Genomic DNA, 72,089 nt, shown 5'->3' with positions numbered 1-72,089 from the left:
ATGTGTTAGAAGGTAATTTTGGATAGGTTGGAGGGGTTAAGAATAAATTTTTATGACAATGTGTAAAGGAGAAAAAGAAGTTTCACTCTTCAAGATGGAAAGATGTGTGTCTGTCTTATAGGGAAGGGAGTGCGGGTATTAGGAAGCTGGGATTAATGAATTTTGTGTTACTTGGCAAGTAGTTGTGGCAATTTGTCATGAAAAAAGATAGCTTATGGAGAAAAGCGATAGCCAAAAAGAATGATATTGAGGAAAGGGGATGGTGTACAAAAGGCTCTTTATCATATAAGGCCTCAGCGTTGTGAAAGTCGCTTGCAAGGTTAGTGACTAAGTTTAAGGAATCGGGTTCTTTTTGGGGATGGAAAGAGGACTAACCTTTTTAAGGATAATGTTGGGAGTGGAGAGATGACATTTAAAGAAGAGTTTCGAAGGTTAGTTATGTTATTTTCCAAAGCAAAAATTTCCATAGTTTGGTGTTTCTCTATATTTAGTGACTTAGTGATTTGAACCCTTCCATGTTGGAGGAATTTGTCAGTAAGAAAGTGGCTGACTTCATTCCGACTCTTGGATCGACTTCAATGTTATCATCTTCTCATTAAAAAGAGAGATTAATTACCCAACGTCTATTAGAACTGGGAGAGAATCTATCAAAAGTTCATTGGATTTAGGAGAGCATTTAGTTGTTCTCTTTGCATTACTCTCTCCCTCCATCATTCAAGCAACTAATGCTCTTGTGAAAAATTGCGTTGACATGGTCTCCTTCTGCTGAGTAAGCTCTGCTTCCCAGCCCTTGCTTAGCTCATTTGGAAGGAGAGGAAGAATTGTCAATTTAATGCTATTTCCCTCCCTAAAGGGATTATGCTTAGACATATTCTTAAGGAGGTAAGGTCTCGTACCATTTTTGTTACGGAGCCTTCCATTGGTATGATCTTCCGGGCAATATTTGTTCAACCTAGAGCGTGTCTGTTGCTATTTTCCATCACCACAAATTGGCTACCTCAAGTAGGACTAATTTACAGATGACCCTGGCCTTCGTTGATCCATTGTCTGCACTGAGATTAATCCCACTAATGTTCGGCTTCTTTGTTTCACCTCAGCCTTTAGAATCATTTTGGGTGTTATCTCTTCGGGGTCGTAGGGATAAGAACTTACATGTCTTGTTATATGAGTTACTTATACTATCTTTTACCATGGTTTCAGGTATTATGATTGAAGTGCATAATGAAGACTCAAGCGGTTATTAAGAATCCTATAGACTCTTCTTGGAGTATGTATCTTTATGCCCGTACTTTGCATTCGCGGACTGCTTCCTTTATGGAAAGGTGGAAGTTGTTAGGAGGCACAAGCGAGCTTTAATTTATAGACTCCTTACCACCCTTACTAACAATCTCCATTAGATTATTGCTCCTTTTGAGTTGGCCTTATTAATCCCTTTCACCTTGCATGACTAGTCCCCTAGTTTTGATGGGCTAACTTTGCTTCTTTTCACTCTCTAGCCCGGGGTGTGGGTTCTCTTTGGGCCGAGGTGAGGGTGTTTTCTCCTTTCCTTGGCTTAGGATGTAGGCTTCTTTTCTTCTTTTTTTCTCTCTTTTCTCTCCCTGACCCTGGGTGTGGACCCCATTGTTTTTTTTAGACTACATACACTTTGGGAAGAAATAAGTGTTTTTGCTTACTTTCCTCCCAAAAAATAGAGAGATCATATGTTGTGAAATAAGGAGAAATCAGTCGATTTTTTAATTCTTTCATTCTATGAATTGATGCATGAGTCTTTTTTAGGAGTATAGAGGGTACATTTCTTATGTTTGGCATTACAACGTTGCTCCTAAGGTATCGTCATTTAATTAGTTGGAAGGAAGAAACAAAGTGTTTATAATTAACAATCTTGAAAAGAGGAACATCATGATTCCAATATTTGTGTATTGTGCATGCATAATGCGAAGTTTGTTTATTGCCATTTTATTCATTGCCCCTTTGCTAAAGAGGTGAGGGAGAGGTTCTTTGATACTTTCAAAGTGACATAGATAATGTCGAGATCCATTGAAGACCTTCTTGCATGGCACGGGGGTAGGTAGGGAAAAAATAGAGAGTGATCTATAGGCCAACTCTTTTAACAAGTATTTGGGCTCTATGGGGGAATAGGAATAATCGATATTTCCAAAATCTAAGTGGGTTGGTGTCGAATGTTTTTAGAATGGCTAAGTTGGAGGAAATGGCATAGGCATCATGTTTAGAGTCCTTTGTTGAACGTAATCTCTCCCCTTTTTGGGATTCATTGTTGTAATTTGCTTTGGATCTCCTTTAGTTTTTCCTAATAAAATATTGTTATCTTTAAAAAAAATTAATTAATCGTCCACCGACTAGAGTTTTGGATAGAAGCGTCCATTGATATATTTGACACCAAACATCATGTTTCGAATATCCCTCTTAGGTATTGGGTGCATCTCTTTTGTCCACAATTTTAATCCAAAAAAGGAGTAAACTCTCTTAAAATCCAGCAAATGCATGTTTATGGGATATGCTCACTGTAAAAAGAATGCTCCAAATATGTATGGTATTCTGCATGAATATGAACAAGGTGAACTCCAACAGATACAATGCAGGAGAAGCATGAAGCGAAGCAGCAACAGATACAGTGTGGGAGTGGGGAAGCTTTTATTTTAAAATGTAAATGAGCACAAATGTAGGAAACAAGAGAGTAAGCTAGAGTCCAAAGTGTGATTTGAAGCAAGAACAACACCTAGTTAGGAGAATCCTACAACAAAGCATCCAACCACCCCCTTTTTTTCAACACATGCACTCACACATACTGTCCTCACATGGGCACTGGAAACCATGATTTCAATGTTGAAATGCAGTGTGTCTACCACCTAGTCATGCATTGAGACCCAAGCATCGAACCACCCTCTTGAGAACATTCCCTTGAAAAGTCATGAAGAATTCCTTACAGAAAGGTAAGGCCAAAAATATTGTTCCCTCTTTTTTAACAAAATTTCCTTTAGTATGTTGCTCAATGATGTAACTTTTGTTGAGATGTGGAGCCACATCTGGACAGGACCGCTCGACTAGTCGAATGCCCTGCTTGACTGGTCTAGTGGCCCACTCGACTAGTCGAGGGCTAGCTCAACTCAAAGTCTAGCGAGCATTAGTTTTTTGGTTCCGAGGTGCTCGACCGGTCGAGGCCCATGCTCGACTAGTCGAGGGTCCGCATGACCAGTCGAGCAGCCTGCTCAACTAATCGAGATTACATAGATTCGTTTGTGAATTTGATACGGACTGCGAATTTTTGAGACGGATTTCACAGAGGTGCGAAAGGGAAGTTGCCTAAACTATTAATAGGGGTCCTTAGGGCTTTTCTAGGGTAATGGGAGTTATTCTAAAGTGTGGGCAAAAGGTTTTCTCTATACATCTAAGGGAAAAGGTTAGTATATTGCTTGTAATCTCGTTTTTTTCATAGTGGAAGTTTGCACCCGTGGTTTTTTTACCCTTGTTTGGGGTTTTTCCACATATATCTTGTCTTGTGGTTTGTCTAGTATGCTTTGATTCTACTTCTAGATTATATTTCTTTCTGTTTATCGTTTATGGGTGAGACCGGAGATTGGATCTTGGTTCAATGCATTGTTGGTGTGCTGCACAACAACTGGTATCAAAGCTATTGGTTTAGTTCTATTAGGACTGATGACAGAAGAAGGGAAGACTAGAATTGAGAAGTTTGATGTTTCAAACTTTACCTTCTAGAAGATGCAGATGGAGGATTATCTATATCAGAAGGACCTCTATATTCCTCTAGGAGGAAAAGAGAAGAAACCAGAAGAGATGACAGATGATGAATAGTTTTTATTGGATCAGAAGGCTTTAGGAATGATCCGACCCTCCTTGTCTAAGAGCGTCGCCTTCAATATATCCAAGGTGAAAACTACAATAGAATTAATGGAAGCCCTAGCTACGATGTATGAAAAACCCTCAGCGTCCAACAAGGTTCAGCTTATGAAACAGCTATTCAACATGAAGATGTCAGGTGGTGGGAGTGTGGCTGAACATATAAACGAGTTCAATACAGTCACGAGTTAGTTGGAATCCGTTGGCATTATTTTTTAGGACGAGGACAGGGTGTTATTGATCTTGTCCAGTTTGTCAGACAGTTGGGATGGTTTGGTGATTGCTGTGAGCAATTCTCCAAGGTCGACAAAGCTGAAATTTGATGATGTGGCCGGTATAATTCTCAACGAAGAATCTAGAAGAAAGGCATCAGGAGTTTTAGGGAATTCAGGGAATGCTCGAAACGTTGCAGGAAGAGGAAGATTGCTGAACAAAAGAGGAAATAAACACGGACATTCTAAGTCGAGGAAGAAGTCCAAGGGACCGAAAGACAAAGACGGGTATTGGCATTGTGGCAAGAAGGGGCACATGAAACGTAATTACAAGGCGCTTAAGAAACAAGAAGGAAGCTCTCAAGGTGGGAAGGATTTAGTGAATCTATCAGAGGGGAGTGACATAGAGGTGTTAATCTTGTCTATTGATGCGAGGAATGAGTCTTGGATTATAGACTCAGGTGCTTCGTTTTATGCCACTTCATGTAAGAAAGTTCTGTGATTATGTATCAAGTGACTTTAGGAGAGTCTACGTGGGTGATGATGAGTTGTACAGTATTGTTGGAAAGGGAGACATTCATATAAATGAGAAAGATGAAACGGTTTTAAAATTGAAGGATATCAGACATGTACTGAGTTTGAAATGGAACTTGATCTCAGTGGGGCAGTTGGCCGATACCGGATATGTGATGACCTTCACTAGTGATTCCTGGAAGATCACAAAAGGTGCCTTGGTAATATCTCGAGGCAAAAATGAAGGTACTTTAAACGTGACTTCAGGATTGTATAGTTCACTCACAGTCACATCAACTGGAGTGAATGGGCAGTTATGGCATCAGAAGTTGGGACATATGAGTGAGAAGGGGATAAAGGTGCTATTGTCAAAAGGAAAGCTACCAGGGCTAAAGTCTATTGACTTGGAATTCTACGAGGATTACGTGTATGCAAGAAGAAGAGGGTAAGTTTTAAGAAGATAAGACGCGCTCCAAAGACACATCTGTTAGAACTTGTACACACTGATATGTGGGGACCAGCACAGGTATTATCTCTTGGTGGTTCACGTTATTTTAGTTCCTTTATTGATAATGCTAGTAGAAAACTATGAGTTTATTTCTTAAAGCATAAATTTTATGTATTTGATGTATTTGAGAAGTGGAAAGTAATGGTAGAAAATGAAACAAGTAAAGCAATAAAATGTCTTAGATCTAATAATGAGGGAGAGTACTGTGATAAGAAATTTGACGAGTATTGTGCAGCAAATGGAATCAAACATCAAAAAATGATTCCAAGGACACTACAGCAGAACGGTGTGGCTGAGCACATTAACAGGACCATCCTTAAGCACGCTAGAAGCATGAGGTTACATGCAGGGTTGCCCAAGACGTTTTGGGTAGATGCTGTGAATACTGCCACATATCTCATCAATAGAAATCCCTCAGCACTATTGGATGGTGGGCTACTAGAAGAAACATGGACTAGGAAAGAAGTGAACATTGCACATTTCAGAGTGTTTGGTTGCACTTCATATGTTCACATTGATGCAGAGCACAGAAACAAGCTAGATGCGAAGTCCAGGAGGTGCACATTTATAAGTTACGGGTAGCATAATTTTGGCTACAGGTTTTAGGATACAGAAAATAGGAAAATCGTCAGAAGTAGAGATGTAGTCTTCAATGAAAAAGTGATGCATAAGGACAGTATGTAGGAAAATAAGGTCGAGGAGAAAGAATTTGTAAAGTTGGAAGAATTACCGGACACGAGTGTTATAGCGCCGCAAGATGATCATGCACAAGAGTATTATGAGGCAGAACCACAGACACCGGATGTGAGGAGGTCTACTCGGGAGAGGAGACACACGGTCTGATACTCACCCCCCTTACATTATCTACTGCTGACAGATAATGGTGAACCAGAGTATTTTGAAGAGGTATTATAGTCAAATACACGAGTTAAGTGGGAGTAAGTCATGGATGATGAGATGGAGTCTCTTGAGTCTAATTGTACATGGGAGCTAGTCACTCTACCTAAGGGTAAGAAAGCTCTTCATAACAAGTGGGTTTACAAACTGAAGGAGGAGTGTGATGGTTCGAAACAGTACAAGTCTAGATTGGTTGTGAAAGGGTTCCAACAAAAGGCAGGTATCGACTTCACCGAAATATTTTCACCGGTGGTAAAAATGCCTTTCTTCATGGGAACCTTAAAGAAGAGATATATATGCATCAGCCAATAGGATACGTGGCATCAAGAAAGAAGAACAAGATGTGTAGACTGAAGAAGAGTCTATATGGCTTGAAGCAAGCCCTGGGGCAGTAGTACAAGAAGTTCGACAGTTTCATGTCGGGAAACGGTTACAAGAGATGTCATGCAGACCACTGTTGCTATTTGAAGAAGTTTAATACGTCATACATCATCCTTCTTCTGTACATTGATGATATGTTTGTGGCCGGATCAAGCATGAAGGACATATCAGATCTCAAAAGACAACTGTGTAGAGAATTTGCCATGAAGGATTTAGGAGCTGCAAAACAAATTCTAGGCATGAGGATGAAGCGTGACAGGGAAAACAAGAAACTGGTTTTGTCACAGGTAGAGTACATAACCAAGGTACTTGATCGATTCAATATGGGAAGTGTTAAGCCAGCTAGTACTCCATTAGCCAGCCACTTCAAGCTTTCTAAGGAGCAAAGTGCAAAGAAGCAAGAGGAACGGGACTACATGGCTAAAGTCCCATACGCGTCAGCTATTAGGAGTCTCATGTATGCTATAGTGAGCACGAGGCCAAACATTGCTGAAGCAGTGGGAGTTGTTAGCATATTCATGAACAACCCCGGGAAGGAATATTGGGAAGTTGTGAAGTGGATCCTCGGATACCTAGTAAGTATTGTGGATATAGTGTTCTGCTATGGTGGATCAAAAATCAAGCTACAAGGCTACATAGATTCAGATTTGGCAGGAGATATCGACAGCAGAAGAAACACTACAGGTTATGTCTTTACTCTGGGTAGTGCTGCAGTCAGTTGGGTCTCTCAGTTACAGAAGATAATATCTATCAGTACAAAGGAAGCAGAATATGTTGTAGTTATAGAAGCGTGCAAGGAGATAGTGTGGATACAAGGTTTTATGGAAGAGTTGGGTAAGAAGCAAGTAGATTGCAAGCTGTACAGTGACAGTCAGAGTGCAATACACTTGGCTAAGAATTCAGTCTTTCATTTAAGGACCAAGCATATTAACATTAGATATCACTTCATACGTTCGTTACTGGAAGATAGATCGATTACTTTGGAGAAGATTCATACAAGTGAGAATCCTGCGGATATGCTGAGTAAAGCGGTCACACGGGAGAAGCTGAAGCTCTGTTGAGCTTTGATTGGTCTTCAGGCTTGAAGACAGGGAGGAGGTGTACTCCCGATGTAGAAGACAAAGGTTTATGGTGATGTGTCTCTAAGTGGGAGATTGTTGAGATGTGGAGCCACATCTGGACAAGGCCGCTCAACCAGTCGAGTGCCCTGCTCGACTGGTCGAGTGACCCACTCAACCAGTCGAGGGCTGGCTCGACTCAAAGTCCAGCGTGCATCAGTTTTTTGGCTCCGAGGTGCTTGACCGGTAGAGGCCCGTGCTCAACCAATCGAGCAGCCTGCTCGACCAGTCGAGATTTCATAGATTCGTTTGCGAATTTGATACGGATTGCGGATTTTTGAGATGGATTTCGCAGAGGTGCGAAAGGGAAGTTGCCTAAACTATAAGTAGGAGTCCCTAGGATTTTTTTAGGGTAATGGGAGTTATTCTAAAGTGTGGGCAAAGGGTTTTCTCTATATATCCAAGGGAAAAGGTTAGTATATTGCTTGTAATCTCATTTTCTTCATAGTGGAAGTTTACACACATAGTTTTTTTACCCTTGTTTGGGGTTTTTCCATTGATATCTTGTTTTGTGGTTTGTCTGGTATGCTTTGATTCTACTTCTAGATTATATTTCTTTCTGTTTATCGTTTGTGGGTGAGACCAGAGATTGGATCTCGGTTCATTGCGTTGTTGGCGTGCTACACAACAACTTTCTCTTGGGGAATGTGGATGGTAACACTAGAATTTATTAATCAAAATTACATCCAGGTAAGGGAGAGGGAATGTGGAACCTTACCCTAAAGAAACTAAATTCTAACATCAAACGAGCCCCCTATCATCCAAGAATAATTTCATTTCTTGCTGAAGAGGAAGCAATGATCGAAGATGGAAGAATGCATGAGAAAATAAATCACACACCTAATTAGCAAGAGCATCAGCCACCTTATTTCCTTCATAAACGCATGAACAAAATAAGTATGCACATTGATGCGAAGCTTCTCTGACCACCAATTTTGCAAGCATTCCAATTTTTTAGAGCACCAGAATTTATCAAACAAATTGAAATTTTGGAATCACTTCCACAACTATTCAATGAATATTGAGGCCCACACAATAACGAATCACGTCCACCAAGGCTTTAAATTTCCTCTATCATATTAGAACAAACACAATAATGATGGACAGTAATCGAAAAACACAAGCCATTCTGATGACAAATGATACCACCCCCACCAACCATCCCAAATACTTCGCACGGAACGGGTACATAGTATGCTAATTCCTAGAGTGCGTGGTAAACTAAAGGTAGTATCATGTGCATCACTACAATACATACACTATGTATGCAATACAGTTTTATACATAAAGTCATATTACAATTTATATATGAAATGATGAGTGTTATTATTATAGACCTTGCATGCTTAGTGTTGTATTGTAATTAAATAAACAAAGTATAAATCTCTATAGTGTATATATAAATTTGTATTAACTTAATTAATTGTAAGAATACAGAGCCCTAATTTCAGGTTGCTAGAAATAGCTATTTGTATAGAAAATGACCCATAATCCATTTTCTCAAAATTTTGACCCCCTGAAGTCATTTTTACATTGTTTAACAGGTTGAAAATGATTTCCTTTGGGTCCGGCTCTATGGCTAAGTGGTAAATAGACTTTGTTTCAACATTGAGATCATGTGATCGAGAGCCGGTGTGGTGAGTGTGGGTGTGTGTAAAAATAAAATAAAAAATGACTTATGTTGCTTCCCTTCCATAGCTCCCACATAATAAATGCCCACATTCAAGATGGATATCCGACAAATTGGATTTATGTCAAATACATTAGCAAAATAAGGGCCTGTTTGGCTGGGCGTATTGGATAGGATTGGAATGGATTAGGGTGGATAGGTTTTTTGAATCAAGCAGTGTCCGTATTGAGGTATGTTTGGGCGGCGCAGGAGTGAAGAAGGATGGGATTGGAGGGTGAATTCGGACGGGATTTCGTGCTGGGTTTGGGATTTCCTTGCTGGATTTCTCGTGGGATTGGGGGTATTTCGTTGCTACATGCGAAATCCCGCGGAGATGCGCACCTATTCCCTGGCTGATGATATAAAACCCATGTGGAGCCCACTATATATATGTGTGTAAATCCACTTCGTCTATCAGGTGCAAACCCGTATTTAAGCCATAAATACTAAATATGGATCTAATCAAAGATTCCTATTGGTCACACTAATGGGAACGATTCTGGTGTATCATATGAGATATGTTGCAATCCCATGCCCGTCCAAACACAACAGGGGCTGGATAGGGCAAATCCCGTCCGCCCGTCCAAACATCCCAACAGGTGACTCGCTAGATATAGCAATCCCATGGGATTGCAAGTAATCCATTGACGCAGTCATTAATTTCTCAAAAAGGGTGCAATCCACCATAATACAATCCAATCCCATGGGATTTGCCTGTCCAAACAGCCCTAAACAATCATAGACCTCATTCGAATACACTCCCATGGAGATTTCACGGACTTCACTGTAAACTGACCATTTTGTCATCAGCCTCCAAATGAACATGCCCTCTTACGGACCCAAACAGGTTGAGCCAATGGAATATCATGGTTAATATCTTTAGCTAGACCATCCCAAATAATAGAGAAGTCCCAAGAGCCATTGGGCCTAACAGCATCTTCCTAACATTCTGAGGAACATCAAGAAGATTCTGCATTTTAATAGGAAAGTGTCACCCACTAGAGGCTAATTCCCCCATTGGCATCTTGTAATTCTCCATTTCAATAGGAAAGCATGGCCACCAGAGGCTAATTTCTCCATCGTAACATTCTGAGGATCATCAAACTGATTCTGCATTCCAATAAGAGAGCGTATCCCACCGGAGGCTAATTTCTTCCTTGGCATCTTTATTCATAAACATTCTAAGGAACATCAAGCCGTTTCTGTGTTTCAATAGAAGAGAGTTGCCCACAAGAGGCTAATTTCTCCATTTCCAATGAATGACATAATCTATCAAAAATCTCATTTCAAACTCTATGGACTTCCATCAACTAGAGCAGGTTCAAGATAGATATGCCTTACCAAAATGAATTGCCTTGATACATTTAAAACAAATTCATTTTGACCATAAATTCATTTGATGATAGATGCTTCCAGTCCAAGTGTATAGCAAGACTCAGGATATCTACCAGGCTTCTCAAACATAAACAACCTTCCGAAATCAGTTTGTAAATACAAGACCAAGACACGCAATGCAACCTCTTTTTTCTTTTCTTTTATTCCAAAATCCAAAGGCCCCATAAAAAATTGGGACAGATCGTTTTGACCAACTTCAGAACAGAAATTGGCACTTGCACAGCCGAAAGATGAATTGGCATACTACTGAGAACACGTTTTGAGGGAATAAAATACCCACATGATGATAACAATTTAGCCTCCAATACCCTTTTTTGTCTGTTTTTTTTTTTTTTCAAAGTTGAAATGAAAAGTGAGTCTCAGACATCCTAGGAAGGATTGGAGAAGACTACAATGCAACTCTTTCCCTACCTAACAAGTCGCCCATGGCAATTCCTATACCACCAAGAAAGTTGGTAACTTAGTTATGAACTTTCTGACAAAGGTTGCTTATTTATCAAAGAAAAAAGATAGTATCATCAGCGAAATAGACTGTCACATATCCAACTCCCCTAGTACAAATCAGCATGAATTTTACCAAAGACTTTTTTTCTAATGCCTCTACTCAGAACCTCTTCAGCCATGATGGAGAAAAATGGGTATGATGTATCCGACTTGACAAATGCCTTCAGTAAATTTGAAATATTCACATAGCTCACCATTCACCACCACTGAAAAGAAGCAGTTGACAACCACTTTATAGATTAGGCCAGCTAACTTGACAGAACCAAACTCCCTCAAGATCATAAACTGCATCCAAACAGTCACAAGGTTTTGCCATATCATGTTTAATAATGACATTTCCATTGCTAGATCGCTTATTCCAGATTTTATTTTTATTTATTTATTTATTTTAAAGTTTGTCGTATACTAGTTTGGAATAATTGCACCCAACATGTTAGTCAACAAAATTACAAAGACTAATAGTGTAAATTTTCCTAAAATCTAGCCAGCAATTATATTTTGGAATAAGAGCAGAAGAGGAGGAAAACTCGAACCTCCATCAAAAATTTCTGAAACCATATTGAAAACATTCTTTTTAATGATATTCCCACAACTCAGAAAAGAATCCGCCAGAATGATGGCCATCCGGACCGAGAGGACTATTCCTATCCAAACTGAAAACAGCTTCAAGAACTCATTCTCACACTAGGACATTCATAGATGAAGACCAAGTGCCGACAGTCAAGAATTCTGGTTCATCTGCTAAATCTCATCTAGAGATTTCAAACAGATCTTTCCCATTAGCAACCAAATTATTGCATCACAAATATGCAACTCCACACAAGTAGTTTAGCCCCCAAATATCCAATCCCTGAAAGTCAAATAGCAATGGAAACAGAAAGTGGCAAAAGTCCAAATTCAACCACAAAAGGGCCACTTGCCCACAGATCAAATGGTTAGGACGGTACATACTTGATCATGGTATGTCCATGGAGACCACCAGATCAATGGTCCCCACCACTTAGCCATGAAACAATACGTACAATGGTGAAGGACAACAAACTTATCTCATCCTGGCTGACGTGAGACCCAAAACAAGCTCATATTTTAAGTGTCACACACTAGCCTTCCCTCTCGATTTACACATACATCCCTTGTGCTTACAGAATTCTTTTTTTTATTTCCAAGACAGTTGTATGGAACTCTGAAAACAGAAAATGCAAGGACACTGACACAGGTTTTGATCTGAAAAGTGCTGTTTGACTTCTCTTTCAGTTGACACAATCATACAACCCCTATATTGTGACATTTTTTTAAGATAAACCAAAAATCATTAAGAAAAACAGGACAAAAAACACTGCCACTAACCAAAAAGAAATACAATCCAATGATCATGAATCCCTTTGAAACTACCGAGATAATGACTAAAGGCTGAAAGACTATCCTCAATCAACCTGCTGTGTTTTCCATCATTTGATTCCAATCATGAAAAGCTCACCTCTCAAAATGCCATGACATTCAGGAAGCACCATAGTCGATTCCACAATCAAATATAAGCTCTTCTTAATTACTTAATTGAGAATACTTTGCCATCAAATATTCTTCAATTTCTCACCTCCTGCAGTCACCATAAGATGGCAAGAAGAAACATCTTCCAGAATATCCATTAGTCAAGAAAGGCCAAACCTTGCCATCCCAACATAAACGTCCACCAGCGATCTGTTCTTCATGACCTACTCAACCCCAAAATAATTGAAAGAAGAAACACCATTTCTTTGTGGTGCAATGAGGAACACTACATTGTGACCTAATAATTGCACTTTCATCTTTCAACAACAACATTTTGATTTTGGAAACTGGGAGACCAAATTTACAGAAGAATAATGCCTACCGATTCGCTTTCAAATGCAAAGTGCTTAAGGCAAAATATTTGGATGCCTTACACTAACCAATTCAATGTCAAATATAAGAGTGCCTAATGTAGAGCCTTCTCCATTGGTGAGACGGGTTGGATTGAAAATAGTGGTAAACAGCCTCTGCCTGTCGAAGAACTGAAAATCATAGAGAAAACAAAGCAATTGTAAATAATAAACCAACAAATGGAATAATCCTAATAGTAATAGCATGTGCATGTGAGATGAGTACTGAATCCAAATGTGACCAACAGAACACCATGTATAGCAGAATGAGGTCAGGTCACAATCTGTTCATGCTGAGGTACTTGGACCAACCACCATGTATGCATTATACAGGAGAGGGTACCTCTTTCACCACATCCAAGTTTATTTCTCAGCTCCTGGAATAGCCATAAGCCGAAGGCAACCTACTATTTTGACAAAATAACAGTGTTTCAACATAACTTTTATGGGGTTTTCTATGTTCTTTATTTGGATTACACTAATCAGTTCAGGTAAGACTGAAACATGTAAATCGACAGAACTCTTTTCCAAGTCTTGCATCCCTACTGTTTCCCCTCCGGTGGGTTCGTGCAATAACCAACTCACCTAGCAAGCTGGATGCACTTTTAGGGTGAAAATGTAAGAAAATTGATCTCCCCAATTTCCTGTTTTTCACCTTCAAAATCAAAGTTTGGTGCTTGAGATCAATGTCAATGCATGAGATCAGGCATAGATATTGCTTTCAACTTGATTTCTTGTAATCTATTGAAAATAACAATAATAATAAAATTAAACAACTAAAATCACACAGCCTACCTTTGAGGTTATGAGCCCAAATCCCTCTCCAATCTAGTGTTTTGATGCCAAGCAACTTGAGTGGAGTTGTTCAAAAAGATTTCCTAAGATTTTTGCCAAAAAAAAAAAAAAAAAAATGGATTTTCTTTTCTTTTCCTTTTTCTCAATTTCAGGTATTTATGTTGTTATCAATCAATACTTGCGAAATATATTCCACTCAATGTTCGAAGTATCAGTATCGCTACAAGTTTCACTAGCCCGGGGATATGGAAATAATATCGATATCGGCAATAATATCGTCAATAACCAGAAATGCAGGGAAACATTGGGAAACATGGGGGAAATGATGGAATTTTTCAGTGAAACTTTAGGAAATGCTAAACTACACATAATAATATATTTGAGAATTAAAAAAATACAAAAAGAATGCATATACGTAGTGAATTTCCATTTAATGGTGACCTAAAAGCATGTGTTGTTGTACATAATCAGGCCAACAATCCCATCAATCCCATCCATGCATCCAACCATCCAACCTTCCATCCAAACATCCATCGATATTTCAGAATATTGACAACACACGATACTTCTCCGAAAAATCGACGAAAACTAGGAAGGAAATAAAAGATTGTGGTCTCGATATCACCCATGTTGCAATAACGATAATATCGCGATATTATAGATATTATCATCGACAATTTGAATACTACATACAACTATGCGCCCATAAAAAATTTTGAAATGGAAAGTTTTTTTTTGTGATATCGATACATTGGCGATACAAGCGACACCTAGAATTTACACAATCGAAAATATTGGCGATATCAATACATTGGTGATAGAAGCAAACACCTGGAATTTACACAGTCGAAAATATTGGCGATACATTGGTGATACATCGCCGATACCTGGAATTTCTGATACTACCACTATTATTGGTATCGTTGAGCTGGAGATACGGATAATATCAGGGATATTTCTATAATATCAAGGATACTTCGAACAATGATTCCACTAGGATTGTAATTGATACAATAGTGATGAGGACATCACTTCACGTACACCATGCGTACGTATCAGAGGAGGCGGGTCACATCGATTTCCATGTTTCTAGGTGAGTATCCATGATCGTACTGAAGACCTCATGTGCATGTGCGAGCATCTGGAAGACTCCACACTAAGAAGATGCACATGGGCTGCTTTATGGAATGATCCAGACTGTTGGATCAAAGGGACGTGACGATCGGGCCGTTGGATCATGTGGTCGGGCCGTTGATCGCGGAGCATCCACACTAGTTTTTCTTAGATTTTACCATCTTGTAGGGTTTAGTTTTATTTATGTTATGTTTGGACACCATTATGAGTGTTTTTAGTTGATTTTAATTAGATTAGGGCTATTTTTGTCAAATTTCACAAAACAGGGTGTTTATTGTAATTTTCGAACTTTCTTGAAGCTATAAAAGAGGGTGAGTGTGTGACCTTCTCCCTCATTGGATTTTGTGATTATTTTTTTTAAAAAAAACAAGCTCTTGCTTTCTTCTTCTATCTTCATGCGATTTGAGGATACTTCCATGCGATTTGGAAGAGAGATTAGTGCGAGGCTAATCTTCATCAACAGAGGTGCGAGGTCTCCGTCCATCCCCACACCATCTTCTCTCTTCTCCTCCATCAAGGTATTTTCTTCAAATTTTGCGATTCTCTCATCCTAGGCCTTCATCCTTTCATTAATCCATCTTTCCTTCACCTTTCAACAATCACAAACCCTAACCGACCTAACCTATCCATCCCACGCCACACGTGTAACCGTACGGCCACACATGTGAATCCTTCGGGTTGGCTGTATTGTAAGACCCTAGCCTGAGTATCCATTTCGTTCCTCTAAGTCCCGCGGTCCTACCAGTTGAATCCCGGCGACCTGTGACCTGTAGATTTCATTTGCGGTCATCCTTAAGTTCCATCTTGCTTTTCTGACCCGGATCGACTCGAAACCTATGTCATTGCGACCGCATCGACGCCGCGGTTCCAACGCCGCATCTGATGCATAATTCCAACATGAACATTTTGAGATATGGATCCCACCATTTTTTGCCATCCATCATGCTTGTGGGACCCACCTAGACCCATGGGCACGTTTTCCCATGTGGGCCCCACCTAGTGCTCTCTTTTCTATGCTAGCTACTCATAGTCTAGCAATGATGGACTCCCTTCTCCAAAACTCATCATGACTCTCTTTTACTCTTTTCTAGAATTCATCATGGGATTTCCTATCTATCCCATGTAATTTCTCTTCCGAAGCCAAGCTCTCTCTCCCAAACTAATCATTTCTCTCCCACAACCCTTTTCTCTCATTTTCCCTCTCCTTCCTTTCCTTGCTTGGTGGAACGTCCACCATTTCTCCCAAAATCCAGCAACATCTCCCTCTTCTCTCTCCCTATCCCACCCTCTAAACACCATCTCCACCACTAGAATCCTTCCATTGGAGCTTTGGAGCTTGTGGCTTGAAGTTGGAGGAAGATCTTGAAGGTGGGTGATGCATTGAAGCTCTCTTCTTCTTTCATCTTGTTGCATGTTCTTCTCTACATACTTGGGAGTATGTAGGACCCACCAATCAATGGTGGAGGTCCTACATGGCTCCATGAAGTGAGGCCAAAGGCCTACTACATGCATGCACGTTTCCATGGTGGGCCATTCTCCAAGGACCCACCATGATGGATTTCCTCTTTGAATCTAGATTATTTGGGGTCATTTAGACTTGAGATGCATCGTGGGGATGGCATCCCCACCTTAGAATTTCTTGGATTTGTATAGATTACATGCATGTATGATCTATGTAGATGTGTGGTGTGGATGTGTTGGTGGAGGGTTCATAGTATCGGAACCCTCCCCTTTGGTCCCGATCTCTCTCTCTCTCTCTCTCTCTCTCTCTCTCTCTCTCTCTCTCTCCCTCTTTTTCTCTCTATTTCTTCCTCTTTTGCTATTGATGTTGGTGGCCCACTGATGTGATCAGAAAGTCCCAAATCCACCAGAATTTTGGGGACATCTAGGCCCACCTACTGGACATCCAGGCCCACCATGACATGCATGGGTTGGATGGCCTCTAAACATGGATTTTCTTGGAGATTTTGGTATGGTAATGGATCTGAAAATTTTATGACCCATCTAGGTGGACCCCACTTGATGTATTTGGGTATAAAACCCTTTGGACATTTTTCTATGGACTGCATATGTTGCTGTCCAAATTTCTGGCCCATTTGTGGTATGATTTTTGGGCATTGTTTGGGAATGTTTGTGATGCTTTTTATCCCTGATTTCTTAGGGAGTTTTCTGAGGCATGGACCCCACTTTGATGTGGTATGGGGCCCACATCCATTACCCCTTGATTGAGACCTATGGGATGGGCCAAAGGAGGCTAACTGTCCAGAAATTTCTAGACAGTCCAGCAACATTACATGTTGGAAACAATCATTTTCATCTTAATTTTTGGAGTAAGTGGGCCACTCCAGTGGACCCCACTTGCTATCCATATGTGGACCATCAAACCTACCAAATTTTCAGTGATTTGGGCAAGCCTAGGCCCACCCCATGAGGTGTCATTCATGGGGACAGCAACATTGTGCAGTAGCAGATTTTTTTTCAGGAAAACATTGCTGTCCATTTTTGTTTAAATATTTTGGGCTTGTGTATGACCTTAGAATTTATTTCCATGGTGGCCCACCTTTGCTGGGACCCACCTTGTATGATGTGGACCATCCAAATTACCAGATTTTTGGGACAAGTGGCTGGACCAGCCACCTTGCTGGATGTCCCATGGTGGTTGACGTCCAGCAAGGCTGGCCGTCCCACCATCATGTGGCCCACCATGGTGTAGTGTTTCATCCACCGTTCATCCATCTGGTGTGGCCCACTTGGACGTGGCACACTCCTAAGTGGGACGTCCAAGGTGTGGCCCACCTTGAGCTTTAGATGGGGTAGCCGTCCAGAGCCCCCCCACCCCCCACTATTTGGGCTGCTGCTGGACCTTCAGTCCAGCAGAAAGGCCCACCTGATTTATGTGTTTTGTATGCACTCTCTATGTGGTGGGGCCCCCTGTACATGTTGCTGGACCACCCTGGACTTGTATCTTAGTCAGAAATGTATTTTTACTGGGCTCCAGCAGGCCCAGATAGCTGGTGGGCTGAAAATCCAACATGATACTCTATAAATGTGCATTGTTTATGGCTGGAGTTTTAAGGGTGTGGGGCCCACCATATTGTGAGGATTTGTGGAGATGTTTCATGCTTTTATTCCCTTAAGTTTGGGCTTATTTAATGCATTTTGGAGGCCCACTTTAATTGGGTTATAAGGACCCTTAAACAACCAAATTTTTAGGACTCCTTGTAGGCCCAAATGGGCTGGGACGTCCTAGCTAGGCCCAGTGGATTTATGGGCTATGTCCATCATTATGTTGGGCTGGTTGGGCTGAAGTATGTATGTGTGGTTGGGCCCTTGGTTGCCCACCAAATCAACTAGATTTTTAGGCTAAGGTTGTAAGGCCCAATTGGCCTAACTTAGATGTGATTCTTGCCCATGTGTTTGGGATAATGGGCTGCCCATTAGGCCCACCATAATGTATGGATTTGGTGACCTTAATCTTGGGCCATAACCTTCCCTTTGGGCCCATGATATTGGGTATGGATTGGGCCATGTATTGCCCTTTGGACCCTTGTTGTGTATCTAGGCCTTGGGCAATTTATTTTAGGTCCAACATGTGATGTATGTGGTATGTATATAGCTGCCCATTTCCTTTGTATGATTGTACTCGGGCCATAGGCCTTTATTCTTGGTAGAATGTTATTGGGCTACCTTCTTGGGACAAATGGTGGTTGAATGTCCACATTTGTAGCCCCATGGTAGGCCCACTTGCCTCTATGAGTGGTTAAAGCTCCACCATAGACTCTTGTTAGGCCCATTCTCATCATTTAGGCCCATGTCATTGTCTATCTTAGACTTGTGGGCTACTAAAGGCTATTGGGCCCCCACAGGTTGCATTCCTTATGAGAAATTGTCTAAGTACCTAGACTTTACTTGATTAGGAGGAGAGTACATCTTCACCGCATTGGCATCTTTGTTCATCTTCATAACCCACTCCCATACGCATCATATGCATGCTTGGTTGAGATGTGATTGGTCATGGTTGTGCCATTGGGCAGGATATTTTGGTATTCCCTGAGGGATGGAGTTTCCCCTCTTGAGCACGTTGGATGCTTGGAACTGATGCGTGATTGATTTGTGTGGTTCATGCATCTGGCATTACATAAGCACGTGGATATTCGCCCTTACTTCATCAGGGCCGTAGCCACCACAAGTATATCATGGATGGCTGGATTTGGACACCGGGAATGTTACTTGAGCATTTAGGGCACTTAGGATGTCTTTAGAAGAAAGCCCTTAAACCTTCATGGTACCAGGAGATGCCTCAACATCGAGACCGAGTGGAAAACATGAGCGCCCGAGTGCCTTATACCATTAGACCACGTCTCCCACTATTGCGTGGTCAGTTGAGATGGGGTGTGGCCTTACTCGCCTGAGTGAGGGGTCAATTGCTAGGCTAAGTTTGACCAGCACATAAATGGGTCCGCTACCGTCGAGCCTTGCTGGTGATTGGCTGTCCACAGGCGGGTAGTGAGGTCTCTTACGCTCATTAAACTGTGCGGCTAGGAAAGCAGCAGTCGGCTGGCAGTGTATTTGACCCCGGTGGTTTTCCTAGAGTGGAACTGTATGGATATGTGGACCAGATATGAGGACTGGCATGATCGCATTTGCACTTTGCAAATGACATTGGCTATGTAGGCCTCTTGTGCATCGCCTTGGTATGGTGCCCAGTATTCATATGTCGCATTGCATAGCCTTGGTACGGCTTACTGCATTCATGCTTGGTATAACATAGCCTTAGTATGGCTGTTGGCATTGATGGTATTCATGGTTCATGCCGCATTTCCACATTCTCTGATATTGCTTTCCCAGCACTGGTATTACACACACTTACACCGCCCTTTAAGCTTTCTATAAGCTTATGCACAATTGATGCGTGCATGAGATTCTAGGCAATAGCCGTAGCTGAGGAGCGAGGAGCATGCCGAGGACCCTTTTTGGAGTTGCTTATTGTTTAGATCTTGTATTTCCCTTTTTAACATTATACCTAGTAGAAGTTTTAATTCCTAGTGGATTTTGTAATGTTGTTCCTTAGTTATCACACGTGGTTACTATGTTATGATCTTGGGTATGCTCTTATGGATTGGACCTATGTTATAGAAATTCTCCTTGTAGGATCCCTGGATCGGAACCTGGTGAATAGGTGCCAGGAGCCGAGAATGGGGTACTACGGAGGCTGTCGGTGCTGGAATTGGCTATCGAGATTCTTGTGAGTTCCGGTCGCCGAATCTGGGGCGTGACATGTATGGCCACACCTTGCCCCTTTTTGGCTTTCCATCATCCTTATATCAAAACCCCTTTCTTCTATTCCCAAAACCCTAACCCTAAACGTAAATTCCCTAATTTTCCTACTTTCCTAAATTACCCAAATCCTAATTTTTACCCTAGGTTGTATTAGGTTTTCTACTTTGAAATAGACTATACCCTATGCTAATTGGATGTCCCTACATCCATTAGATCCTAGTTTCTTTTTATTTAATGATCTTATGTGACGATGTTGGTAACTTAGGCTAGGATCATGCATGATGTTCTCTTGGTTTTCATGGGATTCATGATGATTATGGCAATGCTTGTGTTTTTTTGTTAATTGTCTTAATTCTACTACTTGGTCTTACATGTTAATTGGTTCATGCATTGGTCCTGTGTCAAATAGACTTCTGCAACGTATGGTTGACCGATATATCATGATTGATTGAATACGGTGATATATTGACATTCATCAAAGATATACATGGTATTCAAGTATTCTATAGTTTTCTAGGTTTGTATCGTAACTCTAACCCAACGATACCAATATACAACCGATATACTATCTGACAAAATAGATACATAAAACACGAGATACACTTCATCAAAGCTCCAAGTAAAAAACAACTGCCATTTCGTGTTGAACCTCAATATAAAGTCCTACTTTAATACCTAGAGGCCCTTTGCACCTCACTCTCTTAACCAATTCTGAATAGTAAGTTCTTGAAATTCCATTAGTATAATCTTCTACAAACTTAGTTCCTAGTTTTGGAAAGAACAATTTTCCATAAAAGGTCTATTTATAATCAGCTGGAAGGTGTTGTTTCATTTTGATCTCTATTTTGTCCTAGAGTGTGGTGTTCAAAAATGGTTACATAACGGCCATTACAGCCGTTGTTGTTGTTGGTGCGTAACGATACAATGGGCACAGTTAAACGATATGGCGCCATAACAGCCATTACAAATGGCCTGTTACAGGCATATAATGGCCTGTAACAGGCCTATAATGGCCGTTATGCCTGTAACAGGCCATTTTGGAATGAACACTAATAGAATATTTTACCATTTTTTCTGCAAATTTCATTAGGTAAAAGGTATAAATGACTAGGGAAAATCAACATGTTTCATGCTAGGGACATGTACAATTAAAGCTATTTTCCTACTAAGATAATTGATCGAGAAATATAGGGAGAGGAGGAAGTATATCCACATGGTATTTATTGACTTAGAGAAAGCTTACGATAGAGAGAATTAATCTAGTCGGTGTTGGGAAAGAACGGAGTTTCAACAAGATATATTAAAATGAATATGTATTTGGGATTAGTAACAAATGTAAGGACCATTAGTGGAGAGACAACTGAATTCCCAATTATTGTAGGCTTGCACCAAGGGTTAGCATTGAGCCTATACCTTTTTACATTGGTTATGGTCTTATCGACAAGTTAACAAGGCATTTGCAAGAAGAGATCCCATAGTGTATGTTGTTTGCAATGTTTGAAGTATCCGTATCTCTACAAGTTTTGCTGGTCAGGGATATGAAAAGAATATCGATATCATCGATAACCAGAAATGCAAGGAAACATGGGGAAAACAGTGGATTTTTTCAGCGAAACTTCAGGAAATGCTAAAATACATATATTTGCATATTTAGGAATTTTAAAAAATGCAAAAAGAATGCATACATAATAAGTTTCTATTTAATTGGGGCCTAAAAGCATGTGTTGTTGTAAGAAACCAGTCCAACCATCCCATTTCTCCATCTAACCATCCCATCTATCCATCCAACCATCCAACCACCCATCCAAACATCCATTTATATTTTAGAATATCAACAATAAATGATATTTCGTTGAGAAATCGTCAACAACTGGAAAGGAAATAAAAGATTGTGGTCTCGATATCACCCATGTTGTGATAATGATAATATCGTGATATGATCAATATATTGTCAACAATTTGAACACTGCATACAACCATGAACTCATAAAAAAATTAAAATGGAAATTTTTTTAATAAATAGATTGGCGATATCGATATATTGGCGATATTATCGAAATATCGCTGATACATTGGCAATACAAGCGACAATTGAAATTTACAGTCGAAAATATTAGCAATACAAGCGACATGATGGGGACATCACGCGCACACGCACACTCCAGCTGCCCCCTCCCCCCCCCCCCCCCTTCTACGCACGTACGCTAGAAGGAGGGCCCCACCGTTGATCTGGATCGATGACAACGTCCAAGGAGGGCCTCCTAGTTAGAAGTCCGAGTTTTGCCTCAAGAGAGCGGGCCCGATAGCCAAGAAAAGCCCGTCATGGGATCTCATGTTCATGACCCACTAGTCGGATTGATTTCATATTTTAGGTTTTGCTTATTTATGTTATTTAAAACATCGTGAATGCTTTAGATATCTTTGATTGGTTTTTATTTTAGTTTACTTCATCACCAAGTAATAGGTTGCGCACACATGGGGCGAGTATAGGGGTTTCCCTATAAATAGGCACCCCTTGTAGTTCTTTTGATTCATTGAAGATTAATAAAAATTCTACGTTTTCCCACTCTCTGAGTTGTGAAGCCTAATTGGGTGCGAAGCCCTTTTTTCATCGAAAGGTTAACTACCGTGGTGCGAAGCCACATCTATCCCGTTTCACCCCCATCCATCGCCATCTCTACTACCCATCTCCTATCATCCCTTCTTCTCATCTCACCTCATCATCTACACTTCGAATCAATCATTTATTGCAGCAATTCTCCTCCCCACAGCAGAATTTCAGAATCTAGCCCTACAGGAGGGTTGAAACTTCGGCGGAGTACCACGCACAAACCGTACATCAGATCAAGCTGAGATTTGGAGGTTTTGGAGTCCAACCAGGGCCAAGATGACATTTTTCTGAATAGTAGGTCCCACACACATGCGGCCGGGATCACACGCACATGAGTCTGGGCCATTGTTGTTGTCCACGCATGCGATATTTCTCTGGTTCGTCTCTCTTGTCTCTTTCACTCCGCTTTCACCCAAAATCCCTACACCTAACCCTAAATTACTCAAATCTCAAATTTTATGCCCCTTTTCTTACCCTAGGGTTCCCTGAATTGGAATTTCTGAATCCTTTGGATTAGGGACTGATTACTATGCATGTGTGGATGATTATTTCTTATCTTTGAGTATCGTTTGGTTCATAATTTTTATTGATCCAGCCCTATCATGTGTAGGCCTGGACCCGCATAGATTCCCCTTAATTGAATGTTTGAACTTTCATGTGGGATATGGAATTTGTGTAATCATTTCTGAACTAACGTGATCTTAAGCTTGAAATCTCACATATCATATCTGAATTTCGTGTCCTACATCAAATTTGGTATCAAAGCTTAGGGTTCATATAGGGGAATGCATTACATGTTTAAGGTTTAGTTGTTTGTGTCCATTACGCATCAATTCCCATCATATATGGCTGTTTAGAGGTCCATAAACCCTGACATAAGCTGCTGAAATTTTCTGTTATACCCTTATTTGAATTATTTTAGAAATTAACTTAGCTTTCTATTTCTAGGTTTAGAAACTTTCATTTTCTGTTTTTTAGAAACTAATTTTTTAGAAACTTTCTTAATCTGTTTTTAGTAACTAATTTCCTTTCCTTTTTCTTTTTTAGAAACTAGTTTACTTTCCTTTTTCATTTTTAGAAACAAACTTTCTATTTTTAGAAACTTTCCTTTTACATTTTTTAGAAACTAGGTTGTTTTTTTTTTTTTGAAACTTTCCTAATTTGTTTTTTAGAAACTTTCCTTTTTTTCGTTTTTAGAAACTAGGTTGCTTTTCTTTAGAAACTTTCCTAATTTGTTTTTTTAGAAACTTCCCTAATTTGTTTTCTTAGAAACTTACCTTTTTTGTTTTTAGAAACTAGGTTGCTTTTTTTTTTTTTTAGAAACTTTCCTAATTTGTTTTTTTTTTTATAAACTTTCCTAATTTGTTGTTTTTTTAGAAACTTTCCTAACTTATTTTAAAAACTTTCCTTTTAACGTTTTTAGAAACTAGGTTGTTTCTTAAAATATTTTTTTTAAAAAAAAAAAAAAAAAAAAAAAAACTTTCTTATATTTTGACAACTATATTGCTGAATTTTGGTTGGCACCCTATACTAAACATGGAACAATTGCAAGAGTCACTAAACAAGTTGTCCCAGAAGTCGGAGTCTTTGATTAAGCGCTTGGATATGGATCAATGCTTTGAACAACTTGATGTGTGCAATGCCCAACTTAGGACCTCCGCTGGGACAAACCTTACCATTAGGGTGGATGTCCAATCTCAGGCAGGTGGCCAGGAGGATAGACCAATGAATGGAGTTGGCCAAGGCATCAGTTATCGGCATGCCCCCGTACACCCACCCCATGAGGGACATCAAGACCACTATTTTGAGGGGTACAACATGTGCGGCCTTGTGGCTGGAGAGAGTACACCAGAGGCTAGTGTAAAGTTACCCACTGAGGTCATTCCGGTAGTGGATGAGTATCGTGATGTTTGTCCTGATAATCTACCGGATGAGTCTCCCCCTAGGAGGGATATAGAGCACACCAGAACATGGGACACCGTAATACCTACAGCCGAGTTTACGTTGAATAGTTCTGTCGATAGGTCCACAAGTCTAAGTCCTCGTGAAGTCGTTACTGGTTATAAACCTAGGAAACCTATTGATCTTGTCCCTATGTCATTGTCTCATAAGCTATCAAAGTTTGCAGAGTCTTTTGCACATCACATTCATTCATTGCATCAAGAAATCAGGCAGAAGATCATGACTAGTAATGAACATTGCACATTTTTTGCAGACCAGCATAAACGTTTCAAAGGATTCAATATTGGGGACTCTGTGATGGTTTCCATCAGCCCCGAGTGGTACCCTCCGAGGGCCATTCATAAGTTACAAGCGCGTAGCACTGGAATCTTCAAAATTATAAAACGAAACAATCTCAATGTGTATGAGGTAGATCTTCCACCTTCCATGAGAATTAGTTCACATCCGATGTGGAGGATATAATTACTTTTCAGGGGACCACTAATACTTTGTCCGGCCCTTCGCCCACCCATTCTGATTTTCCATATTTATCCCTTGAACCGTGGCCCCTTCCTAACCCATTTTCCCAGCCTGTACCTCCCATACCTACCTTCCTGACCTTTCTTCCCAGCCTCTACCTCCCATACTTACCCTTTCCGACCCATTTTCTCAACCTCTACGTCCCATACCTACCCGTCCTGACCCATTTTCCTAGCCTCTACCTCCTATACCTACTCTTCCTGACCTTTCTTCCCAGCCTCTACCTCCCATACCTACCCTTCCCAACCCATTTTCTCAGCCTCTACATCCCATACCTACCCATCCCGACCCATTTTTCCATCCTCTACCTCACATACCTACCCGTCCCGACCCATCTTCTCAGCCTTCACCTCTCATACCTATCATTCTCGACCCATCTTCCCAGTCTCTACCTCTCATACCTAACCTTCACACACCCAAAAAGGAAATAGAGGATATCCTAGACCATCAAATAGTTTCAACGTCGGACGGCGGGTATCAGAAGTACCTGGTTAAATGCAAGTCACGCCCAGCTTCAGACAGCACATGGTTCACTGAAGAGGAGCTTCAGAGAGTTAATCTTAACATCCTGGAGCGGTTCAGGAGTTTTATTTCACCAGTGGGAAAATCTTCGCAACCGGGGAGAATTGATGGGGACACTACGCGCACGCGCACACTCACGCCGCCCCCATACGCACATACGCCAGAAGGAGGGCCCCACCGTCGATCTGGATCGATGACGACGTCCAAGGATGGCATCCTAGTTAGAAGACGGAGTTTTGGCTCAAGAGAGTGGGCCTGATAGCCAAAAAAAGCCCATCATGGGATCTTATGATCGTGACCCACTAGTCGAATTGATTTCATATTTTAGGTTTTGCTTATTTATGTTATTTATAACATCGTGAACACTTTAGATTTCTTTAATTGGTTTTTATTTTAGTTTACTTCATCGCCAAGTAATAGGTTGCGCACATGGCGCGAGTTTTTGGATATAGGGGTTTCCCTATAAATAGGCACCCCTTGTAGTTCTTTTGATTCATTGAAGATTAATACAAATTCTGCGTTTTCCTACTCTCTGAGTTGTGAAGCCTAATTGGGTGCGAAGCCCTCCCTTCATCGAAGGGTTAATTACCGTGGTGCGAAGCCACATCTATCCCGATTCGCCCCCATCCATCGCCATCTCTACTACCTATCTCCTACCATCCCTTCTTCTCATCTCACCCCATCATCTACACTTCGAATCAATCATCTATTTCAGCAATTCTCCTCCCCACAGCAGAATTTCAGAATCTGGCCCTACAGGAGGGCTGAAACGTCGACAGAGTACCACGCACAAACCGTACATCGGATCAAGTTGAGATTTGGAGGTTTTGGAGTCCATCCCTGGCCGACCAGGGCCAAGGTGGCATTTTTCTGAATAGTGGGCCCCACACATGTGCGGCCGGGATCACACGCACATGCGTCTAGGCCATTGTTGTTGTCCACGCGCGCGGTATTTCTCTAATTCGTCTCTCTCCTCTCTTTCATTCCGCTTTCACCCAAAATCCCTAAACCTAACCCTAAATTACTCAAATCGCAAATTTTATGCCCCTTTTCTTACCGTAGGGTTCCCCAAATTGGAATTTCTGAATCCTTTGGATTAGGGACTGATTACTATGCATGTGTGGATGATTATTTCTTATCTTTGAGTATCGTTTGGTTCATAATTTTTATTGATCTAGCCCTATCATGTGTAGGCCTGGACCGGCATAGATTCCCATTAATTGAATGTTTGGACTTTCATGTGGGAAATGGAATTTGTGTAATTATTTCTGAACTAACGTGATCTTAAGCTTGAAATCTCACATATCATATCTGAATTTCATGTCCTGCATCAAACACCTGGAATTTACACAGTCGAAAATATTAGTGATGCACTGGCAATATCGATACATTGGCGATACTTAACGATACATCGCCAATACCTAAAATTTCAGAGACCACTAGTGTTATCGGTATCACTACCAATGTTATCGGTATCACTACTAGTGTTATCGGTATCACTACCAATGTTATCGGTATCACTACTAGTGTAATCGGTATCGTTGAGCTGAAGAGAGGGATAATATCGGGGATACTCTGAACAATGGTCGTTTGTAGATGACATAGTTTTGACTGACAAGACAAGGGCATAAACACGAAGCTAGGTTTACGAGGGGTGCCTTGGAATTTGAAGGATTTAAAATTAACCAAACTAAAACAGAGTATGTTGAGTGCAATTTTAGTAACAATAGGAGTGAAATGGGGAATCAATTAAGATTGCCAACCAAGAAGTTTTCCAAAATGACCACATCAATATCTTAAATCGATAATTCATGAGTAGAGTGATTGGGAAGGATGTTGCCCATAGAATTCAAGCGGGACAGAAGATATGGAGATGTGCCTCTGGAGTTTTATGTGATCATTGTGTGCAAATTGAAAGGGAAATTCTATAGGATAGGTATAAGACTAGCAATGCTTTACGGAACAAAATGTTGGGCAGTTAAGAAACAACACGTTTTTAGGACGAATGTACCTGAAATGAGGATGTTAAGAAGGATGAATGGAAAGATAAGGATAGAATTAGAGATGAGTACATTCAAGCAAGGTATTCAAAAATAGTAACATATTGGCTATTACGTAATGAAACAACTATGGTCGTCCTACAATATGACGTCGTAATGGCCTGTTCTAGAAAAAAAAAAAAAAAGGTCTGTAACGGGACTATAACGGCCATAACACAGCCATTATGGCCCGTAACGAACAATTACAATAACAGCGTCACGCATATATAAGCCCTTTAAAGAGGGTTTTTTTTTTTTTTGTATTTTTTGCATATTTCTCCCTCTCTTTCACGTTTTACCTTTGATGGAGTGATTTTAAGCAAATTCTAATCGAATGTTCACAACCATTGAAGATCAAAACACAAGATTTAAGCTTCAATCGACGAATAAAAAATCCAAAGCCAGATTAAGGGAAATAAGAAAATTAGGTAAAAATTTCCGTTTATTCTTGTTTTTTTCCTGTAGTTAAATTGTTGAATCAACATGATATGACCAAATCGACCAAATATTGCTAAATTGTGCTCAATTTGGCCATATTTGTGGTTTTTTTTTTTTATTGACTGTTCTTTTATATAATTTTCTACAATTTCCAAAAAAAGAAAAATAACTTTCCATAAAATGTTCCATGTTTAAACTGATAACGATGGGTGGAGTTTAGATCTACACATGGATCCACTAAATCAATGTTTTTAATCTCCTTTTCTAATTTTTGAAAATATTTGGTAATTTCCAGCCATTTTTTGGATCAATAGTGACAATTTTTTTTCCTCAAATTTATTAACAGAAATGGTGTCAAATGGTTAAGGATATGCATTAGTGAGATACATTACACATATTGCATAAATTTCAGGCTATGTTGTGATCATTCAAGTGTACCCAAATCGACCCAACACTTCATTCAAACTCTCTTATTTTTTGCTCAAATTTCTCAAGAAAAATGGTGTGAAACGGTTGGGGATATGCATTAGTGGAATGAATCCCATAAATTGCATGAATTTGGAGCGGGTCATTCAAGTGTACCCAAATTGGCCCGAAACTATTCATCCAAATTTTATTTTCAATTTCTACTTTATATTTGTTTAAGATAATGTTGTTTTAACACTATGTCTATACTTTGTTTAAGATAATGTTGTTTTAACATTATATGTTTATACTCTTGGCAGGAGATTAGGACTTTGGGACTAGTTTCGGGTTGACGACTTGAGCCATGGGTTGGTTTAATACTTGGAGAGTGGAGTTGGAGTTGGTGGCTTGATGTCTTTGGTGTGGACGTGGTGACAGTACTTATTGTTTAGGATTGTGAGTAGAAAAAAAATGGCACAAATTCTAAGCTATTGGGTGTGATGTAGGAAACATGATTTAATCCTAGCATGCAACATTGAGATTGTGAAAGAGTCTATAAAGTAATTCAATTAACAAAAAATGCTAACCCACCACGTAATTAAGAGTAAGTAATAGGAAATAAAATCTGATTTAACATAAATCACATGCTCGCATGCTAAGAAATCACATAAATCAATTAAAATTAGGCCCGATGGAAGGATAGAACTTCTAATTTAGCATACGCACGTTCCACACTCAAGGGACTGACTTGTAGGTTCTATGATTAGGGCTACGAAGGAAAAAATCTGAAATTTGAAAATTTAGGGTTTATGAAAATTGGGAATTTTGGGATTAGGGTTTTTTAGAATTCAGGGAAAAGATGAAATTAGGAATAAATTTGGTGAATTGGTTAAGGGGATTGATGGATTTAGGCATTGGTAGAGGGGAATTAAGGTTTTGGATGAAAGTAAGTTAGGGATTTTGGGGTCCTCAATGGTTAATTTCGATTAGGGTTAAAGTTGGATGATGAAAAGTTAAAGAAAAAGATGATTTGGATGGTTTTGGATAGGAATGGAAGAAGAGAAATGAAGTTTTTTGGAAAAATACATTTTCTTGGATAGAAAGGAAGAGAGAAGGAAGATGATAGATGGAAGCCTTGCACCTCCGTGGAATGGGGAATGGAATCACACCACACCCAAGCTCCAAATCACATGGAGTATTCTTCAAATCACATGAAGAAGAGAAAACACAGCATTTTTCTATTCAAAATAATGGCATTAGGGCTTTATGCACTCCCTTTTCTCTTTTATAGTCTCAAAAATGACCTTTTACAAAAAGGCATTCCCAGATAAGATTCTCAACATAAATATGCTTAATAAATTAAAAGTTGTTCTTAACTCCTTAATGTCAACACAAATATAAGTTATACCAAAATAATAAAGCATGTAAATAATCTAAACAACTAAACTATTTCATAGCCCACGGGGGTCCACGACCAAGATATTCGATGATGATGATCCAACGGTCCGATCGTCGTGTCCATCAAGCTCCTATATATAACCCATGTGCATCTTTCCAGTGCGGGGTCTTCAAAGATGCATGAACATGCCCGTGGGTCTTCAACGTGGCTCGGAATGTGAATTGAGCCAAATAGGCCCCATATAATGGTCGTCTAGCTATAAGGAGACTGGCTCGGCCCTCCTTCAGCATAGTGCTCAGATGTCCTCATTAATTCCCCTCGGTTGAGGAGAATTCGCCTCTGGTGAAATAAAATTGTGGTGATGCTCGAAGAGATTTGGGTCTCGTTGTTTCTGTATGGTGATGCTCCATACAGAAACAAACACATATTTGAGCGACTGAATAGTGTTGCGTCTTTGTCATACAACCAAGGCCTGCCCAAAATGATGTGGCTTATATCCATAGGCAAAACATCACACCACAACATGTCCGTATAGGAACCAAATTGGATGGTAAAGGGACAATGCAGAGAAACCGGAATCGAAGACACATCAACCCATGAAACTCAGAACGGCTAAGGGTGAGGAGCGACTAGCATACCTAAGCGGTCCACGATGCTAGCAAAGACCACATTGATGCAACTGCTACTATCAATGATCACCTTACAGTTTTTGCCGCTACAATTGGCATAAGTGTGGAAAATTGAATTCGTGCACCAATCATCAATTTCTACAATATGGATTAAGGTGTGGCTAACAATTGCAAGTGGCACAGTCTCAACTTCTTCAATTTGATCACTGGCTTGTGCATGGACATTTTCCCCAGTGTCGAGGTTCACCCGAGGGGAGGCTTCAAGCTGTTTGACACAAACATTGATCGTGGTCAATTGAGTCGCAATGGTCCTATGGTGCGCTTCAATGGCTGTCAGACGGTTGTTGATAGCATTCAAGGCCTCGACAATATGTTTTAGATTAATAGAGGGATGTATGCCAAAACCACGTCCAGAATGAGTGGGCATACACAAGGTAACCCTAGGGCTAGGGTAATGTTATTACAAAGACAACCAACCTAAAAATCAAGTTGGACACACTAGGGACACTAATTTGAAAATTCAGCACGCCGCTAACCTAAAATATTATGCTGAAAATTCAACAGGATAGCAATTTGAGAGTACCAAGCTGAAAATTCAGCAAGAGTGTAATATGAAAACTACAAACTGAAAATTTAACAAGGCGACAACCCGAGATTACTACATTGAAAATTCAGCAATGGTAATGTGGAGAACGCAAGCTAAAAATTCAGCAATGGGACATTCCAAACTAAGAACAAAATTCAGCAAGATGAACATAGATTCTATATGTAATGTATGTTCTAACAACCCTATATGTAAATTCTACCCTAAATATGACTCTATCCTAAGTGCAACACAAAAATCATATGGTAAACCTATGGCTCTGATACCAATTTTGATGTAGGGCACATGATTTAATCCTAATATGCAACATGGAGATTATGGAGGAGACCATAAAGTAATTCAATTAACAAAAGATGCTAACCCACCACATAATTAAGAGTAGATAATAGGAAATAAAATCTGATTTAACCTAACTCACATGCCCGCATGCCAAGAAATCATATAAATTAAAATTAGGCTCGATGGAAGAATAAAACTTCCAATTTAGCATACGCACATACCACACTCAATGGACTGATTTGTAGGTTCTATGATTAGGGCTAGGAGGGGGAAAGAATTAGGAATTTTGGAATTGGGGTTTTTTAGAATTTGGGGAAAAGACAAAATTAGGAATAAATTGGGTGAATTGGTTAAGGGGATTGATGGATTTAGGTATTGGTAGAGGGGAATTAAGGTTTTGAATGAAGGTTAAGTTAGGGATTTTCGTCCTCAATGGTTAATTTCGGTTGAGGTTGAAGTTGGATGATGAAAAGTTGAAGAAAAAGATGATTTGGATGGTTTTCGATAGGAATGTAAAGGGAGAGATGAAATTTTTTGGAAAAATACCACTTTTTAGATAGAAAGGAAGAGAATAAGGAAGATGATAGATGGACGCCTAGCACCTCCGTTGAATGGGGAATGGAATCACACCATACCCAAGCTCCAAATCACATGGAGTATTCTTCAAATCACACGAAGAAGAGAAAAAATAGTTTTTTTTTTTCAAAATAATGGCATTAAGGCTCCACGCACCCCCTTTTCTTTTTTATAGTCTCAGAAAAGATCTTTTACAAAAAGGTGCTTTCAGATAAGATTCTCAACATAAAGACGCTTAATAAATTAAAATTTGTTCCTAACTCCCTAATGTCAACACAAATATAAGTTTTACCAAAAATAAAGAAGCATGTAAATAATCTAAACAACTGAACTATTTCGTGGCCCATAAGGGTCCACGATCAAGATGTCCGATGATGATGATCCAACATGTCCATCAAGCTCCTATATGCAGCCCATGTGCATCTTTCCAGTGTGGGGTCTTCAAAGATGTACAAACATTCACAAAGTGTTCGAAGTATCGATATCACGACAAGTTTTGCTGGCCAGGGATATGGAAACAATATCGATATCGCCGATAATATCGCTGATAACCGGAAATGCAGGGAAACATGGGAAAAACGGTGGAATTTTTAGCAAAACTTCAGGAGATATTAACATGTATATATTTGCATATTTAGAAATAAAAATTAAAAAAAAAAAATTTGTAAAAAGAATGCATACATAACAAGTTTCCATTTAATGGGGCCTTAAAAGCATATGGTGTTTTAAGAAATCAGTCCAACCATCCCATCCGGCCTACCATCCAACCTTCCATCCAAGCATCCATCAATATTGCAAAATATCAACAACAAATGATATTGTTGATATTTTGCATTACCGATATTATCAATGAAATGGAAGATTGTGGTCTCAATATCACGCATGTTACGATATTGATAATATCGAGATATTATCGATACTATCAATGACAAATTGAATACTACATACAACCATGTGCCCATGAAAAAAAAAATTGAAATAAAAAATTTTCTAATAAATAAAATTTTAATGATGTCAATTCGTTGGCAATATTATTGAAATATCATCGATACACTTATGATACAAAAATTACCTAGAATTTACATAGCAGAAAATATTGGTGATACATTGGCGATATTGATGCATTGGTAATACAGGCGATACTTAGAATTTACATAGTTGAAAATATTGGCGATTACTAGAGCTGGGCAGAATCCGACACGATCCGACCTGATCCGATCCGATCAGATCCGAACCGAAGGCCAAGATCGGGTCGGATCGAGTAGGCCCACTCAGATCCGATCGTATATTGAGTCGAGTTCGGATCGGTGGCCAATCCGGACCGATCCGATCCGCATAATGTTCATTCAACATTGTTTCCTATACTGTTGTCCACTTGAGATTGGGATATACCTCATTTTTGGTTTAATACCATAAAATGATCTAGAAAATTAGATGGATGGCATGGATGAAATAAATACATCATGGTGGGGTCCACAGAGCACCAACCACCAGCCATTGGCTGGTGGTAGGGGGAGTAGCCGATCCGTCATCTCAGTCTCAGGACGCACACGACTCAAGGTGCATTGAGCACCAAGCTGTCTGACATAATAAAAGGGAGGGGATTCTCCAGGGAAAGGTGGTTTCCTGCGCAAGGATGCCATGTGGGGCCCACTTCAATGTATGTGAGAAATCCATTTTGTCCATATGTTTTGCAAGTTCATTTAAGTATGTGCCACTAAAAATGAGAAGGAAACAAAACTAGAGTGGGTCACACGAGAGGGAAAATTGGGGAAAGAAATTCCCACCATTGAAACTTTTGGGCTCCACCTTGATGTTTATATGCTATCCAATCTGTTTATAAGGTCATCCCCAATGGGATGAAGTGAAAAAACCATAAAGATAGCCTGATACAAAACTTTTATGGCCATATGAATGATTCAAAGGTGCTAGCTGAATTCCCACTATTTCTTCTTGTGTGGCCCAGTTGAGTTTTGTATCCATCTCATTTTTAGTGGCACGTCCTAAAATGGAACTTAAAAAACAGATGGACGGAATGGATTTCTCATATACATCGAATTAGGCCCCACATAGCATCCTTGCACAGAAACTGCGAAAGGCTTTCAAAGGAAATCTGCATGAACGCATCCCAAGGAAAGAAAGTTTTATAAAGGAAGCGGATTGGCGGGTGTACCAGGCATGTATTGACGTCAACAAGTTTTGTGGGTACTGTCATGAGGTATGTGTTATATCCAAACTGTCCATCCATTTGGCGGGCTCGTCTTATGGCTTGAGCCGAAAAATAAGACAGATCTAAAGATCAAGTGGACCACACTGCAAAAAGCAGTGGGGGGTTAAACATCTACCATTGAAACTCTTTTAGAGGTCACAGAAGTTTCGGATTAATATGAAATTTGTTTTTCCTCTTCATCCATGTAGTTGTGACCTTACTAACAGATCAGATATGGAAAATAAACGTTATGGTGGGCCCTACGAATTTTTTAACGCTGAAAATCTTTTTTTTTTAATTTTCAAAATAAAATAAAATAAAAGATTCGATCCGAACCGTACACAACCCGATCCAACTTGGTTTCCCTGACCGAGTCGGACTCGGTTCGGGTCAGGCCAGCAATGCAACGAATCGGATTGAGTCAGAGGACCCGGACTCAGTCCCGGATCAGATTGACTTCAAGTTAGTGCATTTAAAATTTCGGACCGAGTCAAGTTGGACCCAATCCAGTCTAACTCGACTCAATGCCCACCTCTAGTGATTACATTAGTGATATTGATATGTTAGTGATACTTAGCAATACATTGCTAATACTTGGAATTTTTTATACTACCAATGTTATCGGTATCGCTACCAATGTTATCGGTGTCGCTAAGCTAGAGATAAAGATAATATCAGAGATATTTCAATAATATCGAAGATAATTCGAACACCGCATTCACACGTGGGATCTTCAACGTGGCTAGGAATGTGAATTGGGCCAAGTGGCCCCATGTAATGGTCGTCTAGCCATAAGGAGGCTGGCTCAGCCCTCCTCCTTTGGTATGGTGCTCCGATGTCCTCATCAGGGTGGCAACATTGTCAAAAAGTAGGTGCGAATAGGTATGTAAAAAATGCAATTACTATGGCAGGTTACTAACTAGAGAAATTAAAACAACATTTAGCACAACAAAATGGGCAAGTCGTAGGGTGCCAAGCATTCCAAAACAGAATAGAAAAATGATACGAAAGAATCTGAAAGATATTAAGGAGAAGAAAGCTATTGTACAAAAGAAGTAGGACGTTGTTGATGCAGGTCGAGTTAAAGTTTTTTAGCCTAATTATATGGATATGGGTGGTCACAACAGTGTTGACTCTAATGAGGATTCTGATGGAGAGGTGACGACAATGAAGATAGAGAGCCCGTGCACCACTCGTGTAAGGTGAAGAACGTTAGCAACTGTTTGAAGGTGGTTAGTTTGTGTCATAGGGGAGGTAGTGGGATTGGGACTGGAACTGGAAGTGTTAGTGGAGGGGTGAGAGTGAGAGTCATGGTTTGTTCGGGAACCTACGGCATGCCTTCAGCTGACGACAACCTTCATATGCTCCTCCAACTCCAAGTGAAGGATATGGAGCTCATGCTAGAGACTTGGATGATGTTGTTGTGGAGATGGGGAGAACTTCGTGTGATTCCATTTGTGTAGAAAATAAAAACAAGCAAAAGAGGTAGACACAAATGTGAAGAAAAATTGTTGTTGAGAAGCATGGTAGAACAGCACTCAAGCTATTCATACAAGGCAACATAGCTCTAAATGTTGCAAACTCTCCTTACTAGATTACTAACTCCATTCCCTAGATTCTAAGCAATTTCAACAAAAGAAAATAGCTTAAATTAACAAAAACTCACTGATTGAGTTTTTGGTACCACATGCTCTCCGTTCTCGATTTTCGTACCCAAATCTCCTTTTCTCTCCAAACAAATGAAACCGATTGGTCGAAACCCCCTTAGGAATGTAATCCAAGTAAAAAAAATTCAGAGAAATTGGTTTTTTTAAGATGTTTGGCAATTTTCCCTTTTTTCACATGGGGACTGATGCAGGTGTGCAACATTGTCGATAAGTATCGCACGCATCAATGATATCAAGCAATACATGACCGCAACACTTTGATTATATCGGAATGTATCGAAATATCGTAGATATATTCCGATATTATCGCGATATTTCGATTGAAAATCGGAATGTATCGAAATATCGTAGATATATTCCGATATTATCGCGATATTTCGATTGAAACAACGTTGCCTATAGATACTATTCGCAGATGTTCCTACCATATTCCAGTCCATCTGCTCTACCATATCATCTACCTTACACTAATTGACAGGGAGACAAAGTTAGAACATCTCTTCTCCGTCTTCGTCTATATTTTGTACAGAGATGGAACGAGAGAGCTATTCATGATAGAGAGCGAGGGAAGAAAAGAGGTAGGCTGGCAATTGAAGACTCTAAAGAGAAACTAAGAGAGAGAGAGAGAGAGAGAGAGAGAGAGAGAGAGAGAGAAGTAGAACATCTCACCTCTGTCTTCATGTATACGCCTTGAAGAGAGGGGGTGACAGTTGAAGACTATGAAGAGAAGATGGGTTCCTCGAGGGCACAGACTTGGATGCCGGTTTTGTATCGGCCAATACAGCCTTAATACATCTGTATCAACATGGTGCTATACATGATACGAATCTATATTGGCCCATCTTAAAAACTGGATATTATCCATTTGATACAGCAAGTATCGGCCGATACAATGCCGCTACCTCATATGCGTATCCGTCAAACCGATATGGGCATAAAAAGACAACCAGCTGCCATTTTCGCTTTTTACCCTTTTTTCCTTCTCATGTTGAATTTCTTTTACTTGGGATTTGTTGTATCCCATTTACGACCAGATCAACACCTGTTTCAAAAATCAAAACAACAATTTTTGGCTACAATCAAAGGATCAAACGCAGGGTGGTTGATTTGGAAAAAAAAAAAAACAGAAGAAGAAGATAGAAAAAACCATTTTTTTTAGTTTGTTGTAATCATGTCGAATTAGCATGATAACTGCAAATTGATCAAATCATGCTTGATCTGCGTTCAATTTGGGGATTTTTTTCATATTTTTTTTTTTTCAACTTTCATTGGTAGTTTTTAAAACTTTTTCCAACAAATTGTTATGATGATGCATAAATACAATGTTAATACTATGATTTACGGATTTCACACATGCATTGCTTAAATAAAGTTTTTACAACATTTTTTTGTATTTTCAGACCCTTTTTTTGGCATTTTATAACATTATTATTCTTTTTCCAAAATAAGTTCAGGGAAATAAATCAAATCATAGATCAAGGTAAATCTATATTTTTTTAACATAAATCTACCATTTGCTAATTTTTATTTTGACCTTCTTTTACCATCATTTTTTTTTTTTTTTTTGGTTTTTCCAAAATTTCTTTAGGGGGAATGATAGATTTATGTTGTTTAAGCATAGATCTAAGTTCTTTAAACATAGATATACATTTTATATACCATAATTTTATTTTTTAATGTAGCCCTTTTTTAGCAATTCTCAATTTTTTTTATGTTTTCAAAAATCAAATTGGGGAAATCAAAAGTTATTGTTGTTTAAACATAGATCTACCATCTATGAGCTGTAATTTTGTTTTTTCATGCATTTTCAACCATTTTCAAAAAAATTGTATTTGTTTTCAAAAACTAATTTGGAGAAATGGACGTATGGATGAAATGGTAGATGAATACATTCATTTTCACCTCTCTTTTTCTTTTTTTTTTTGTTTTTGGCCAATTTTAAATTTTTTTTTTTTTATGTTTTCCATTTTTATGAATACACTCTATTTTGGTGTAGTAGGTTGCAGTAGTCTATTAGGTTGTGGTGTATTGGTGTGGTGACGCAGGACAGCCCTAATTATGATGCATGCTCATGGAGATAATTAAACAGCGGAAATAAAAGGAATAAATGATCTAAAATTCTAACAGTAATCATCATAACTGAGAAAATCATAAAGGAAACATGCAATGGAGTGGGCCATCACTACAACCATGAATTATGGAATTCAATTACTACTTAGGTTGGATCCGGCGAGGGATGAGACCTCCCAATCTTGCATGGTCACACCCAATCGATCAATGAAGATCACTAGTCCGAAGAACCAAGAAGTTTCTCGGATTAGGGATTTGAGAATTTGGGGATTTAGGGTTTAGATCGGTTCTCAAGATTTTGATCGAAAAAGGATTAGCCAAAACTGGAAAATAAAAGGAAGAAAATTATTACCTTGAAGAAGTTGGAGGGACACAAGAAGAAATTAGAAGAAGAAGATCAAGGGGAGAAAAGAAGCACCATTAGAGAGAAGAGAGGAAGGAGGCAACCAAAGGGTTTGCTTTTCATTAATCAATAGTTGAAATTCGAGTTTAGGGCTTTAGCCCACTTAAATAAGCAAATAAAGACATAAAATTACTAAAATACCCCTAGAATAAGCAAATAAAGACATAAAATTACTAAAAGACCCCTAACTAAGTCAAAAACACACAAATAACATAAGTACGGGAAAGTTTGGGCGCTCGGTCTTCTTTCTTCAATCTTCTTTCACATGTGTCTTCCCTGAGTGGGGTCTTCTATATGTCCAATCACATGTGAAAGGTCTTCAGCTCCTCAATAGTCGCCTATCCACAAGGACGACACTTGTGGTTGGCGCTTTCTTCGTTGGTACACCTTGAATGCGCTTGTGTCCGCATCAATTCCCCTCGGGTGAGAAAAACTCGACTCCAACGAGTTGAAACTTTTGTAGCGCTCGAGTAGATCTGGATCAATACTGTGAGACTTGACCCGAGTTCGCATGTGTGCATGTATGTGTGTGAGTATGCATCTCATGTATTTTGGTCCCGCGGTCCTACCGGTCAAATTTCGGCGACCCGCGACCTTCGGATAGGGATTGCGGTCACCCTCGAGTTTGGTCACGTAGACCCAACTCAGATTGACCCAAGACCTATGCCATTGCGACCGCATCGTCGCCGCGGTTCCAGCGTCGTGTCTCATGCGTAAATCCGGCGTGTCCATCAAAAGTTATGGGCCGCGCATTATTTGGACCGTTGATTGCATTTTTGGTGGGACCCACCTGATTGCACATTTCCCCATGTGCACTATTCCCCATGTAAGCCACCTTTAGCCTAGCAATGATGACTTCTTTTCTCAAGAAAACCATGATGAGATTAGCTTCTCTAGGCAATGATGAGCCACCCTATCCCATGAGCAATGATTATTTTCTCTTTTCAAAACTCACCTTTTTCTAGGAAAGCAATCATTTCAACCTTAGAAACTCTCTCATCTCCCTCTCTCTTTCTTCATTTCTCTCTTCTCCTCTTTGCAAATATCCTCCATTGCTGAATTTTTCCAGCCCTCTATCCTCTTCTTCTCCCCTAGATCTAACCATCAAAGATCCATCATCACCATTGAACCCCCTTCCTTGAAGCTTAAGGAGCATGGTGGTTGAAGAATCTTGAAGATCCAACAAGTGGGTGAGCATGTAGGATAGATTGCATGGTTCTTATTTTTCATAGATCTTTTGTTGCTTCATATGGAGAGTGTAGGACTCACCACATCAATGGTGAAGGTCCACCACTCCTTAGATAAGGTTTTTTTTTTAGCCATCACTTGCATGCATGTGATCTTGATGGGGCCATTCTCCATGGACCCCATCTTGATGAGATTTCCCTTATTCTTCTCTTCTCTCCTTTTTGTGGTTTGGATGTAATGATTATGTGGCCCACCTGATGTGCCATGCAACCAGAATTTTTAAATTTTGGGACATCCAGGCCCAAGTTGTTGGACACCCAGGCCCAACTGTGCTGCCTAGTTTTGCTGCTTGATTTGGAAAGCCTTTGGGCCTGATTTTATGGATTTTCTTGGGGAGGTGCTGGGCTTGGGAGTTATGTGACACATCAGGGTGGACCCTACCTTGTGGAATCTATGATTTATTTCCCATTTATTAAATTTTTGGGCTGATCTAGACAGCAACATGTTGCTGTCCAGATTGCTGGAATTTTTTTTATGCTGTAATGTATGTGTTGTAGGCCTTGTTTGTGGTCTCCTTTTTCCTGATTTCTTAGACTTCTCTTTGAGGTATGGACCCCACCTAAAAGTATGCTAAACCTCAGCTTCAAATGTCCCTATTTGATCACCCAAAAGGGTGGGCCAAGGAGGGTGGACGGTCCAGATTTTTCTGGACTGTCCAGCTACACTGTTTGCTGGAAACTCATAAATATCAGCCTGATTTTGAAATGGTGGGCCACCTTTGTGGACCCCACCTTACTGTATACTTATATAGGAAGGTTGGTCTTGCATTTTTTCCAAATTTACATAGACCTGGGCCCACTCAAATAGGGTGCTAAAGCCAGGGACAGCAGCATTGCTGCAGCAGGAAAATAAAAATCAGGACCTTGTTGTCCATGAATTTCATGAGTTAAATAAAATATTTCTACCATCCCAAAAATCCTAAATTTTTGTAGGGAGGTGTCCCACCTATGGTAGGACCTATCCACATAATTTCAGGGCCAAGGAATCCTATTTGGGCATCCAAAAGGGTAGGCCAACATACTGGACTGCCAGAAATTTCTGCTGTGCAGTCCAGCAGCATAGTCCCATAAAAATAATATTAAAAAAATAATTTCTAAGAAGGTGGGCCACATTTCTGGATGCCAACTTGTTTTAGGCTTGATGAGAGACCTTGGGTCCAAATTTCAGGAATTTTGGAGGCCCAGAACCCACCCATTGGATGGCCCAAATTCAGGACAGTTATATTCCAGCAATATTTTACCCTGGATAGATTGTATTATTTAAATTAATTTAAATACTTTTGAGTATCCTAAAATCATGAAAATTTACAGGAAGGTGGTCCACCCATGGTGGGACTCACCTACAAATTTTTGGGGCCAATGGAGCCCTGTGTACACCGTGGCAAGTGCTGGAATGGCTCACCACGTTCAGGTGTCCCGATTCACCAGATTTTCTTGATGGTCTGTTTTATTTAAATTAATTAAAATACTTCTGACCATCCAAAAATCACAAAATTTTGAGGATTCGTGGTCCACCTATGGGAGGACCATCTTGTAAATTTTCATGGCCATCGGGCCCCTGTACTGATCGTGGTGTGGCCTGCAAACTTGGGTCAGTTTTGGGCCAGATACTCAGGCCCGTAGGACTACCCATCACGGGACGCCCCTACCTTGGGCTGTTGCTGGGCTTGTATTCCAGCGGCATGGCCCACTTCTAATATGTGTTGTGCATTCCCCTCTCATCCGGTGGGACCCACTATGATATGTGTGGGTCACCATGGGCTAGTAACCCATCTGAATTACATAAATTTCTAGATTCCAGCAGGCCCAGGAAGTGGGTGGGCTGAAATTCCAGTAAGGGGCCCAAATTTACTCCATAGTTGATTGTTTTGGAGCTGTTGTGGCCCACCAGATTTAAGGGAGTATTGCACACACTCCTTACCTTATTTCCTTAGATACTTTTGGGCATAATTAGTTCCTCTTAAGGCCCACCTTTGTGGTGATGTTGGGGGTTAGCCTTAACCAGATTTTTTTTGGTAGTTTGTAGGCCCAATGGGCTGGAAACCTATTTCTTGAGCCCAAGATCGTGTAGGGCCTGACCTTATTGTTTCACAGGCCCAACGGGCCGTCTACAGGCTGACCGTGTGTATTTATTAGCAGTGATGCCCTCATGAAATGCTTAATTATGGGCTGACTTGCGGGGCCCATATAAATGTATAGTGTGGAGGGCCTTGCTAGGTCTTTGGGCTGATGTGGCAAGGCCCACACTGTCAGTATAGGCCTTGCTTATGTGTATTCTTGGGTTTATGGGCTGCCCTCAAGCCCACCATAATGTATGAATTGGATGACTTTTGTTTTGGGCCATTTCTTTAGGGCCCATTATGTGATATAGTATATGCATGTTTGTGTTAGCAAGTAGGCCTTGTGGACTTAGTTCTTTTGGATAGGCCCATTGATCTTGAGCCTATACTCTCCTATCTATTGTGAGGGGCTTAGGGGCAATGATACACAAGAAGTCGGGCCCTTGGCTGCCCATTAAACTGACCCTGTACTTAGGCCAAAAGTGAGGCCCAACTCACTTGTGTTAAATATGAAACTTGCCCATGTAAATGAATTACTGGGCTGCCCATGAAGCCCACCACAATATGTGGAATTATGACCTTTGTGGTTGGGCCTAAACCTTACTTGAGGGCCCACTATATGGCTTATGAGTTGGGCTTGGTGTATGGCCTACTAGTTCACACATTGCTTAGGCCTTAGATCTTTCATTATATGGGTAGTGGTGAGCTACCTCTTGGAAACCAGTTGAGGTTGGATGTCCTCCTGGGTGATCCTAAGGTAAGCTCATAGGTTTCTCTATGGGTGGTTAAAGGCCCACCATAGACCTTAGGCTATTTATTTAAGGCTCAATGTGCATGTATGTAGAACCTACCTTAATGCATGTTTGGTCCAGGCCGTCCAAGCCTTGGATCGCCCGATTGTGGAAGCACTCTCTGCCTTGGGTTGCTGCTGGACTCACAATCCAGTAGTAGGCCTACTTGATCTTTTCATGATATATACACACTCTCCATCTGGTGGGGTCCCCCAGTGAGTATAGTTGGCCTTCATGAGATTATTTTCACATACTCAACTAATTTCTGGACCTTAGCAGGCCCAGGAAGTCAAATGGGCCAAAAGTTTATCAAAGGGACTTCGATGTACAATTTTATGGTTACAACTTTATTTGGTTGTGGGGCTCACCATATTGAGAACTTGTGTACGTGTTACATGCTTATGCTTTCTTATAATCCTTGGGCTTAATCAGCGCATTCTTTTGGGTCACTTTTAGTGATCTTATGAGGACCCCATCTTAAGATCAGAATTTTGGGACATCCAGTGAGCCCAGATTGGGCAGGGACATCCCAGCTTGGCCCAACCATACATTGGGCTGACTTCCACCATTTTGATGGACTTGTGGGCTGAGGTAAGGATAGTATTGGGCCCTCGGTTGCCTACTTAAATTGCTAATTATTGGGCTGATGTAGTGGGGCCCATTTCATCCAAACTTAAACCTATTTTTGGGCCGTATATTGTGTACACGGGCTGCCCACCAAGTCCAACTTAATGCATGGATTCTATGGCCATTGGGAGTTGGGCCTTGGGCCTTAATTCCCCTCTTAGAGCCATGTTGTTAAAAGTAGTATTATATCTTTTTATGGCCTATTATGAGGAATATATGTATGTGGTTACTTTTATTTTTATCTTAAATGTAGGCCTTGGGCCTTTTATCCATATAGTTCATGGTAGATATGCCTTTTTGGGGAATGGTGGTTAAATGTCCCCATTATGGACCCCTCTAGGTCTGATTGTATTTAAAAGTGATTGGATACTTATCTTAGACAGTTTCTAGGCTCATTTCTATGTTACTTAGACCCGTTGTTGTATGCTTAGTCTCATGGGCTACCCCAGGTAAATGGGCCCCCACTAGAGGTGGGATTCCTTATGGATATTGTCTAAGTACCTAGTCGTGGTTCCTTCTTGGATAGGAGGAATGTAATTTACTTTGTATATCACCGCATGATGCGTCTAGACCCATCTTCATGACCCATGTGCATCATTGTATGCTTGGATGACACTGTGTGTGTGGTTATGATTGTGCCATTGGGCATTGCATGCTGTCTCCCTGAGGGACGTGATATTCCCTCTTGAGCATGTTGGATGCTTGGAATTGATGCATAGTTGATTGTGTGATTCATGCATCCAGCATTGCATAATATATGAGTATTATCACCCTTGCTTCATCAGGGTTGTAGCCTCCACAGATACATCGTGGATGGCCATGTTTGGACACCGGAAATGTTACTTGAGCATACCGGGTGCATAGGATGCCCATGGGTGAAACTCCCAAAACTTCCATGGTACCAAGGATCTGCTCCAACGCCGTGACCGGGTGGAATATATGAGCGCACGAGGGCCTTATACCATTAGGCCGCGACTCCCACTGTCATGTAGTCGGTTGGATAGGGGTGTGGCCTTACTCGCCTGATGTAAGAGGGCATTGCTAGGCTGAGTCTGACCAGCTCGTGAATGGGTCCGCTACCGTCAGGCCTTGATGGTGATTGGTTGTCCACAGGCGGGTAGTGAGGTCTCTTATGCTCGTTTGGTATGCGGGTCTGTAGAGCGATAATTGGAGTGTAATGGACCCGGTGATTTCCTTATGATTGGAAATATACTTGACATACGGTTTGGTTATGAGCACTGGCATTACTTGCATCGCATTAGTATTGGTTATGCAAGCCCCTTCATGCATTGCCTTGGTATGGCGTCTAGTACTCATTACATCATATTCATGATAAGCCTTGGTAAGGCTAGTGATATTCTCATTGAGCATGTCTCCTTCCTGTATCTCCTATTATTCTTCTGTGCACTATTATCACACACTAACACCACCCTCTAAGCTTTTATAAGCTTATGCACGATTGATGCGTGCAGGAGATCCTAGGCAGGTGTCGCAGTGGCAGAGTTTGGATTAGAGCTGAGCTTGAGGACCCAGTATTGCATCCTTCCTTTCTTTCTTCTATTATCTTATGTATATCCTTTTGGACCTTATGTAACTTGTAAAAGTTCAAATTCTTAGTGGATTTTGTGATATGTGCCTTTTTTATTCTCAGATTTACTTGTTATGATCTTGGGTATGCTCGTATTGGAAATGGTTAAATTGTTATAGAAATCCTCCTTGTAGGATCCCAGGATCGGAACCTGCTTCAGGAGCCGAGAATGGGGTACTACGGAGGCTGTTGCGGCCAGAACCGGCCATCGGGTTCCTTGTGAATCCGGTTACCGAGTCTGGGGCGTGACAAATACCCTGCAATGCGTCACCCGACAGCCACGTAGATTCAGACGATGGTTTGTTCTTCCACTTTACAAGATACCTTTGGAAACCCCCATCTCTCGTGGATACTATCTTGTCATCCAAGATTTCCTCAATTGCTTCTTTATGGGTAATGGGTGGAGGAGAGGGTGGAAGGGGTTGGGTAGCAAACTCAGAAAAAGGCCATGAAAGGGACGATGTTTCAATAATGGGAGTATGGGCACGGACTAGATCTTCCACATTAAAAGTTGGATTAATGCTCATTTCAGGTGGAAGGTCAACCCGATACGCGTTGGACCCAACCTTTTGTAATATCTTGAATGGTCGAGCACTATGCGCTTGTAATTCCTTTGCAGATCCTTAAGAGAATCGCTCTGGCCTTATTCGCACCATTACATAGTCTCCTTCTTAAAATTCTTGCACTCTACGATGAGAATCAGCTGAAACTTTATAATCATCATTGCTTTTATTTAACCGCTGTCTAATATGTGTATGCAAATCATGAATATGGCGTGCGAATGCATCGGCTAACTCAGAAGACCTTTGGGTAACAAACATAGGTAAGAGATCTATGGGCATTCTAGGTTTATAACCACTTACAATTTCAAAAGGACTCAACCCTGTAGATCTATTAACTAACCCATTATAAGCAAGTTCAGCAGTTGGTAAAATTAGGTCCCAAGTCTTAACATGTTCACCCACTAGACAACGTAGAAGATTTCCAAGGCTACGGTTTACCACTTCAGTTTGACCATCTGTTTGTGGGTGGTAAGCAGTAGAAAATTGTTAACGAGTTCCCATTATGTGCCACAGTGTCTTCCAAAAATAGCTAGTAAATCGAACATCACGATCAGACACTATGGTTTTAGGTAACCCATGGAGACGCACCACACCATCAAAAAAGAGACGAGCAACATGAGATGCATCTGACGTCTTCGAACATGGGAGGAAATGCGCCATTTTAAAAAAACGGTCCACAACAACAAAAACGAAATCGTGCTTTTTTATAGTCTTGGGAAGCTCGAGCACAAAGTCCATACTAATGTCCTTCCACGGAGCATGTGGCACTGGCAATGGGGTGTACAGCCCGGTATTTTGCTTTCTTTGCTTTGCCAGCTGACATGTTCGACACTGCCCTAAAACTTTGGCTACGTCTCGCTTGAGGCTTGACCAATAGAAACGATCTTCCACGAGGGCAATAGTCTTATCACGACCAAAATGGCCAGTTATCCCTCCTGAATGGAGGAATTCACGAAGGAACATACGGGGAATACAAAGTCTGTCTCCCTTGAAAAGAAAGTCATCTTTAAGAACATATTCACCCATAATATGCTGGTCACTAGAGAGCGACGCGTAAGTACCCCCAAAATCAGGACATGTGGGGTATTCATCTTTCAGTTACTCAAATCCGACTACCTCTACACTCAAGGAGTTGAGCAATGCCACTCTCCTACTAAGGGCATCCGTTGGTTTGTTTTCAACCCCGGCCTTGTGTTTCAAAACAAACGAATATTCCTGAATAAACGCTACCCACTTGGCATGCCTTGGGTTGAGTTTCTTCTGAGAATGCAAATATCTCAAAGCCTTATGGTCAGAAAACAAAACGAATTCTTGCGGTAGGAGGTAGTGTCGCCAATGTCTCAGGGATTGCACTACCGCATAAAATTCTTTGTCGTAAGTGGAGTATTTTTGTTTTGCCTCATTCAGTTTCTCACTGAAATAGGCCACTGAGTGTCCTTCTTGACTCAACACTCCACCTATACCGACACCAGACGCATCGCACGCTACTACAAAGACTTTAGAAAAGTCAGGTAGACGCATGACAGGAGCTTCCACCATCTTGCCCTTAATTTCTTTAAAAGCCTTGACGGCGGCTTTAGACCACACGAACTCTCCCTTTTTCATGCACTCGGTAATGGGAGCCATGATCATGCTAAAACCCCTAATGAACCGACGATAAAAAGTTGTTAGGCTGTGAAAACTTCGCACCTCATGAATGTTCCTTGGTTCTGGCCACTCAACTATGGCCCTGACTTTTTCAGGGTCTGCGCGCATCCCTTCAGATGACACTATAAATCCTAAGAACACAACTTGGCTAGACATGAATGCACATTTCTTAAGATTAGCGTACAACTTTTCCTTACTAAGGACACTACAAACCTTCTTTAAATGTTCAAGGTGTGATTCCTTAGTGGTACTATAAATAAGAATATCGTCAAAGTGCACCACTAGGAATTTTTCCATGAACGGCCTTAAAGTTTGTATCATCACCCGCATGAAAGTACTGGGTGCGTTAGTCAAGCCGAAGGGCATGACCAACCACTCATACAGCCCATCTTTCGTCTTAAATGCCGTCTTCCACTCATCTCCTGGGTGTATACGAATTTAATGATATCCACTCTTGAGGTCTAACTTAGAGAATATAGTGGACCTGGCCATCATGTCAAGCATATCATCAAGTCTAGGTATAGGGAACCTATACTTGACAGTAATTTTGTTTATGGCACGGCTGTCCATACACATGCGCCACGTGCCGTCTTTCTTTGGCGTCAACAATGCAGGCACGGCACATGGGCTCATACTCTCTTGGATGAAACCCTTTTGCAGAAGCTCATCAACTTGCTTCTTCAACTCTGCATGCGCTGCAGGGTTCATCCTGTAGTGAGGAAGGTTCGGTAGAGTAGACCCTGGGACAAGATCAATGGCATGCAGCATACTGTATGTCCCTCATAGGTGGCAACTCATTCGGTAAGTCTTCAGGAAATACATCATTGTATTCCTTCAGGACCGAGGTCACCTCACAAGGCAACTCTGATGGAACCTCAGGTGTAATTTCTCTAGCCACAAGGGCATACACCATAGAATCCTCCTTAGCCTCTTTTTCAAACTCTCTTGCGCTAATTATATGTAAAGACTTAGGTTTGGATTTCCCCATTTCTCTAGGCTCACTTGCCTTCTCATCCTTCTTCTTCCCTAGTGTATTCTCAGGTGGCATGGGATTAAGTTTGATCTTTTTACCATTATACATAAAAGTACACGCATTCGAACGGCCAAAGATCGTGACATCTTTATCGAATAGCCACGGTCTACCTAAGAGAACATGTCCCACATCCATAGGTAAAACATCACACCACAGGGACTCTTTGTATGACCCAAACTCGATGGGGACTAGACATTGCTGGGTGACAGGTAGGGATGTCTTGTCAACCCAAGAAACTTTATATGGGTCTGGATGAGGTGTGGATTTCAGTTTTAAGCGATCTAAGGTGCTAGTGGAAATCACATTCTGACAACTTCCACTGTCCACTATCACCTTACAATTCTTTTCACCACACTTGGCAATAGTGTAGAAGATAGTGCTTCGACGCTAGTCAGCACTACTTCTAGACTGAGCTAACACACGCCTGACTACTGCAAGCGTTGCTTCTCCATCCACGTCTTCTTCATCAGTAAGTCCTCCTTCAGGGTGATACTCTTCAACTTCATAATCACCTTGGTCATCTCCACCCTCGTGAGACTCGCCTATAACTAAGGCTCTCCCACGGCTCTTCGTAGGACATTGATTAGACATGTGGCCAAGGTTGCCACACTCATAGCACCTCACTTGGCTCATGTTACTAGGACCAGCACCAAGAACCTCTTTGCCCTTATCCTCCCTAGGCCTAGGCGGAATGGTCGCTTGTGCCCTAGGTTGACTACCAATATTAGGTCTAGTTCCTTGGGAACTAGATCTAGCACTGGAGTCTCGGGACTCAAAACGACGAACGACAGGAGCCTTCAGATATTGCTCTAACTCCTGCACGACTTGATATGCTTCATCTAAGTCCGTTAAGGGCCGAGTAATAAGCTCGCGCTGAAGATCCGCACAAAGGCCCGTCTTGAAACGCAAGAGCGTTACTAGAGGGTCTTCTCGGATATCACATCGCATCACATACTCTTCAAATTTAGAGATGTAGTCAGCGGCAGACATTGACCCTTGGCGTAAGGATTGCCATTGGTCAAGGAGCTTCTGACGGTATGAGAGAGGAAGGTACTTCTCCTTCAACTTCTCTTTCATCTCATACCAATGTGTGATAGGGGCTCTACCAACTCTCTCTATCCTACGCTCGGTGTTGGTTCAGAAGAGCTTGGCTTGACCCACAAGCTTCATCTTAGCAAACCGCATTTGACGGTTTTCTGACATGCCATACCACTCAAAGTAGTGGTCCATGTCAGCAACCCAGTTAAGGAATGCCTTGGGATCTAAGCGCCTATCAAAACTCGGGGCCTCAACTCTCACACTCTTCATCGCACGCTCATCTGGATCATAACGGTCTTGATGACCACATGTGGCTCGTGCCTCTCGCACCACACCACGACCGTTACCACGATCTCTATCCTCACTACCACCACGTGTGGCAGCGCGTTCTTCAATGATTCCTTTCACTTGGGAGTGTGCATCTTCCCCTACAGCGGGGTTTTCCTTTTGGGACGCCTCTAGTTGCTCCACCTTAGTCATGGTAGTGGTAATTTGGTTCTCAAGGCGGGCAAACTCACGCCTTTGACCCGCTTCTAGGGCGGTTATCTTTTGTATCAATTGAGCAAGTTCCTCAGATAACTGCTCGTTATTCATGGTATGTTGAAGTCCGAAACCTCTACCTCTTCTCGTGGGCATACAATGAAGACTTGAACCAAACTCTACCTAACTAGACTACTAGGTGTTATGACTTTTAAGATGAATGCAATGAATGCAAAACTACTATGAACTGACACAATTAAGTTGAAACAGGAAACAACTCAAATCTGGAAATTTTCCAAATTAGGAACTTTCTAAAATTGAAAAGTTTCTAAACCTGGAACTTTCCTAAGTTAAACCTAAAAATCGAAACCCTAATTTGATAACTCGATTTAGACAAAAACCATGTAAGCCTAGGCTTTGATACCAAATTTGACGCAGGACAGCCCTAATTATGATGCATGCTCATGGAGATAATTAAACAGCGGAAATAAAAGGAATAAATGATCTAAAATTCTAACAGTAATCATCATAACTGAGAAAATCATAAAGGAAACATGCAATGGAGCGGGCCATCACTACAACCATGAATTATGGAATTCAATTACTACTTAGGTTGGATTCGGCGAGGGATGAGACCTCCCAATCTTGCATGGTCACACCCAATCGATCAATGAAGATCACTAGTCCAAAGAACCAAGAAGTTTCTCGGATTAGGGATTTGAGAATTTGGGGATTTAGGGTTTAGATCAGTTCTCAAGATTTTGATCGAAAAATGATTAGCCAAAACTGGAAAATAAAAGGAAGAAAATTATTACCTTGAAGAAGTTGGAGGGACACAAGAAGAAATTAGAAGAAGAAGATCAAGGGGAGAAAAGAAGCACCATTAGAGAAAAGAGAGGAAGGAGGCAACCAAAGGGTTTGCTTTTCATTAATCAATAGTTGAAATTCGAGTTTAGGGCTTTAGCCCGCTTAAATAAGCAAATAAAGACATAAAATTACTAAAAGACCCCTAAGTCAAAAACACACAAATAACATAAGTACGGGAAAGTTTGGGCGCCCGGTCTTCTTTCTCCAATCTTCTTTCACATGTGTCTTCCCTGAGTGGGGTCTTCTATATGTCCAATCACATGTGAAAAGTCTTCAGCTCCTCAATAGTCGCCTATCCACAAGGACAACACTTGTGGTTGGCGCTTTCTTCATTGGTACACCTTGAATGCGCTTGTGTCCGCATCATGTGGTGGGCACTTATTCAATGGAGTGGACTTGTTGTTGTGTTTATTGGGTAACTTGGGTTAGATCATTGCCCATTGGAAATTTGAGCCAATGATTAAGCTTGTCAATTAACGACTTGACATCAGGAAAATGGTTGTGAATGACATAGGGAAAATTGCATCCCTCAACATGTTGCAAATTCTCCGTACCCTCCACATGTAGCAAATTCTCCGTATTTTTAGGTATTTGTAGATGCAGCAGCAAATGCAAGACATGAGATTAAAGCACCCAGTTCTCACGACATCAACACGAAATATTCAAATGAAGTGTACAATGAAATGTGGGGTTATATACAATCATTTAGAAGAACATGGGAGAGCAAAGAATACACAACCACGTGCGCTGGTTCAATTATCCCAATGAGGTTGAGCATGATAAATTTCATGGTTTACTCCCACCTTGGTACAATGCTCATTAGAGTCATTGATACATCTGATCAAGTGAAGACTACTCCATACATATTTAGCCCGATGGCCGGAATGGTGGATGAAGTTGTCATTATTAGTTCTCAAGATTGACACTAATAATGAAGCATCATACAAGGCAACTGGAAATATGCTTATGAAGAAGAGGCCTAATCTATTTTGGTCACCTTGCGCAACCCACTACATTGACGTCATTCTCGAGGATATTGGGAAGAAGAAGAGTATATTGAAGTTACTTGAGAAGGCAAGGTTGATTGTAACGTACATCTACAATCACATTTGGATAATGGCTCTCGTAAAGAAGTTCACATGTAAATGAGAGTTATTGAGGTCAGGGCATCTAGATTCACCATGAATTTTAGACCCATGAAGAGCTTATATAATCATAGAAGGGCATTTAACGAGATAATTGCATCTCGGTGGTGGATAGATTCTAAGTATGATGGAAAGCTAAGGAGTGGCACGCCTGTGGCAATGCGCGCAATGAGAGACAACAAGTACTGGAAGAAATTCCTAAAAATTATGCAAGTAATGGAACATTTGATTAAAGTTCTTCGACTTGTAGAAAGTAACAATAGGCTGACTATGGACTTTCTTTAGGAGGCTATGGATGAGGCAAAGTTGTCTATTTTACAGAATTATAAACACTACATGGATCACTGAAAGCTGATAGATAAGCATTGGAATAAACAGATTCACCATGATCTCTACACAGTAGATAAAAAGGTTACAATCATTTAGCTACTTAACAGTTGTTAGTTCATACTCTTTAATTCATACTTACAGTTATAATTTGTGAGTTACTTTTGTTAAACATATAATGTCAAATTTTAATATGCTCTCTTCTTTAATAGTTGCAAGCTACTTCTTAACCCTTTTATTCCGGCACACACCTACATATCAGGAAGATGATGAAATTAATGTCAGTCTGAAAATTGTTATCAAGAGGTTGGAGCAAGACATTAATTGACAAGTTGATGCTACAAATAAGATACCACTATTTAAAATTAAGGTTTTTATTTTAAAATGCATTACATATGTCATATACAGAGTACTTATTACTTTATCTTTCATAGGTGGAGACTTATGCACTTGCAATGGGAAAGCTTTGTAGATCCACTAGCACAAGCTATTACACAGAGAACCAATCTAGCTATAACGAGTGGTATGTAAGATTTAAGATAACTTAGGTCTAAATTTTAAAATGAAGATAACGAGTGCACCTACTTGGAGGAGTTGTAGTCAAAATTTTGAGTCAGACAACATCCTCCATAAGAAGAATCGGTTAAAGCAGAAGGTAGAGAAAAATGTATTCATTCACTACAACGTGAGACTAGGTTAAAAATATGAAGAAATCAAGAGGGAAGGCAAATAACCTACGGCAGTATTGTCCAATATTTTTATACTGCATTTTCGCTAAAGACGACCATCTCTTCTCTCATGGCTTGAACAAAGGAAGAAAGACAAAAATGTAGCCGATGGTGAGGAGCTAAAATTCCTGGATCTCATTGCAGAAACAACCCAACCTCCGAGTCATCCAAAGTCAATTATTAAAGATGGTGACGAAGGACACGGTATCAGTGCAACTAAGTCTGATAGTCATCGCAGTTGCAGCGAAAATGGTGAAGATGGTGATGATCATGTTGGTAGTACCGGTGGACATGTATTTGTTGGTGGTGCCAATGAGACTGAGACGGTAGTGGCTAGCACCTATCATTATCCACATGACACCGTACCCGGCCCAAGCCAATCCAGTCGAGACCACGGAAAGAGCCCAACTACAATGACTAGCCATAGAGATTATTCGAAGGTGCCTAGTTCAAGAGATTAAGATGATGGTGAAACTGGTAATGGTCAGAGGACACATGCTTATTATGATGATGACGACTACCAGGACATCGTAGAGCTCATACCTACACCTACCTATCAGATCCTACGGTCTCCATGGCAGAATTCAACAGCACCACACCCATACAATCAATATAGAGATTATTCAGAGCAACTACCACCACAACTGCCAACTAGTGATGATATATAAAGTTACTATTTTTTTCTGAAGAGTAAAAAATTAATTTATTAAGAAAGCGCAAAGCATTACAACCTAGGCAAAAAGAAAGAAATATTAGTCTTATAAAGATTTTATATAAGAAGCCAATTCCACTACAAAGCGCTTTGCTTCAGAAGGGACCTCCTCCGCCTTACTGCACTCGTTCCGGAAGCACCATCCATTCCCTTTCCCCATGTATAGACCATAAAGCAGTCAGCAGGGCCAACCTCCAAGGATCTCAACAATTACAACCAAACCAAACACCGTGCCCATTCAAGAAAAGGTCCATAAATGATTCCGGCATTACCCAAGATATATCAGGACCTATGAGGCAGCTCCACGATTGCCTTGCAAACACACAATGGATGAAGAGGTGATTTATAGATTCGGTATTATTCTCCATATAAATAATACAAACCATCGACAATCTTTCCCCTACCTACAAGCTACCCAAAAGCTGCAATTTTCGGAGTGGCTCCATATTGTCATACATATGTCGTGTGCTCGCTAACTCCTCCCTCTCCTATCTCCGAAGGGACTCGTAAAATGACCAAACCGAGAAGCGTCCCGACTTATCTTTTAACCACACCATCCCATCCTCTTCTTCATTAACTGGAACATGAGCTTGAAGGCGATCGAGGAGCCTCATAAATTCTTCAATTTCCTCAACTAGCATATTCCTTCGACAAGGTGGTGTCCACACCACCTTAGATCCAATGACAACGAAGCACTTAGATACCATTATATCCTTTTCCACTGCTAAGCATGCCACTCTCCAGAAAGCTTTTTGGAGGGACATGTCTCCAACCCACACATCCTCCCTGAATATGATTCTCTCCCCATTTCTGATCGCAAAGCCTATCCCTACAATAAAACTGGACTTGAGCCTTGCAACTCCCTTCCAAATCCACAATGCTTCATAAAGAGACAAGTCTTTTACACCCCATCCTCCAGCTATGCACCTGTACTGCCTACCATTCCTCGCACAAGGCATTCTCTTTTGTCCTGAACTGCCACAAACACTATCCTCACCCCATGTGCCTTTTAAAATGTTTGGGGATGTTGCTAACCTCCCCATGAAGGTGGGGGCATTAGCAAAACCCATTATAATTATAAAAGCTACAGATAAATGAGAGAGTGAGTAGTGAAAAGGGGAGAGAAGGAACTGTGAGAGAGAGAGAGAGAGAGAGAGAGAGAGAGAGAGAGAGAGAGAGCTAAGAATCGTTGTCTCTTTTTTAGAGCACGAGAAATATGAGTTTTTGATATTCTAGCTACGTATGATGCTTGATACACAGGCACATGGAAATGGTGTGTAAGGATATAGTAACTCAAGATAAACTGACTACATGGTGCTGCCTGCTGTCTCTGAATAACAGTCCAAAATCAGATTGTCAGACAATCCTACCTCTGATTTGTGGATAACTGTTTGTTGAAACTAGACCATTGGATAGTTTTTAACATTTTATTTTAACCGTCCAATAAATAGGCACCAATCTGATAGGCAGATAATCAAATAAGCATATATCTTGGTTCATGGTACATCGAAATCAGTGACCATAAATCAGACAGCTTCAATTGAATTACTTAAATCTCACATATGCACTTTTTAAAATAATTTATGAGTACCTATGTATCATCAACACAGTCAACCAGAGGATCAAACTTTTTCTCTACGATACGCTTACAAAAAAGGGAAACATTGGCATCACAACACCTGGGCACTCAAGGGCGTGGCCTATTGCTTCCATAGGTCGAACAACTTCATCTGTGAGATCAATACCATCCATCAGGTGAGCCACCTAATGTTTGGCTGAATCCAAACATCACACAAATCCAAAACTATAGGAAACAGTGCAAAATCATTCCTAAAACCTATAAATTCACATGGTGTGGTCCACATGTGTCAGAACAGCATAATCTTTGCAACATCCTTTCCTACCAGCGATTTGGCATCAAATGATTGGATTGGATGGCATATATAAACAACAGTGGGCCCCAATTCAACTAATGGTGGGCCCATCCCAACTCTTCCCTACAGTGTGGCTTGCTTGAGTTTTGGACCGGCCTGATTTTTGGGTTCAGGGTGAACATTTTGCAACACATAATGGACAGGGTGGATCTCATGCACGTTGTGCCCCACAAGCCGCTCAGTTAGCAGTAGGAATGGCCTATCCACCTACTCGTCAGGCAAGGACGGTTCATTAAAAAACCTTAAAATTTTGCTATATTTTTATCGAACGATTACGGTCATGCACATAGATACGTATCTAGTAATTATAGACTTGTCAAATCCAATTAACAAAAGAGATGTAATCTAACAACCCAATTGAGTTATTTGTATTTGCAATAAAGCCATAGAGAGCATGTTTGGTGAAAATTGAGATTTATTAACAACCAAATTTTACCAAACATAAACATTAACAGCTATGAGTGCATGCTTGTACCTTTAGTTTTCATATATGAATGAAAGATTGTTTATATTTGTTTTCATACTTCATTTCATGGATGTTTTGTTTGGGGTTGAGCAGCAATAAGGCAATTTTTGAGAAACAAATTTTTTCCAAGATTGAATGTTAGAATTTCGAGGTTGCATTTAAAAAATGAAACCTCAGACCACATTTCCAGTGGAGATGTTTTAAGGCCATTGCACACTGGAAGGCATAGCTTTGGAAAGGCACACAAAGTAGAAACAAGATCAGACAGTTGATCTGCTTCCCGTCTTCCCAAAACAAAACAAATATTTCGCTCATCGTAGGCAAGAAACAAGCGGGACATCAATTTTGCAATTTGCACAAAAATCAGTTCTATGCAACCATGTTCACAGGGCATCCAAAACCCATCTTAGTTAAAGTGCTATTTAATGTTGTCCATGTAGACCATCCTGAAGCCTTCTTTCATGTCATTGACATTGTCCTCTTTTACTTAAACGATCAAAGGAAAATAGGAGGCAGCATAACAGAATACGTACATTGGGTGGTATAGGTTCTTGTGATGTGTTTTGATATCCTTGGGATGGTGGGATAATGACCCGACGAATGCCTCCAACTTTCATTGACTTTACAGCCGCTTCAATGCCTGAGATAACCTGGATAAAGCATTTCAAGAAATTAAGAATAATAGCTTCCCCAAGTTGATTCCACAATCACTATGACAGGATCATCAAAGTCATTTATTTACATTGCAGTGATTTTAAAGGTGAATGTAAGGCACAGTGTGAGCTAAGAGCCTCCTTGAGCCCTTGAAGCATGAACCTCAGACATTTACACAATTTTGTAGGGCATGTTGGATTGTAGGATGGAAAGGAAAGGACATGTCCTTCACAACTACTTTTCCTGCATTTGTGAAAGATTTTTTTCGTAGAAAAGGCATTTTCCCACAGTAGGAATTTCCTGGAACATTTCCAATGTGTCAATATGTCACATGTGCGACATGAGCCGCCATTCATCTCCAAGCACACCACATGTGCATGTGCCAATTTACCACCTGCCCCAAGTGCAATTGTCTATCTTCAAATGCCCCACATGTGCCATGTGTGAATGTCCACATGTGCCACTATCCATCTTCAAATGCATGTGGCACATAGACAATCTACCACATGCCACCATCCAATGTTTACAGATATATCAGCCAATATTATCAGTATCGTACGTGAGCGATATGAAACATGGGTGGAGTTTCTGAAATCCTGAGTATCATGCAATGTATTGGCATGTATCGCAGTGTATTGCCGATATCGCAAGATATCGGCGACTTTTCCTTTGTAAAGTTCTTTGGTATCCATGATACCTGTCGATATCGACAGATGTCGTCAACACCTGACAGGAACCACAAATCTTTCTTCAAAAAAGCTCCCAAAACTCTTTTTTCTACTTTTTCCTTCAATCTTCTCTTCTAAACACATTGTGGGTGGATTTTGGTCCATCCTTTGGAATCTTTTGAGAGAAAAACCTAGATTTCAAACTGGAATGAAGATTTTCCCGGATTTGGGGCCAGTTCTCATTCGATGAGTGATTTTGCATTTTGATCCTTTTTTTTAATCATACAAAATCGGTGTCAAAATGTTAGAAATTCTTGATTCTAAATATTTTACATGGAAAATCAAGGATTTGAACCTTCGATTTCGAGATTTGAGGGTATGTGGTCCAATTTGGGGGAGAGGAATAGGAGGTGTTTTGAGAATAAGTCAGAAACAGCGGATGCCTCTCCTCAATGAGAGCTATGTATTGGGTTAAAGATTGGGTTTTGAGTTTAAAGGACTTGGATCCTTTTGTGATTGCTCCCTGTTGGGCATTTGATTTTCTTCTGTTGTTTTGTGTCATTTTTCTTGTATTCTTTTCGGCCTTTGGGCGGCTTCCAATAAAGTTTCATAACCTTTCAAAAAAAATGCTTTTAGACCCCTATTAAAGAGAATTATCATGTACCCTTTTTTTTTGCAATTATTCGATTCCTAAATATGCAAATATGTGTATTTTAGCATCTCCTAAAGTTCCATTGAGAAATTCCACCATTTCCTTGTGTTTCCTCAATGTTTCCCTAGTTAATGATACATTTTTGGGCATCAGAGATAATATCGGTGATATCGATACATGTTTCCGTATCCCCAGCCAACGATACATGTAACAATATCGATAATACGAACATTGTTTGGTGGAAGGTGTAAAGGTGTATCTAGAGCATCCTTCCATGTGGGTGATGCTTATATTGCCTTAATGGATAAATTTCACTGCATTTTTGTTTTTGCTTAATAAAAAAATTTTGCCTACAAAAAAATGGAGATTCGTGGTTTTATAAAAATGTTTTTCCAAGGATCTATGAGGGGGAAAATAAAAAATGAGAAGTACGCTGACTAAAACAATCCATAAAGCATCTGTTCTAGATAATTCCATAAGTTTATTGCTAATTCCTCAAAGCAAGCCTTCTGTCTAAGGTGTATACCACTGAGGTAGGATGACTCTAGGAGTACACATTAAGTATTTCACTTGATGAGGTTCTGCCTCAAGGCTTTGAAGATGCATCATATGCCTCAACAAATCATAAAATCAAGTTATTTCACTTGTATTTCCTCTACACATCACATTGTCATCAAATCTTACTTTGCCCGATCCAACAACAAATATGAAAGGAACTGTGTCGCCCATTTCGTCTTTGTGATCGTATGTTGAATCAAAGCGCCACCCTTGTTTTGCTGCCAGCCTTCCATAGTAATGAATTGCAACCTTCGCAATCAAAAGCAGCAAATAAATCGTATTTATTCTGTGTCATTACAGTGATATGGCATTTAAAATGTGGATGTCTCATGGAATATAGGACAGTGTGAATTTGAGTGCCAAAACCAATAATACCAATAGAAATTATAACTGACATGGTGCATATAATGCACCTATTTCTTTGTTCCACCCAAGACCAAGTTGAGCTCCCATGAAATGTGGAACCCACTGAGATTACTGGTATGTACTCGTGGGTGTACAAAAGGAGCTGCCTCTAACACATGAAAATTGATCACAACTCACCTTGAAAATGAATGCAGCTTCTCTAGAAGATATCTACAGCATCACCCCTTTGAAGAGATGAATGCAACAGGAATAATTTACAATTATTAGGATCATTTTGGTCAACTCTGAAAACCGACAATATTTCTCTACTAGAATCATTCAAACCAAAAAGCTTTCTGCAACTCTACCAAATCCTCTTACTTCGTTGTTGAATGTGAGATGGTAATATCATGGTTTTAAATAGCAGTTTGGAGTGCAACCATGGTATTCAAAAATGGTTACTGAATGGCCATTACTTAATGTTAACTTTGGTACCCGTTACACGATACTGGGCGGTAACGCCCATTCTGGAAGGAGAAAAAAAAAAGGCACGTAACGAGCCTGTAATGGCCATAATGGCCGTTACAGCCCATAACAGGACGATACAGGGCTGTAATGGGCCGATGTAGACATTTTCTTCCTTTAAAAAAAAATTAACCATTATAGGGCCGTAACACCTGCTATGGCCCATACCATAAGGGCCATAAGGCTGGCCATTACAACCGCTATTACCATTACTGAATACCTTGAGTGCGACTCACCTGAAGAACCAAACCAGAAATTTGCCCCAATCCATTTGATTCTGCAATAATACTTTCTCGATTCCATTTTAGTCTGGTGACTCATTTCATTCCCCACTGAAATTAAGACAACTGAGCAAAGTTGATCAGTGTTGAACAATATTTAGAACTATTAAGTAATATCCAAATTCTTATAAGGAAACTAAATTTGACATTACATACTAAAGGAGAGGGAAATTTGCAAAAGAAAGGTAACAGGAAGCAATGTTCAGTGTGTCGAATGTATAGGCCAATATTTCGGCCAATATTTTTGGTTCCACAGGTCAGATATGCGAAACCATCCAAGAATAGAAAATTCCCCGTGTATCAACAAAAATCCACAATTTTTATGCATGCCGATATGTCGCGATATTTGCAATAGTTGGTTGTATTGTAGACGTCTTTGCGATACATGCAATATTTCAACTAAAACCAGAATAACCAGCTAGATTAGAAACATAATAGCAATAACAAACTACTTGTTGCCAAAAGTTTTTTTGGGATTCTCTTTGTAGTTGTGTTTAACAACTCCACTCTGGTTGTTTGCATCAGAATACGAATTTAGTGGAGAAATAGTGATCGGAGAGATATTTCTCAGCATAGTTTTGTCTGAGCACATTGTTTTATCACCTAAACAATGGAAACCTATTGTGTATAGCTTTTTGTAATATTTTGAATTCTATGTTAGTAATCATGTCCTGAAGTTTCACTGAAAATACCATCATTTTCTTATTGTTTCCCAATGATTCTTAGGCCATTATATATTATAAGATACATGCTACATTTCCAATGTTTCCCATGATATTTCTGTATCCAAAGGGTGCGATGCATAGTGCAAATTCGTGGGACCTCCAACAGACTCGAACCCAACGCTAGGCATCAAAGCCATTCATCCACTTTTGCCCATCTTGGATGACTGATGGAGAACCCCACCACAACATGCAAATGAACATTTAAAACTAAAAAGGCCACTAATTCGTGTTCAAATCAAAAGTATATCACAGGAACAGTTAGGATTGTGGCAGTGAGAGTCACCTACAAATAACTTTGATTTGTCAAGAGGACTTTATGTGGTATTGTCACACATAATTCATACACGTTCTCTCTCCACTACCAACATCCACTCTCTTCCACCACATAACCAATGCCGCTTTCCTCTCCCCTCTCTTAATCTCTCAACCCTCAGAATTAATTTCTACCCTCTCTCGATTAATCTCTCAAACTGGTGTTTAGTAAAAGATCTCGACTGGATGATTCTCATGTACTTCCTTCAAACAATGAATATGAGGCCGACGATATGGTCAATATCGATGATACCAACATTGAAGAGCTTCAAGGGGAACATTTCGAAGAGGATGGTGGTGACTACTTTTGTAGCTTATACACAAGAACGGACAAGATCCTATAGTAACTTAAAACTGCTACTAGATGAAGTTATTTTATGAGGGGCAGCGGAAGGGAAAATAAAAAAATCTAGGAGGTACAAAGAGTGGGTTTTGTAAGCACAATAAGAAGAATTTTGTCAGTTCCTAGAAGAGATTCATGTACACTTCTTTGGTCCGCCTGAGAAAAAAGTTGCAATTGGTAGATGCATGGTTTGATGAATAATCACTCGGAATATGAACAAGTGCATCAAAAGGTTGAAGCTGCTAAGAAACAAAGTATGCCTTCTTCATTAAGGAACTCAGCACTAATGCAATGATGTGTCCAATCATCGCCTAGCCCACTTAAGGATGCATTCGCTGTACAAGATAGAAATTTTGTGGACCTCAAGATAGTCAAAGCATTGTGTACTCATGGAATATCTTTCAATGTACTGTGAAACCCTCAATTCCATGAGATGATATCTGCAATAAACAGGGGTCCGAAAGGTTATAAATGTCCTTCATTCAATAAGGCTAGAACGTTATCAATAGATGAGGTGAAAAGGAACAAAGACAGAATTATATACAATGAAAGATGCTTGGCATACTAATGGAGTGTCAATTATTTCAGATGGGTAGACGGATGTTAAGAACAAGCCACTAATAAATAGAATTGCAGAAAACGAGAAAATTTTGAAGCAGAAAACGAGATAAGAGCAAATATTGCAGAATTATTATTTAAAGAGATTGAAGAGATTGGACCATCAAATGCTATAAAGATTGTGACAGACAATACGGCAAACTGCAAATTTGAAGAGGAGTTCTCAAATATTTTGGTCTCCATATGTTGTTCACACATTAAATTTGATTTTGAAAGGCTTAGAAATCTCATTTGATTAGTTTAGAAGAATGTATTTGATGGGTAAAAAATTGTCAAATACTTTAGAAATCATACCCATGCATTTGTTATATTTCGAGCTCATATTTTGAGCTCCAGTCAAAATTAGAATTATTAAAGGTGGCAAAAACACGACTTGCCTCACACCATATTATGCTGAGAAGGCTTGCTGATGTGAGCAAATCCCTGTCTACTGTAAATTTTTTTCAAAATCATGGAAAGAGTGGGTGAAAAGTGGAAAGGAAAGTACAATAGAAGCAGAGGCCTAAGTGATAGAGCACAAAAAGAATGATAAATTCTGGAACGATGTGGATGTAACACTAACGATGACAAAACTCATTTATAAATTAATCAAATTTTGTGATAGAGATGGTCAACTCATGGGCAAGGTATATGAAGGAATGGATAAAATGCTGGGTGAAATGAAAGATAATTTAAGAAGTACTAAAAAGAATAATAATGTCCAGAAATTGAGAGTATTGTGCTAAAGTGGGAAAGAATGAATATTCCTATACATGGTCTTGGTTTTGCTTTGTTGCCACGGTTTTATGATCCGATGGAAGTATGCCTGCTCCTAGGGGCATGATCCGAAAGAGCCTTAATCAAGATAAAGAAGTCTATATTGGTGTTTTCAAAGCATCTGATAGAATAGCACAAGACCAAAATGAGGCAAAGTTCTTGCGCAAACAATTTGCAGATTTTCATATGCAAAGAGATCATCACTCCATGGCAATTGCTTGCATGGATACTGCAAGTATGGATTGGACGCCATAGATTGGTGAGCAAGGCATGGATCGAAAACACCAGAACTAGCAGAAGTAGCTAGAAAAATATACTCACAACCAATCACAACTTCATCTGCCGAGCGAAAATTGGATTACTTATTCATTTATTCATAATGTCAAAAGAAACTTATTAAATTTGTTACAGGCTGACAAACTGGTATATATTCATTCAAACATTCTATTGTTATCACGGTTTCATGATAGCTACAAGCAAGGGCCTTTCAGAAAAATGAAATGTTGATCTGGAGCGTAACGGAATAGACAATTCTTCCTTGAGATTGGAGAACTTCGATAGCGATTGTTAGAGGGTGATGATTCTGATGTTCCACAGGTATGCTTAGATTTAATATTTAAAGTTTTTTAATTTTTTATAAAATTTATGTTTATGAAAATTTTCTATAGGAATTCTTTAAAGAAGAACCAATGTTGCCCAATCAGTTCGTAGTTCACAAACACATGGAGCGAGTTCTAACTCCGGCTCTTGCTAAACCATCACACCACAGTCAAAGATTATGACAAATGCAAATTTCTACCTTCGCTTGGAAAGGACAATCATCTATGATGGGAAGGGGAGAGGGACTGGCAAATTAGTTTAGTTTTGGTTATTTGATTAGTTTAACTCAATTTTATGTTATTTTTATGGACTATCAACTTTTAGTTGGTTGAAGAAATTTTTTATTAGTGCACTATTCTTTATGGTTGTGAACTGAAAATGCATCTTTTTCTTGTGGTACTATACACAAAATGATAAATTTAGATATTAAGGCGTATAGGAGTGACCTAATTATGCGACTAAAGATGGTGACTTCCGCCCAACTGAAGCGATCAAAATGAGCCTAGCACCAGCGTACCGCATGTTGAATGAAACAGCCTACCACATACCAGAGCAACCCAAATAAGCCTACTCCAAGCGTACCTCATACTGAAAGAATAAGCATACCGCGGACCCGTACCCATTCTCGTACAGCATAACGAAGCAATCTGCATTCCACATAAAAATAAATAAAATAAAAACCCTAGACCGAGTTCAAGAACCCGTAACTCGTCCCTAATCTCCCTCTCCCATGTTAGTTGCGCTGCCTGTGTACTTTACCCTCTCTGAATACCTTCATCTCCATTTTCACGTCCTTTGAAACACAGACAATCCTTCAAATTCTTGTACCCCGCCTGCCAAGCACATTATGGATGGTCCACATTAATGATAGAACCTTTTCTACCACTAGCCATTGATAAGATGGTTAGGATCATACAATTGAAGTGGTTTTCAAAATGGATGAGGATCAAAGGCGCGTGATGACAGTCCATACCAAAGATCAGAATTTTTCTAGTCTAATGAGCATGAACCATCCTACTAATAGTTAGCATCATCCAATTGAGGTGATTCTTCTAGAGGAATGGACAATTAAAGGCACATGATGATCAATATGAATGGTCCATTTCTCTAACCATGGGTCAAATGCATGGAGTCATTCAATCAAAGTGATTTTTGTGAGTGATGGGCAATGAAAAGTGGATTGAACAAGATGAACGATCCAAATCAATGACCAAGCTTTTTCTAGTATGAGTATGATCAATATGAATATTACATTTTCTTGACCATTGGCCAAATTTTTAGGGACATCCAATCAAAGTGGTTTATGAAAGTCATGGTTGGCCGCACATGATGGATGGCCCATACCAATAATTAGACCTTTCTATAATATAATCACCGTCTCCTGCTCATTAGATGAGCTGATGGAGACAGTGCAGTGTGTGCAGGTGATCCAGGGTTCAATCCCTGGCATACTTACCTTTCAAAAAAAAAATGGTCAGGGTCATCCATCCATTCCATGGTGTGAAAAATCACCCAGCATGACTCAATATTGTTTCAGCCAAGACCAGTTTGAGTCACACACACACACACACCCCCCCCCCCCAGCTGATATGTGCGACTTAGTCCTGACTTGTTCCGAATCGAAATGCCTTACCTTGTCAGGGCGAGCTGTAAAAAAGAAAAAGAGAGAGAGAGAGAGAGAGAGATAGAGAGAGAAGAAAAAAAGAAGTTAAGAGGGAGGGAAAGAAAGGAAAAGAAAAGAGAAGGGGTAGAGAAAAGAGATGGCAAACATGTCTCCAATTTTAGTTTTGCACCATTTGAAATTGCTGGTGACACTTCAAACATACACATGGCATAGTTGCACGACAATCAAGGGCATCCAAATCACTGATCCAACTACAGCTGAAGCGTAAAAGAAAGTTGCACTGAGAAGATAATATTAACCATTTAATTTTTTTTTCCCTTCAAATTGGACCTTTTACTTTTAACCTTCCATTTTATAGCCATTAATCGGAAGGTTAGATTGCTTGATCAGTGTGATGTGGAAGATCTATTCCATCCACAAAGGGACCCACAATTTGGATGGTGGATAGCTAGACATTAGTGCCACATGTGAAGAGGACGAGCCACCGGCATTTTCAAAATGGTGCAAAACTAACACAAGTGTCTACTGTCTAGCCCAAGGAGAATTTTGTAACACCCAAACACGTGTATAAGGCAACTCATTACACAATTATATGTGCCAACATAGCAGATAGCTACTAGATCCAATCCATCCATTGGGGAGTACACACCATGGAGATGCCCGAGCCCAAGAATCAAGCCAACTCACTAATTATGTAGAGCACTGTTTATGAAACAAATCTACACGTGTAGGAAATTTTGTTGAAACTTTCTAAGCCCGTCTGCTATTTTCTAATTTAATAACCCACCTTTTGTGTGGATGAACCTGATTTTGGATCAGAACATCGTCAAGGTCAATTCCACCAGGTAGACGGCTTGGATATTGCACAGGTCTGCCATGCTAGTGCCTTTGCATCATATGGCACCCTTGCACATGCATGTGGAGCCTAAAAAAGAAAACATAACGCAGAGCGAAAGAGAGAGACCTTTCCAATCCCATCACCTTTCACTTTCCACCCAAAATAGGAGGTGTGTCCAACTTGATAGGGATGGGGGAGAGGAAGCCTCCTTGTGAAGTTACCTTTGTCAGATTCAAACAGCACCGCCTTGGTGACTCTTCAACTATACACATGGCATGGCTATATGACAGTTTAGACTATCCAAATCACTGGTCCAATTGTGGAAGGATCATAGCCAAAAAATTAAACAAAGACGGTGATATTGACAATATGATTTTTTATTTTTTATGTTTATCATTTGTATTTTCTTATAGATTCTTGGGCGACTCATCCCATATCGGATGAATCATATCAGCATCCTACCAGAACAAGTCGTACCCAAGCTGTTACTTTAATCCTTGATCCATTCTCCTAGCCATTCATCAAAGGATTAGGGCATTCAATCAAAGTGGTTGTTGAGGGAGATGGGCAATCAAAGTTGGGCCGCGCATGATGAATGATCCAGATAAATATTTGGACCTTTGCTTGAATAATTAACATGGACCATCCATTGTCTTGGCCATTGATCGGATGGTTAGGATCATTCAATCAAAGTGGTCTTTGAAGGGATGAGCTGTCAAAAGTAGATTGCACATGATGGATGGTAATTGGACCTTTGAAGTACAATCAATATGGATCTTCCATTTCCCAAATTATTGGAGCCAATGCCTAAAGTAGCCATGCCCACAGGATCCAATGCAAGTAGGGGAGCCCATGCAGCAAGGGGAATGATGAACGAATACCATCCATCTAATTAGCCCAACTATGATTGCCCACAATTTACATGTATATATATAGTTTATCCAAACAAATGGACAAATTAGCACCACTATGGATCTTGGTTTGCCATTAAAAAGTATAGGACAAATTAGCACCACTATGGATCTTGGTGTGCCATCAAAAAGTATAGTTCTTTGAAATTTCAGACGAGTGAGAGCTGTAGAAGAAGTTCTCTCGACTGATTTCAAAACATTCTCTAAGGTGGCGTTTGGATGCCCGTAAGTTCTGTAAGTTGTAAGTGATTTACAAATTAGTCATTTATAAGTGAAAGTCACTCATAGGTAATTCGGTTTTAATGTAATCTACAAGTCCACGGGATGGTTTTTGTGTTTGGGTAACCTATAAGTTAGTTACAACTTATAAGTAAGAAATTGTATATTCATACTAAGGAGAACTTAGAGCAGTGAATCGTTTTGAAATGTTATAATCACATAAGAAAGCTTGGCACCAAATATATCATTTTGTTAAGCCCATTTAAATGAATATTTGAGCCAATTCTTAGGCTAAACCAATCATCAAGTGGGCCATAAAAGTGGGCCCATGGATTCAAAATACCTATCACATAGAGCTAGGATCACCAATCAGTTTCACCTATATATTTTCTAGGTGTGCCATATGTATGGAAAGAGTGCTTGATTCCTTAGAAATCAGTGATAGCATCACAAACTTTCTCATAATTGAAATGTAAGAAGGCTCAAACAAAACAGGTGAGCAAAGGTAGGGAATGAGCTCATTCAATAATGTAGCATTAGAAGGAAGCTGCATGCACTCACTATCCATTTAGTTAGGCTTCTTGAGTATTCGAGTAATTAGTATATTTTGAAGTCATCCAATCAGGAAATTACAATTCTGGTCTGTCATTTGACTCATCTCATACAGAATGCAAAAACGTAATAAATCAGCAATGGATCTAACAGCTAGTTGCGCAGTTATTTTGGCACATTGAGATTAGGCAACTGAGAATGCACAACACAATACAATGCATCAATACATTCATCAAATAGGTGGGCCCGCCTATAAATCCACATGGATCGGCTTACGACATAATAAAAAAAAACATGAATTTTAAACAATATAAAGAACAATGGTCCACATTCAACCGAGAAAGAGAGAGATCATGAATGTGATTTGGTGAGGCCGTGACCGTGGGGCTCACCAACAGCCGTGTTACATGTGCATACAAAGCCACCCGCACGTGAACACAAGTGAAAGAAAATGCTAAAAAATCAGAAATCTAGCAATAGAACTCCTCAATAATCTCAGGTGAAAGGAGCATTATTGGGAAAACATACAAAGCAAATAGCGCAATTGGAACAGTTCAACAAGTGAGTCATACAATGGATGGATTCAGTGAGGTTGTGACCATAGGGCCTACCTTGATGTGTGTTTTGTATATCCACGACGTCCATCATTTTTGCCAGCTCATTATAGAACATGGGCCCGAAAAAAATTCTCAGGTGGGCCACACCATAGGAAACAATGGTGGCTTCAATGGCTGCTCTACTACAAGTGTTGTAATAGTGGTTGCAAGTAGGTTGTTGGTGCATTCCCCCCTCCCTCTTTTCAAAAATCTAAATGTTTAGCCTATAAGTCACAAGGAGATGACTTCTCACAACCAGCTCCCTGCAGTTTCCCGAAGGTTTTGCTTGTACAGGTGAATTTCCTCCCCCAAACACCACCGGTAAGCGACTTCCTTGTAAGTCACTTCGTGGGCCACACCATAGGAAACAATGGTGATTGAATACCCACCATCCAAACAGCCCCCAATAAAATGGTGCTGCCAATCCGGGTAAAGAACAGTAGAAATAACCAAATCGCATTCCTTCAAATTCATATTGAGGTACTAGGCACCAAATTAAAATCATTGTACTTCCCATATGAGGTTGAAATAAACATTAGGGGCCGTTAGGATAGTGTTAAATGATTTACTAGTAAATCATAACTTGTGTTTGGATGCCCTAAATTGCTTGTAAATCATTTACTAGTTGTAAATGATTTACCACCTTTTCCCCATTTTCATTTCCTAACAAAAAGCTGGGATTTCTTATGCCAGCAAATGATTACTAGCGAGAAGCCTCAAACGGTTCTTTTTTTAAAGGCTGGGAGATGCACACCTCCCTCTCTCCATTGTATCTGAGAACTTGACACAGGGGAGGATGTGATGAGGTCGATCATCATCTTCCTCAATCGATAAATACCTTGAATCCACAAGGTGCTCTTGAATCCACAAGAGAAAATCTTGAATCCAAGAGAAGAAATGGAATTTCTAAAAAGTTTTAATTGATAGCTGATAATAAAAATGAGTTTAACACCTTTAAATAACCCTAAACAAACCCTAAAAACGTAATCGAAGAGTTCTATCAAACTAGGAAACAAATTTAGAAAATCGTGCAAATTTCCAACGTCTGTCAACCTGTCGTTGACAGGTTGAAACAACCAAAAAGTGATTTAAACCAAAAATTCTGTGATTTTCGACCTATCAACCCGATCATCGACCTGTCAAACAATATTTCGACCTGTCTAAACTGGCAGAAATCAGCCAACAAGCAATCTAGAATTTCTGGCGGAATTTCGACCTGTCGACCAAAGATCGTCGACCTGTCGAAACTATGTTGAATTTTGTCGATTTCTCCTTGGGCTTCTTCCGGTCCATGTGTGTTAGGAATGTGCTTGATCCTCATCCTACATCAGACCCCTCCACTTAAAAAAAAAAAAAACAAAAAAAAAACAAAAAAAAAAAAAAACAACCTCATCCTCAAGTTTGGTTCACGGTATGTGTTCAACTTCCTCGAGTTCTTCAATGGATTCGGTTCACAATACTTATACCGGACTACTACATTGAAAGTCCTCGAGATCTCCATGCCCTCCAGAAGATTAAGAACAAAGGCATTATCATTGATTTTTTTAAGGATCAGAACAAGGCTTATCTTCTTATTTAACAACTCATTATACTTCACAATTAGAAACTAGTAAACTAGCACATTATCATCCACTTGAACCACCTTCTGGCACCAATGTTTGTTAGCATCTTCCTTGTTCTTGATGTTAGACTCCTGAGCTATCACAAAACATATACTCATGCTCTCCTTAACTTGACCCTTATGGATCAGTTCCTCCACTTGTGCCTACAAGATCTTGCATTCTTTTTGATAATGCATGAAATTAGGGAAACTTGTCCCTGATACAAGATCAATGTGGTTTTGTAGATCTCGTATGGAAGGCAATTCCTTAGGAGGTTCATCGAGCACAATTGCATTGAACTCCTGCAACACTGATTTCAAATTCTTTAGGATGTGCACGGGCTTCACATCTTTGTCCTTTTCAATTAATGCATTTACATCCCTTGTCTCCTCAGATTGTTTCACGAAATCATGCTTAGTTACAAGACACTGTCCCTCCACTTTAAAAGTCTTGGGTTGGTTCTCCATTTCCACAGGGGTCACACTACGCCGTTGATGAATTTGACGGCCTGTCATGACTCCTTCTCAACCGGGTCACCTCTCGCTGACAAACAATTGGATTGCTCTATGTAACCCCTTACTGATTGGCTATCATCACCTCTTGCCAACAAATAATAGGATTGCTATGAATAATCTATCACCGATCTACTATTGACAATTTTGGTATTGAAACAATACTTAATCATAGTCTCTGGGGAGGAATCGTGTGCATAACAATTGCTTCACCCGAGGTCATGTATGGATTAGCGCCTTCATCTGTCTCGTCCGATCGAGTTGAAGTTGTTTCCACCAAGTTGAAGCTCTACCCTTCAACTTGAAGGCCACAAATTTAGCCTTCTTCTCCTAAGGGATTTACATGTAGTCGAAGAAGCGTTCAACTTCAAGTAGCCAATCGAGGAAGTCCTCGTGTGGAGTTAGCCGTTAAAACTAGGAAGATTGACTTTCATCCTGAATTCTCAATCCGTTCAATCTACCTGATCGATGCCTTGTCTAGATGTTGGGGAATCATGTCACTGGATCCCATCTTCTCGGGTGCAATTCTGCGATTCACCGCCGGTATCGCCCTACGATCAGCGCGATTATAAATTTCAATGCCTACCGGGGGCGGATCACAGCCACAAACACGGAGCTACCCTAAAGACTCCGTCATGTGATCGATAACAGCCTGCAACCCTTGCATGACTTACCGATTCTGTCATTGCACCACCTCGAAAGCTACCACCGTTAAAAGATAAGTCCCTGGAGCATCGTCCATGGGATTGTGTCCAACCCGTCATTAGATGCCACTGATTTGAGCAAAAGCCTCACTTTGATACCAATTGACACAAGGGAGGCCGTGATGAAGTCGATCACCGTCTTCCTCGATCGATAAATACCTTGAATCCACAAGAGAAAATCTCGAATTCACGAGAAGAAATAGAATTTCTAAGAAGTTTTAATTGATAGTTGATAATAAAAATGAGTTTAACACCTTTAAATAACCCTAAACAAACCCTTAAAACATAATCAAAGAGTTCTAATCAAACTAGGAAATAAACCGAAAATTCTATGATTTTCGACTTGTCGACTCAATCTGTTGACCTGTAGAATAGTATTTTGACATGTCTAAACTAGCAGAAATCAGCTAGCAAGCAATCTAGAATTTCTAGCGGAAGTTGACCATAAAGGTCGACCTGTCAAAACTACGCTGAATTTTGTCGATTTCTCCTTGGGCTTTTTCTAATCCATGTGTGTTAGGAATGTGCTTGATCTAGGAATGTGTTTGATCCTCATCCTACATCAGAACTCCAACGGTCTCTCTCTCTCTCTCTCTCTCTCTCTCTCTCTCTCTCTCAACGGCAGCAGATCTTGCTACCGGCCTTATAAAAGAGCATTTGAATTCATGGGCCCACTTCTATGGCTCACCTACTGCTTGGTTTTATGTGAGCATCAACCCTAAGCTTTAGTGAGATGGGCTTAATCCAAAGATCCACTCATATATGCCATTTAAATGTTTTTTAATGAATTACTTCTCTAAATCATTTCAGGTATAAATACACAATTACAAGATATAAACCATTTGGAAGTTATCCAAACACTACAAATGATTTACAAGTAAATCACTTACAACTTAAAGCCAAACAGAAAGGTTGTAAACCATTTACAACTTAAACCATTTACCAACATCCAAACGACCCCTTACTTCCTCATTAAAGAAATTAGGAACACAGGACGGCCATGGATAAGGCATGAATGAACACCATTATTTTTTGTCATTCCCTCTTGATTGAACTGAGTGGACATTCACAATTCATGAGCATCGAAATGCAATTCAAATCAATGCATATTTGATTCATCTTAAATAGAAGTTTGTGGTTTCCGTACAGAGGAACAGGACTAAATTCTAGCACGTTAGTGCCTTAAATTTCAAGGAAACCATGAGACTCTCTCTCTTTTTCTCACCTGGTCACCAATGACAGGAACCTCTCCCTCTCCCTTGCGAAGATCGAGTGCTTTCACTCTGCCCGAATTTTCAAGCTCGAAGAAATCAGAAGCAGCAGAAGCATCAAAAGAACGAGGAAAAGACGGAGAGAAGATGTTGCAGTGAGGAGCAAAAAAGCTCTCCTTGTAGTATTAGTGGTAGTAGCAATAGTGGTACAAGAAGAATAAGAACAAGAACAAGAAGATGAAGAGAAAGGAGAGGAGAATTTATAAAGGTCTTGAGGAAGGAAAAGAAGGTTTGGCTAAAAGGAGATGGAAGATGGTGAGAATGGAATGTAGAGGCTCATCTCCACAACTTTTGCAGCAAGGGGAATACGAAGGGTCGTACCGTGTATATTGAAAGCTTCAAATTAGTGGGTACCATTCAGGGGCCGTTTGGATCGTGAGTTACTTTGGATAAGCTACTTACGCGCAGCTTATCTTGGTTTTTGGTTTCTATTGATTTAGCTCATGAGTATGGTCGGTA

General features: G+C 40.1%; 1 protein-coding gene across 1 annotated transcript; it reads right to left on the bottom strand.

Moving 5' to 3' along the window:
- Nucleotides 1–12,590: 12,590 nt before the first annotated feature.
- On the bottom strand, nucleotides 12,591–71,755 carry LOC131226624 (peptidyl-prolyl cis-trans isomerase FKBP17-1, chloroplastic-like; the record flags this gene model as incomplete). Its single annotated transcript, XM_058222206.1, has 4 exons — nucleotides 12,591–13,103; nucleotides 56,299–56,415; nucleotides 58,424–58,546; nucleotides 71,585–71,755. Coding segments are annotated over 4 exons (546 nt in total), but the record flags the coding sequence as incomplete, so codon positions are not given.
- Between the last annotated feature and the right edge of the window lie 334 nt (nucleotides 71,756–72,089).

The sequence above is a fragment of the Magnolia sinica genome, chromosome 2 (assembly GCF_029962835.1).
Source record: "Magnolia sinica isolate HGM2019 chromosome 2, MsV1, whole genome shotgun sequence".
NCBI classification, from domain to species: Eukaryota; Viridiplantae; Streptophyta; class Magnoliopsida; order Magnoliales; family Magnoliaceae; genus Magnolia; species Magnolia sinica.
The sequence above is the reverse complement of the archived record's forward strand: the minus strand, read 5'-3'. Positions and strand labels throughout refer to the sequence as shown.